The sequence below is a fragment of the Gadus chalcogrammus genome, chromosome 13 (genome assembly GCF_026213295.1).
Source record: "Gadus chalcogrammus isolate NIFS_2021 chromosome 13, NIFS_Gcha_1.0, whole genome shotgun sequence".
In the NCBI taxonomy this organism is placed as follows: Eukaryota; Metazoa; Chordata; class Actinopteri; order Gadiformes; family Gadidae; genus Gadus; species Gadus chalcogrammus.
This window is the reverse complement of record NC_079424.1, coordinates 25,728,542-25,794,262: the sequence shown is the minus strand read 5'-3', so window position 1 is coordinate 25,794,262 and position 65,721 is coordinate 25,728,542. Positions and strand designations below refer to the sequence as shown.

At 43.4% G+C, this 65,721-nt stretch overlaps 3 protein-coding genes and 1 long non-coding RNA gene across 11 annotated transcripts; 2 read left to right on the top strand and 2 right to left on the bottom strand.

Moving 5' to 3' along the window:
* Positions 1 to 16,688: 16,688 nt before the first annotated feature.
* Positions 16,689 to 26,378, top strand: LOC130401456 (uncharacterized). 8 transcript variants are annotated; one of them, XM_056605220.1, is made up of 8 exons: positions 16,689 to 22,435; positions 22,543 to 22,605; positions 22,861 to 23,085; positions 23,192 to 23,771; positions 23,882 to 24,177; positions 24,326 to 24,677; positions 24,763 to 25,408; positions 25,511 to 26,378. In XM_056605220.1, the coding sequence occupies exons 2-8, from the start codon at positions 22,595 to 22,597 to the stop codon at positions 26,011 to 26,013; spliced, it is 2,613 nt and encodes an 870-aa protein (XP_056461195.1). In that variant the 5' UTR covers positions 16,689 to 22,435; positions 22,543 to 22,594; the 3' UTR covers positions 26,014 to 26,378. The 8 variants fall into 8 exon arrangements, with proteins under 8 accessions (XP_056461195.1, XP_056461193.1, XP_056461192.1 ...); XM_056605218.1 differs by having other exon boundaries at positions 22,543 to 23,085; XM_056605217.1 differs by having other exon boundaries at positions 16,689 to 23,085.
* Positions 26,379 to 40,745: 14,367 nt separating this feature from the next.
* Positions 40,746 to 42,926, bottom strand: LOC130401465 (uncharacterized). The gene is made up of 4 exons (XR_008903849.1): positions 42,903 to 42,926; positions 42,519 to 42,772; positions 42,185 to 42,429; positions 40,746 to 42,095 (listed from the first exon to the last, which is right to left on the bottom strand). It is a non-coding gene; the product is annotated as an uncharacterized LOC130401465 (long non-coding RNA).
* On the bottom strand, positions 42,918 to 45,519 carry LOC130401460 (uncharacterized). Its single transcript, XM_056605229.1, has 4 exons — positions 43,922 to 45,519; positions 43,607 to 43,806; positions 43,124 to 43,524; positions 42,918 to 42,976 (listed from the first exon to the last, which is right to left on the bottom strand). The coding sequence occupies exon 1, from the start codon at positions 45,343 to 45,345 to the stop codon at positions 44,344 to 44,346; it is 1,002 nt and encodes a 333-aa protein (XP_056461204.1). The 5' UTR covers positions 45,346 to 45,519; the 3' UTR covers positions 42,918 to 42,976; positions 43,124 to 43,524; positions 43,607 to 43,806; positions 43,922 to 44,343.
* A 1,334-nt stretch (positions 45,520 to 46,853) lies between these two features.
* Positions 46,854 to 57,091, top strand: LOC130401521 (uncharacterized). The gene is made up of 2 exons (XM_056605327.1): positions 46,854 to 47,642; positions 56,883 to 57,091. The coding sequence occupies exons 1-2, from the start codon at positions 46,934 to 46,936 to the stop codon at positions 57,089 to 57,091; spliced, it is 918 nt and encodes a 305-aa protein (XP_056461302.1). The 5' UTR covers positions 46,854 to 46,933.
* The last annotated feature ends 8,630 nt before the right edge of the window (positions 57,092 to 65,721 follow it).

The following is a 65,721-nucleotide window of genomic DNA, read 5'->3' as shown; positions in this document are numbered from 1 at the left end:
TCTCTCTCTCTCTCTGTATCATATTCCTGCCTCTACTACAACCCATACTCAATTCCTTTATCTCTCCTTTCAAACTCTCCCACCACCTCCCAATGTCCTCCTCATACATTCTCTCATTCTTCCTCCTCAATATACATTCTCTCACTTTCCTTTTGTACTTTTCTTCTCCAGCAACTCACCATTCATACACCACACGCCTCCCCCTCTCCTCTCAAACCCCTGACCTAAATTAAACCCTAACACCATGTGATCACTGAGCGCAGTAGCCTTATAATCAATTCTCCCTATCCTACCTGCAATGCCGTTTGTACTCAAGACTAAATCGATCCTACTGTTTTAAAACTCCTCCCACCACTTGCCTCCTTGAAAAAACCCTCCCCTCTGGATTCCTTTCCCTCCACACATCTATTAAACCATTGTCTCTCATGACCTCCTCCAACACACCTTGACAAGTCATTCCTGAAACACATACTTGCAGACGCATCCAACCTCCCACACCACACGTTAAAGTCACCCACCACCAAACAGTTTTCCACACACGTACTTAAAGTACTAAAAAGTAATTCCTATCACCCTCCCATCACCATCATCCACACACTTCGTCACTTTCTCAACCACTCCCCTTTCACTAAAATTGTGTCCCCTTTTCAGCACGTTTGTCCTCTTGTAAACCATATTATGTCTGTGCCTCAACCACACCAATACAGTTTGGCTGCCTCCTGTTCCTATTCACCCTTAGCCCATCGCGTTAAAATAAGTTATCCCTGATCCAATGAGGGTAAGTATACATGAAAAGAGATTCCACCCTTTAGTTTACTTTGCATTAATTTTTCCTTCCGCCTTATCTTCTCTATCCTAATCCTCCCCGATGAGCTTTTCCTATTTCACTTCCACGCCACCACCCCATGGTTTTCCTCCCCGCGTGTCTGAAATAACCGAAGCCACCCAACTTCCTCCTACTTTCTGTATATCAAACCCTCCACCCCCACTAATAATCCCGCTTACCACCAGACCTTAGGTCCTCCTCCCAAAGTCCCCCACAGTCATTCCACTCTTTCCCCCGTTCTTCTCCCTCCTTTCGCTCCCTCACCCGCGCTGCTCCGCTCCTCTCGTTCGTCCGTCCCTCTCACCGCACTGTCCGCGCTGCAGCCGTTCTCCTCCCCTCCTTCTCTCCTCCCGTCTCCGTTGTCTCTTCTGCTGCCGTCTCGTCCTCTGCCATTCCTTCCTGCTCCTCGTCCATCTGCTTTCCTTCCCCGCCGACTCCCACGCCACTTCCTTCTGCTTCAGTCGCCTCAGCTCCGCTAACGCCTTCTCCTCTCGGTCGCTCCTCCTCCTCGCCGACGTCCGTCTCCCGGCTCCCGCCTTCTCCTCCTTGTTGCCTCTGTTCTCCGTCTGTGCCACACTCCCTTGCGTAGTGCCCCTGTCCATGGCACCTGTGGCATCTGAACTCCGGACAGTCCCTCAGGATATGCCCTGGTTGGATGCACATCCTACATACCTTCTCCTGCCTGTCGTGGATCACCCGGAAGTACTGGGGACCCGTAGCTAGTGCTGAACTGCGTTGAAATACGGCAACGAACCTGACCAAAGTCATTAAATTATCACCTTCAAAAACCTGGTCCCGGCTGCAACGTTAGTGCCAAGGACACACAAATCTCCTTTTGATAGGTAAGGTGGGCAGTAGAACCCCCCCACCCCTGTAGCTTCAGAATCACGTCATTGTCCGTGGTGTACGGGCCGGAAGCTCCAAGACACGAACCAGCCGTGTTCAGTCACGGTGAGCTCCTTTTCAATTATACTAACCCCCTCTTATTTTAAAACCGTCCATTACGTTTATTCTTCCCGCTGAGATGGTCCCGTTGTCAATTCATACTTTTTCAAACCGTTTATTACGGCACGCCATCAACTCCCCGCACACCTCTCCTCGTCGCTCATCATGAACTCCATCACCGTTATTGGATCTCCCCGATCAGTTCCACACTCACGGTCAGTTCTTTGTCGTATTTATCTCTTTATCACCAGCCTCTCCTCCTTCTGGTCTTTTTCCTTTCCGCAGGTCTACTTCATCCGAGCCTTTCCCGTTTCCATGATCTGTTTCCATTATGTCCGTACCGCATAATAGATCCTTCCCCAAAACATGGGAAGAACTATGTCCCCCCAAACAGTACCTCACTGTTTGGGGGAGATGTATCGAGGAAAATCAAACAAATAAAGTACTTAAACAAGTATAAAGGTTAGCAACAAACACTCGCCTGCTCTCTGCTCACTTCTGCGTCCTGCTTGCACACCTGAACGAGATCTGACGAGATCGGGCGTGCCCTAAGGTGGTATGGCCGTAATCATTATAGACTTGAACCATATTAGCTTTTATACAGGAGGAGGACGTAAGGAGTGAGAGCGCTGCCGTGGCCAGAGACGGGACTTGTACAGAAACAATGATTAGATCCATAATGAATGAATGAATACGTTATTCCAGACTCAGAGTTACATATTTGAACGCAATGCATTACACTGCTTGGGCGTCATCGTTTGCGTGATCGTTTGAAGAAACGAAGCGTTGCAAAACCTGGGATGGACTAAGGTGGACCGCCGTCATTGCAGCTCTCTGTTACGTCACTACACTGTCCACATGTTTCACAAATAGAGTTTGAGGAGACCGTCTCAGAGTCTGTATGTTGCTTAAATTCTCCAAAACAGTGGGTGCTAAAGATCAGCGCACGGTAGCCCATTGCATCCAATAGCTTGAGTTGAAAAAGTTTAATGCTCACAGCACCTTGTATTCCCATCGGGTCACCCATCCAAGAACTAACCAGTCCCGACCCTGCTTAGCTTCCGAGAACAGACGAGATGGGGCGTGCCTAATTTGTTATGGCCGTAAGCAATTATAGACTTAATAGACCATATTAGCTTTTATACAGGAGGAGGACGTAAGAAGTGAGAGCTGTGATGGAAAATCTACATGTTACGTTCAGGTTCTTCTAAAATTGTAAATCTTAGTGTTTCGTGTGATGTAATCTGGTTTCACATTCCGTTCTTGGAATCTTGCTATTCTGCAGGGTCTTCTAAAATGTAATTCTTAGTGTTTCATGTGATGTAATCTGGTTTCACATTCCGTTTCCAGTGTTGTATGTAGTTTGGTTTGGGGCCTGTTTTACTTGACCCCCTGGGAGAGTGTAGAGTAGCAAAGGGTGATAAGGAACAGCCTCAACCACCTTCTTAACCTCATGAAGAAACTTCAATCAATAGATTAACATCTGGTTAACAAAGTCTTTTGGTTTATTGGAGGCCACACTGCCCTCAAGGATCCGATCTAAGTGTTTAAAAAGCTCCTGACTTTAGCTTCTCAGCGGACTTCTCCCCAGCGTACCTTGAGTATGAAGTCACACGCAAAAGAGAAGCTCCCATCTGAGGCCTCAGATTATTGTAATGTATGCCTGTTTAATTGTTTGTTTAGGCATGTTGTGATGTAATCTTTGTTCGTACTTTTATTACAAATATATATGACCACTAATTGTCAACAGTATTGTGTGCTTTTTGCATCTAAATATCTCATCTGCTTAGACGCATTATCTGATCAGAAATTGCCACGACAATTTGGGGGCTCGTCCGGGATGGCTAACCTGAAGATCCCGTGAAAAATCCCTGGGTGTCTGCCAAGTCAGGTCTGAGGATTCGTTCTCAGTCCCAAGCTCTACCTCGCCTCCAGGTGACTGTAACCAGACTAATGGAGTCGAGGAAAGGGTGTCTGTGGGGGATCAAGTAGGGGTATTCAGTACAGTATCCAAAGGAAAAAGAATTCGAGCAGGTGAGATCACAATACGTTTAAAGCTTCCAAATAAAATCCGTTACAGGAACGGTATAAAAATGTTTCGGTAAACGTAAACTTATATCTGAATTTAGGCCTCGTTCAAAGAAACTCTGTTATAGAAACATACGGTAAAGCTCCGGTTCCGTCAATATATATGGTTATATAGGTAACAGAAAGGGCAGCTAGAGTCTGTCGGTAAGGGTAAAGGGAAACCCGTTGAAGCGCGGTTGGGGTTATATATAAATAATAATAATAGGTATTCATTAATAAATATATGTATATGTGTGTAGTAACAAGGAGGTTACGGGGATATTAGATAATTCGTTAAATAATAACTAGTGTAAAAGGATCTAAAATATTGGGAACAAATCTGGAAAAACTGAGATAACCGGGCCTGCGAAGGTGATGTGGAGAAGCATGGTGAAGCGGCTCTGGAGGGTTTAAAATATTGGTGCAAACTGGGCTTTCCTGAAATGGGGAGTTTTAGCTTAAAACGATTACAGGAGTTAGAGAGACGGTTGTTGGAGTCAGAAATGAAAAAGAAAAAGTTCCAAACTATGTTGGTGTGCATTTTATTTGTGGGAAAGAGAGGACCAGGATGGGGAAAAAAAATCAGCCAGGGACAGAGAGCGTAGAGAGTGTAGGGATTTTTAATCCCAATGTCACCCGAGATATAGACCCGGACCTGGACTGCACCGGCGGACCGTTTGCGAGTCCTCCTTCACCTCCCCCGTATGACAACGCCCAATGAAGCCGCCTCATCGGACAATCTCTACCCTGACCTCCAAGAAGAGGAGGAAGCACCCGCATGCAGCACGACAGGAGATAGGCCTGCAACTCGCAGCCAGGGGAAAGCTCCACAATCATTCCAGCAGGCGACGGCCACACCGACCAAGCGGGAACCCGTCCGCCCGCCGCTTGAGGAACCGGGGAATGGCGTTCTCCCCAACTCCTCAACATGGGGACGTGATGGATGGCCAATTCCCCATGATCGAAGTACTGAACCCCCAGGATGGCAGTCCAGCATACGTTTTCCGTGCATGGAGACCCAGTGACATTAAGGACATAGCGGAATGGCTGCCAGACCCATCTACAGTGGGAGGGGCTGCCTTCGCCACATCCCTTCAAGAATTGGTCCAACAACACAAGGCCTCCATCAGCGAAGTTCGCCAACTCTGTACGTACAGACTGTCCCTAAGGTGGGGTCGTATCCAAGGCGACATGCCCGGAAGGGACGAAGCTGATTTAATGTTAAATTGGGATCAAGGGTCCGTATACCGCCGGCTGGTAGAGGGACTGTGTGTACGGGCCAGGGGGGCGTTCCCCATGGTTAGAGATTGGACCGCTTTTCGAAAAATCAAACAAATAGAAGGCGAGACGGTGGCTGACTTGATGGACCGCGTTGAAAAGGTGTTCAAGATCCACGGGGGAGTGCCTGTACCAACCGACCGAGTGGTCCAGACTCCGTACGAAGAAAATCTCACCGCGGCCTTCCTGGATGCGTAGGCCGACAAAATATCGGAATTCATAGAGACACACTGCATTGGGTGGCGTACTGCCAGACCTGATTTGATTATAAGTCACGCGACCCACGCAGAAAACCTCTTCATGAAGAAAGAAAAGCTCAGGAACAATAGAGACAAAGAGATAACCAAGAAGCTTCACCTCGCCCAACTGGAGGCCCTGGAGGATCCTAAGCCCACCCGTCCTGACAAAGACCAAAGAACCGACCGGCCACTGTTTGTATTGTGGCTCCAAGGATCATTGGTTAAAAGATTGTCCCATTAGAAATTAGGAAAACGATGAAGCGGACGACTGGGAAAAATCATCCAAGAGGCAGAGGTGAAAGGGGGCATTCGCATTGACGGGACGCAGGAGCAGGCCAGGTCCAAGGAGGAGGTATGAGCACCATAACACAAACACAACGCACACAAGCGCCACATCCAAATGATTGTTGTATGGTTTTCACCAGCCTTACGCGACCTAATCAGCTACATTTAATATTATATACAATCTATCACAACCAGTTTAATGATCAACCATATCACACAGCCATGACATGACCCTGACCGACCCCGACTGACCCCCGACTGACAACGTGACGGGGACAACAGAAGTGTGTTGCCTAATATTGAAAATGCAGATTTTTATATTATGATATTTTGTTAATGTTTTATGGCCAAAATGGCAACAAGGTGAATTGACGAACGTATGAGAGAGATTGGAAGAAGTATGTGTTATGGAAGGAGAAGAGATAGATGAGAACGGAAGGCAAGACAAGATAAGGAAAGGGGTGGGGAAAAAGATAACCCATCTGCATCGAGTTTTGTTCAAATAGATCCGGACCTGGACAACGCTCCTCCTTCTCCTGCTTTCAGCCCGACCAGTGGCCCAATCCAGTGCTAATACCCCACGTCACGACTCCTCTACATCAGACTTCATGAAGTTACAGACCATGGGAGGCCCACCTGAAGATGTCATGGTTTTGAATAATGTTTTTTGCACTTTGGACTTTGGCGGCATCAAGTGGCCGTACATGTGTTATTTAAGTATTTTCTGTTCCCTTGCTTTACCAATTAGCCCTGTCACCTGTGTCTTGTTGCTCCGGTCACATGACCAATCAAGCCATGCATTTAAGCCCTGCTTGTGCCGATGTTCAGTGCTTAGTCTTTGATGTGCCACGTTCGTACTCTGACCGAAGCTACTCTTGTATTGGAAATTATTATTGATCCCCTGAGTTTTGACCGCTTGCCTACCCTCTGGATTACCCACTTGGATTTGCCCGTTTTGGTATGACGTTTTGGACTTTTGTCTTTTCTGTTGGTTTTTGCTCTTTTGGATTTTGGCCCTCGTTTTGGAATTTGATCTTCTGTGTTTTGCCCAAAGACTTTTTGTATTAAACAACCGTTCAGTTTTACCCTCTCGGCACTTGAGTCTATACCCTTCCCTTTTGTTAACTGGGTTCAGAGTAGAACTGTGGATTCGCAGATCCGGGCTCGATCCCCAATCCTGACAGAAGAGCTACGGAACGGTCTGCTGGACGACACAAGGAGACAGTCCAGCAGGACCAACAGCACCAGAGTGGTGGCCTTCATGGTGCCTGTGTAGCCACGAGGAAGTGGCCTGAACAAAGAGACAAAGGAGGGTCTCAGAGACGGGAGAGACGTGGGGACAGGCCCTTCAAAGGACAGCCCGTGATGCGGATGAGAGGCAGGAAGCAGAGAGAGAGGTGGAGGCGTGTCCAGGCGGATGGAGAGAAGAGCAGTGTACGGAAAGTATCGCACTAGACACAGCATTCACATATATTACAAGAGAAAGATCTAACTAGGTAACTAGGACTGTGTATAAATTGTGTGATAATTTCTAAAAAGATTACATCTGAAAGGTTTGAAAGTCATCAGGAAAAGTGGTTTGAAGAAACATAGACAAGTAGAAAAGTTGAAGGTTAAAGAAATGTGCTAGACAGAGTCCAAATGTACGACAGTGGTAGAATTCATTAAAGGCACAAAACGTTAAAATTTAACCCCAAAAAAGCATAACCATGATGTATGCTACAATGTTTTTAAGAGTTAAAGTAGAGGGTTTTTGGTGCGCTCGCAACAGCAAGCCATGCTTACAGGCCTGGGCTTTCCCTTATTATGGATAATTGACACATGGGAAAGTCCATGCGTCAAGAGGGGGGATGGGGAGCCCACAACACAACCTTGGGTATGCCAAAGCAAACCAAAGGAAATAATTACAAATAAATAAATAATGAAACAAACCCCATGTAGGTCCCTCAGAGACATCATGAAGGACAATGGGACAGAGAAGAAGAATACCGTTTAAATGTTGGGTTATACTGTGTGTTATTACTACTGACTGGATTGACAATTAATGTTTAGAGTAGTAAACATTAAGTGCTTGCCAACTACTCATGTGTTTGTATCATGGAAGCAGCATTAAGGACACATCAAATACGAAGAATATTTTTTTAGTTTTTATGTTTTTAAAAGGTAGCTTTGTTTCTTTGTTTTAGTTATTTTTATTTTCGTTTTTATGACTTTTTTTAATATATGTTTATGGGGATAATTATCAAAAGGGGGGATTCCCAAAGAAATTATCCAGTGACAATGGTTCACATTTGGTGAACCAAGTCATCCAACAGAATTGACCCACGCAACCATTGTGCGTACCACCCTCGGAGTGGTGGGACAGTAGAGAGGGAGAGTGGTCCCGTAGAGAACAACGTCTACGGGACAACAAGCCAAGGCAACTGCCGATACAGCCCAAGGAAGGGCAACTCCACGATACATGGATTACTATCGAAGACGTGCCTGGAATTCACCAAGGTGGTTGGAATCATTCCAAGTCCTGTGGATCACAGCAGGGTAGCTAAGAGTGCTACCCAGACCCACGCCAGCCACTGCAAGCGGGCACCAACACCAACAACAAAGGTCACTTCCGACCCAACCCCCCTGGACGTCACCCCACACTGAAACCAGGGTGAAGTGCAAGTAACTCACCTTTACCACCTGGCTAGAACCACCTGGCTGCCTTGTTCCATTCAACACCAACTCAGCGCGAGTTGGTGTTTCTTGGGCATTCATGCATTCGGTAGGCACACATGTAGAAGATACCTGAAAATAATCATAAAACACGATTAACATCACCAGTAATGACCAACACTGCCAACAAAGTTAACTTCAGACACAGACACTACCACCGTTTCCACGACAACAGCGAGGCGTCCCAGGAATAGAAACGCGAATCAGGTCGGTAACCGTAACTAACACTAACCACCACTAACCTTAACGGTGTACTTTTGCTTATGTCATGGCTTTGTATTAATTCCAGCAACAGGCTACGCACACCTACAATATCAGTAGCATTAGCTCATTGTTAGCATTACGAATTACGACTTACCTTTGATTTAACACCATGAAAGACGATGAAGACTCACGACTTACTATAGCAAAAAACGAGATTACTAACCTAAAGGCGGACATCAGAAGGCTCACCGCCGAGCTGATAAGCAAAGAGTCTCTGTTGGCCAGCTTTATCGACTTGGCTGCCGACCAGAACCAGAGGATCGCTTCCTTGAATGCAGCTAACCAGGACACTATTAGCTGGGACTCCTCTGCCCATCCTCGACCTTCCTCCTACTCCACTCCCGACCATCATCCCTCATGGACAGAAGTGGTCGTCCGAGGGCGAAAGAGATGCCCGGCCACGGCTTCACCTCCTCGCCTGAGCCTCTCCAACCACTACGCGGCCCTCCCAGGCGACACTCCTGCTCCACCAGTCGATGCCTCTACTCTACAGCCACAGGTGGCAAACAGTGCAGGGGAGACCTGTCACACAGATGTGGGTCCAACCCTACGCTCTGAACCGCGTACGGAGACCTCCGCCTCCCGCCGCAGGATCGTAAAGGAAGCCGTGCTGAGACGCTCCGGTAGACATCCCACTTCGGCCCTGACGGTGACCCATCCCCCTGGTCCCGACGCTGCTGGCTCTCCTCCCCACTCGTCCGCCCGGTCCCGCAGTGTGGATCCCACGCCCAGCCGGGTGGAGACCCGTGAGCCTTTACATTCACCACATCCTCTGGTTTCCCCCACCACCTTGATAGTGGGTGACAGCATCACCAGGAATATCCGTTTTTTCAATGCCACTACACGTTGCTTTCCTGGAGCCAAAGTCACATCCATCCTGGACAAACTTCCAGAGCTTTTTCATTCCCTTCCGTCCTCCATACATCGAGTGATAGTCCACACAGGCTACAATGATATGGCCCGTCGACAAACCGAGCTGACAAAGCGGGATTTTAACGACCTCTTCTCTTTCTTAAAACGCTGCGGAAAGTCCGTTTTTATCAGTGGTCCCCTGCCAATCATGTCCCAACGCCCAGAGCGGTTCAGCAGACTCCTAAATCTCAATACATGGCTCCAGTCCACTTGCAAAATTCATAACTTCGCTTTTATGGATAACTTCAATCTGTTCTGGAATCGCACTTCTCTCTATAGCACTGATGGAATCCACTTTGGGCAGCTCGGTGCTAGCTGCAAACATACAGCATGCCGTACAATCTGCCCCACACAATGGTACTCATAGTTGACTGTTTTCAAATGACACATTCCCTATACAGACCATTACTACCTACAGCGCCTGCAATCCACCTCGCACATCTAGCCTGCACACTAGGAGGGGAGGAAGATGCGGAGTGCATCCTAGTCTGCTGCGGCGCATCAAAATGACCCGCAAGCACACTACATCTTCCACCGCGGAGCCCACCCTGCGATTGGCACTTATCAATGCCAGATCAATTACCAATAAAACATTCACCTTAAATGATTTCTTCACGTCCAGGAACTTAGATTTTATGTTTTTAACAGAGACATGGCTTCGCGCTGGCGAGTTTACAGCATTTGCTGAACTTCTTCCGCCTGACTGTACCTTCATTAACACCCCCCGAATTACAGGGAAAGGTGGAGGGCTGGCGTCAGTTTTTAAATCCAGCTTCCGCTGCCGCCAAACTCCGTCAAACAGCTTCTCTAGCTTTGAACTGCAACTCTTCGAGATACATGTTCAAAATTACCGTTCTATGTGCTGTGATCTACCGTCCCCCGAAGTTTAATAAGGATTTTATCCAGGATTTCTATGACTTTGTGGCGGGAATTGTCTTGAACACAGATCGCTTATTAATCATAGGCGATTTTAATATCCATGTGTGTTGCGACTCCCGGCCCTTAGTTAAAGACTTCTTGAATCTCATAGACTCTTTTAACCTCAAACAGTCCGTTACTGCCCCAACGCATGAAAAGGGTCATACACTAGACCTTGTTCTGTCCCTTGGCTTAAATGTGTGTATTAGTGAAATTTGTGATGTGCCGATTTCAGACCATTTACCGGTGATGTTCACTCTGACTCAGGCTTCAACGCGCGCCCCGGCGCGCCGCCTCCGCGCGCTGAATCCGTTGACCGCGTCACAGTTTTCCGTCGCTTTTATTGACTCTATGCCTCCCACAAGTGACTTAGAAAATATATCTGCGGAGGAGATACTCAGTTCTTTTAATTCTACCTGCTCTAATATTCTGGACTTGATTGCACCTTTTAAAGATAGACGCCCCAAACCTGTCACTGAGCCGTGGCTCAATGACTACACTCGTACTCTCAGACGCACATGTAGGCGTGCCGAGAGAAAATGGAAGAGGGACAAACTCTATGTCTCCCTTGGAATTCTAAGAGAAAGTTTAGCAAATTACCAGAAAGCCGTTAAATCTGCGAAAACCCAATTCATATCCAACCTTGTGTCCATAAACAGCCATAGGCCCCAGGTTCTTTTTGCCACTCTAAAAAATCTCATTAATCCCTGCAACTCTCCTGCTGTTGTGCCATCACTCCCCTTATGTGAACAATTTCTTGCGTTCTTCATCGATAAAATCTCTGCAATCAAATCTTCACCTCCTCTGTCCACCGTAGATCCAGCGGCATCTCCTGTATGCCCTACTGTCTTCGAGCAGATCTACCCACTGTCGCTCTCTGAGCTATCGCAGGTTGTTACAAAATTGAGACCTTCACAATATCCGCTAGACAGTATTCCTGCCAGATTACTGAAAGACGTGTCTAACACTGTTGGCCCATACATTTTAACGTTAATAAACACCTGCCTTTCCTCAGGCTGTGTTCCATCTGTTTTTAAACATGCTATAGTCCAGCCAATTATAAAAAAACACAACCTCGACCCCTCTGTTCTCTCCAGCTTTAGGCCTATCTCTAAGCTTCCCTTCCTCTCTAAAGTGTTAGAAAAAGTAGTTTTAGAACAACTGCAGGTACACCTGGATTTTAATGACATAACAGAAAAGTTTCAGTCTGGTTTTAAATCACGCCACAGCACAGAAACGGCACTTTTAAAAATCTTTAATGATCTTCTTTTAACTGTCGACTCGGGGAGCTCTGCTGCGCTCGTGCTTTTAGACTTGACTGCTGCCTTTGACACAGTCGACCACCAGATTCTTTTATCCCGCCTGGAACTCTGTGTTGGTATTACTGGGAATGTCCTAAAATGGTTCAAGTCATATCTGTCCAAGAGAACCTTCTCTGTTCATCTAGGCCAGTACTCCTCAGCTGCAGCCCCACTAGTCTGTGGGGTCCCCCAAGGCTCTATTTTATCTCCAATTCTTTTTGCGTTATATCTGCTGCCCCTAGGTTCCATTTTTAAAAAACACAACATCTCGTTCCACTGCTTCGCAGATGATCTACAAATATACCTGCCATTAAAATCAAACAAAGAATCAACAAATGCATTGTCAAACTGTCTGAAAGATGTGAAAACCTGGTTGGAACTTAACTTCCTATCACTAAACAATGAAAAAACCGAAATAATTGTTTTTGGCAAATCCGAACTGCTGGATGGCATCGACAGTGTTCTTGGTCCCCTTGCCTCCTACAGCCGCCCTTCTGTCAGAAACCTCGGAGTTATTTTCGAGAATGGTTTTAAATTTAACAAGCAAATAAGCTCAGTCGTGAAGACAAGCTTCTTCCAGCTGCGACTCCTAGCGAAAGTAAAGCCGTATCTCCCACCAAAGGACTTTGAAAGAGTCATTCACCTGTTCGTAATGTCCCGTCTAGACTACTGTAATTCTCTATACTTTGGTGTGGACAAATGTCTGCTCCGTCGCCTGCAACTGGTCCAAAATGCTGCTGCACGTCTCCTCACTGGAAAAAGGCGATATGACCACATTACCCCTGTCCTGGCCTCTCTCCACTGGCTTCCTGTGGTTTTTAGAATTCAATTCAAAATTCTGTTGTTTACTTTTAAATCGCTACATGGGCTGGCACCTAAATATATGTCTGAGCTGGTCTGCATCCATCTAGAGAAATTCGGTCAGCTCAGCAGATGCTGCTGGATGTACCCAGGTGCAGACAAAAAACAAAAGGCGACAGAGCCTTCGCTGTGGCCGCTCCAAATCTTTGGAACAGTCTCCCCCTGAGTCTGAGATCTGCCCAGTCCATAGAACAGTTCAAAACACAACTAAAGACTCACTTTTTTACATTGGCTTTTAATACAGATTAAGATTTTATTTTATCTTATTCATTGTTGTTGCTAATATGCAATATTAAGCCTTCTTGTTCTTTGTTTTGTTTTTTATATTGTATTCGTGTACAGCACTTTGGTCAACTACTGTTGTTTTAAAATGTGCTATATAAATAAACTTGACTTGACTTGACTTGACATACACAATCACGTCAGAACCAGGCCCAAAAGACTGTCTCTGGCCTGGGGAGAGATGGGGCCAGAAACGACATCATTCAGAATGGATGCCAGCCCTGGACCACTATCTGATGGGATTGATAGTGTGATGTTAGGTGATTTTATGCTACCTTCTGTAAAAGCGAACGGTGGTATAAATATCTGTACTTGGAGGCCATGGTCGGACATAGTAGATTATGAACATATGCATGTTGTGATTAAGTGATCATTTTAATCCTAAAGGTTGCATCATTTTGTGATTATAAATAATCAAAGGGGGGATTGTGATGGAAAATCTACATGTTGTTACGTTTTTGGTCTATCTATGAACTTAAGTTTTGTTACTATTTTGTGTGATGCATACATTGCCTGCCGTCTACTCTCCTTGTGGGTCATCTAAAGTGTGAACGTTCGAGGGTCGTGTGATGCATTTTATTGCCTGCCTGTTCCTATGTTTTCGTGTGTTGTAAATCATCTTCCATGCAATCCTTTGATGTATGGGCCTGTTCCTCGACCCCCTGGCTAGCGTCAACGAAGCCAGAGGGTTACATGGCACGGCCGCTACCCCCTCCAATGGCATCCAGGGCCGCTTCAGTTGTAAAGATAACCATCTGGTAAACAAAGGCTTTTGGTTTATTGGGGGACACACCCCCTTCAGAACCCAACCGAAGTGAATAAGAACTCATTGATTCGAACACTCAGTGGACTTGTCTGAGCGTACCTTTAGAGTATGAAGTAAGACGCAACGAGAAGCTCCCATCTGAGGCCTCAGATTATTGTAATGTATGCCTGTTTAATTGTTTGTTGATGCATGTTGTGATGTATCTTTGTTCGTACTTTTATTACAAATATATATAACCACTTATTGTCAACAGTATTGTGTGCTTTTTGCATCTAAATATCTCATCTGTCTTAGACGCAAACTCTGATAGAGAAATTGCCATGACATGAATCAAAATGTGAAGTGCAAATGTTAATAAAATATCTTGAAAGTGTATCTCTGTCTTTGGAAAAAAAGGGAAAAAGTCTGTGTGATGACGCGGCTGTTGGCGCGTCCTCACGCGTCCGTGTTGAGGCCGCACCGGGCATTTATCTGACGTGCATTAACCCGTAATCAAGTATAATCAAGTATCTGCATAGTGTCTGCATATTGTGTGGGGTTTAGTGAATGATGCGATCGTGGGGCGGGTTTGTTTATGGAGTGTTAAAATGTAGAGCTACTCACCGCCGTGCTCAGCTGTGCGATCCCTGCGGCTTCTAGGAAGCGCGTGCCCGACGGGGGACAGCTATACGGTGCGGGGCGTGTGCGAGTGACGCCGTTGCGTCTCCGCCAAATCAATTATCTTTGTTGGAATATATAAATTGTAAGTAGTGGCGTATATAGACGCACGAATAGTAACTAAGGTGTTTAGTTTAATTCATTTAAGATACGTTTGTTTTGAACAGTTTTGAAGCATATTTTGTTGATTTGATATGTAAACACCCCCGCTGATATTTGGGAGATTGGTATGCACCAATCTCGGGTCGGCCCATATAACGGAGCCGTGTCAGTCCTGACAGGGGGGAGCTAGAAGGCAGAAGCTATGCCATGCGCTCTGTATATGCTGAAAATGTAAATAAAAGAAACTTTTGCTGCACTACTGCCTTTTGTGCTGATCCTAAGACCGCTCAACATTCTCTCCTTGACAGTCTGCAAGTGTGTTGAAGTTTACCAAAATGAGAGAAACCTCAGCAGTCCTCTAGAATGAATACGATTTCTAATTGATATCTCTAAAGATAAGAAACGGGATATCACCACAGAACCTCAATTTAAGTTACACAAGCTAGAACAAGTTGCAAAACAGCTACACAACAAAAACAAATCAGCACTAAAAAACACATATGAAACACTCTGGAGCCCTGGGAAGACTTCCAGACCGTTGGCGACCAACCGCACCACTCAGTCCGATTAGGGCACCCGTTTCGGCCTCAGACACGACGTTGTCCCGCTGCTCTGGAGCCCTGGGGAGACTTCCAGACCGTTGGCGACCAACCGCACCACTCAGTCCGATTAGGGCACCCGTTTCGGCCTCAGACGCGACGTTGTCCCGCTGCTCTGGAGCCCTGGGGACACTTCCAGACCGTTGGCGACCAACCGCACCACTCAGTCCGTTTAGGGCACCCGTTTCGGCCTCAGACGCGACGTTGTCCCGCTGCTCTGGAGCCCTTGGAAGACTTCCAGACCGTTGGCGACCAACCGCACCACTCAGTCCGATTAGGGGACCCGTTTCGGACTCAGACGCCACGTTGTCCCGCTGCTCTGGAGCTCCGGGAAGACTTCCAGACAGTTGGCGAAAAAAAGACTGAAAAAAACCGCTCTGTTTTTGATTCATCCAGGCGCACACCGACTCGCGGCAACACTCAGTCCGACATGGCACACCGTCTCGGACTCAAACTCACAAAGTTAGCCTCCTCTGGAAGAAGTCAATCCCTGGTAGTCTAAAAAGAAAATAGAATACCAGGGATTTCGCTTTTCGAGTTTTACAGTGAGCGGCCTGCTATTTTCCTTGTTTTCGGTTATTTTTCATTGTAGTTTTTAGCCTATTTTATCTAATTTCTTCCATTTAATTCATTTTCTGATGATTGTTTTAGAGCTTTCCTTCATTTATTTCGTTTTCTGGTGATTGTTTTAGGCCTTTCTTTCATTAATTTCGTTTTCTGGTGATTGTTTCAGCCTTTTCTCTTTCTTTCTGTCTGTTTTACAGTGACCCTTGTGGTCCAGGGCCCAGCTCCCCCGCACAATGCTTTGGGTGACGGGAGCCGAGCCACAACAGGTCCCATGCCACCCCTGACATCAACCGGAGCCCCCCTGACGAGGTCCTGGCCCTCCCGGACCGGGGCCAGACACACACACACACACACACACACACACACACACACACACACACACACACACACACACACACACACACTCTCAATATACATCTATTCGAGAATAGGACACTGTCGTGGAAATATCAATCATAACGATAAATATACAATCACATACAAATTATATTAACCTTGTTTAGATAATTATTACATTAGAAGGAACTGTATTCATTCTCCCTGTATCTTAAAAACAAATCCCTCCCCTCTTAACTGAGAGAGGTTAAGTTCATTCGTATTCAAGTTCCCACTGGAGCCAGTAAATCTGGTTTTGTGACCAGGCCAATCGACTGACTTCTTTGTTGTGTAAACTATTTAGAGCCATGTCTTACAAACCTGCAGACATGTCCAATATCCACCCATTATATTACAAATTGACTTGGCCTTAGGTCACTTACACTCCCTGTGCAGTGAAGCTCCCCTCTAGTGAAGTCAATGGGCCATTCAAATTGGTTTCTCATCTTTGGGGAAGGGCTAGGGCTGGTTTCACTCGAAGAAATTATGCAAAAATGCATTGCAGTTCGACAGTTGCTCTGTGTGTGAATCCACACACCATCCATTTATGTACAGACACAATTATTATCTTTTCCAGACCTTGGGGAATGTGTGATTGAAATGATTAATCAAGGCTTCCGGTTTGGCAAATGAGTGGATAGACGTAAAATCAGGAGCTCCCGGCAGATGAAGTCTTAAACATTGAAAAGCCAAAATTCATATGCGCAAACAGAGAGGGGATGACTACTAAAGGGGAATCCATCAAAAATAAAACGGAAAAGAAGCAAAAAGAGCGAGAGAAAATGGGAGATAGAAAGGGAGATGATAAGTCTGAAGCTGCTAACGAAGACATGCTGGCTAACATGAAGGCTGGCTTTGACAACGTGACTAGGCAGATTGGGTCCAATAGCGAGGAAAACAGCAAAGAAATGAAGGACATTCGAGAGAGTATCCAGAATTTGGGAAGTATGCTGAGTCTAGAACTAGCCACTTTTAAGGTGGAGATGAACAACAGATTCGAGGCCTTCGACAGGGGAAGTGAAGCGCAGGGCAGAGATATCATAGACATTCAAGAGCGCGTCGTGGAGAACGAGGAATGGAACGCAGAGCTGAAGGGGATTCTCGCCTCTTCGCTCAAGCAGCAAAGGAGACTACAGGAAAAAGTAACAGACTTAGAAGGGAGATCAAGAAGAAATAATATTCGAGTTCGGGGAGTACCAGAGGGCACAGAGAAGGATTCGGTACCCAAGTTTATAGAGAAGTTGATACGCGAGAAACGTAAGTTCGGGGAAGATCCCGACCTACAAATACAACGTGCTCACAGAGCGTTGGCACCGAAACCTGCCTCGAATAAGAATCCCAGAGCTATCATTGTCAACTTCCTGCAGTACCAAATGAAGGATGACATCCTCAGAAAGGCCTGGCAGACAAAAATTGCGATTGGAGAAAAGATGGTGACGTTCGACCACGATTACCCAGCGGAGGTGGCTGCAAAGCGCCGTGGCTATGCGGGTCTGAAGAGAGCTCTGAAGGGAAAAGGGATTAAGTTCCTGTCACCTCTAACATCATTGAGAGTCCACTGGCAAGGAGGCGTTCAGACCTACGGCAGTCCACAAGAAGCTGCACGGGCGATGGAGGAGAGGGGAATGAAGGTGGAAGGTCTGGTCGAGAAGGAACAACCGTCGCTGGAGCAGCAGCTTGAAGCCGCTTATAAATGGCGCAGAGTTGGGGACCAGGAGACCGAAGTCGCTGGGAGAGCAAGGAAGGAGCTGATGCGGTTTTCTCGGAAGGAGTAGACGAGAATAAATTATCCTTGTAGCCGTTAACATGGAACAGGCACGAACTTTCGCATTTCCTAATTTTTTTAATTTTTTTTTACTCGTTGGTTCTCAAAGTTACGTAAGTAGCCTGTAGGCATATACTTTCCTATATGCCTATGTGAAATGGGGAGAGATAATGAACCCCAGTCTACCATGGGAGATCACTTTTTTCTTTACTGTTTAGTTAGAATAGCTGTTGCTGAGGTTTTTTATGTGTCCATGTTTAGCTTATGGGTAATGAAAGTGCACTGGGGAACTGATGTATAATGCAGCATGAAGGTGTTAAAGTGGTATCAGTGAATGTGAATGGGCTGAGTAGTCCAATTAAAAGGGCAAAGTTTATGGCCAAATTCAAAAAAGAAAAATTACAAGTGGTGTTTCTACAAGAGACACATTTGTCTACAGAGGAACATGAGAAACTAAAGAGGTTTGGGTACAACAATACGTTTTATAGCACTTTCCACAAACAAAACAATAGGAGAGGGGTAGCCATATTAATAACAAATTGTACCAAATTTGAACTTGGAAAAGAAATATGTGACAAGGAGGGAAGATATATAATGATAAAGGGTAAATTAGAGGGACAAAGAGTGACATTGATCAATGTATATGCACCCCCAGATAGCAAGAAAACCTTCTTTAAATCATTATTTGACATCATTAATGAAGAACTAGAGGGGATCTTAATATGTGGAGGGGACTTCAATATGGTGATGAACTACCATCTAGATACAACTAGCACAAAGAAGAATAGGACATGGCTTAATAGATATATGAATATACAACTGGTTGACTTGGGAATGGCAGACGTTTGGAGAGAACTACATCCCTTGGAGAGAGACTACACACACCACTCCGTCCCACACCAAATGTATTCAAGGTTGGACTATTTCTTCATGACAAAAGGAGACATGCATAGGGTTGAGGAATGTAGGATTGGGGTAGCAGATTTATCAGACCATAACGCAGTCTACATGACAATACATTTAAACAAGAGAAGGAGAACTACAGTGTGGAGGATGAATGTGGGGATTCTGATTCTGATAAAGACCCGGTAGAAAGAATAAAAAAAAATATAAATAGGTATATAGAGGAAAATGATAATGGGGAGGTAGATCCAAACATTCTTTGGGATGCGCTTAAGGCCGTCATTAGGGGGAACTTGATAGCTCAGACAACTCTGCTGAAGAAATCCAGACTAGTAAATTACCAGACACTAATTGGACGTTTAAAGGACTTGGAGAGAAAACATAATGCCACAAGTGACCCAGAGATACTTAGACAAGTGAAAGAAACAAAGAATAAAATTGATAATATACTACTGACAGAAGTGGAAAAGAAAGCTAGATTTGTTAAACAAACCTATTATGAGGGAGGTTCCAAAGCAAGCAGATTATTGGCTAGACGCATAAGAAAACAACAAGCATTGAATACCATATACAAAATTAGAGATCCACAAACTAATGATTTGCTTACCGAACCGGACGAAATTGAGAGAGTATTCAGAGAATATTATCAAAACTTATACACACAACCAGAAGCGGCAGACGAACAAGATATGGAAAACTTCCTAGACAGGTTGGAACTACCGTCAATAGGGGAAGAGCAGAATACATTATTGACGGCAGACATCACAGAGGAGGAGATGGAAAGGGCCATCTCTAGATTGAAGAACAATACCAGTCCGGGAAGTGACGGGCTTCCTTCAGTGTTCTACCGTATATTTAGAAAAGAGTTGACCCCGGTGTTGTTGGCCTCATTTAGGTACACAATTAAGGAAGGGAAAATCCCTCCTTCATGGAAGGAGGCCATTATCACAACCATACCCAAAGAGGGCAAAGATAAAGAGCACTGTAGTAGTTATAGACCAATATCAGTACTGAACGTGGACTACAAGATGTTTACATCAATTATTTCCAAAAGATTTGAGACATTCATGACTGACATTATAGACGAAGACCAGTCCGGCTTTATTTCAGGAAGACAGACACAGGACAATATTAGGAGGATGATACACATTGTAGAAGAGACTCAACGAACAAAGAATAGTGCAATTTTAGTTAGTGTAGACGCGGAGAAAGCATTTGATAGTGTCAACTGGATTTACCTATATAAGGTGTTAGAAAGATTTGGTCTCAATAAGGAATCTGTCAAGTGTATTAAAACATTATATCAAGAGCCGACTGCTAGGATCAAGGTGAATGGTAGTCTCACAGACTCTTTTGGTCTGGGAAGATCTACTAGACATGGGTGTTGTCTCTCTCCAACTCTCTTAGCAATATTCATAGAGCCATTGGCACAGGCGATTAGGCAGAACCAGGATATCAGAGGGGTGAAGGTGAATGGTACTGAACATAAGATAGGGCTATTTGCGGATGATGTGGTAGCCTACTTGGAGCGACCAAGTGAATCCTTCCATGCATTGATGAACCTGTTGGAGGAGTATGGGTATTACTCAGGATATATACTTAATGTTACCAAAACACAGATCTTGGCCATAAACTATACCCCTACACCAGAGTTAAAAAAGAAATATAAAATTAAATGGAATTCAGAAACAATTAGATATCTGGGAGTGAACATCACGAAGGGAGTTTGATCTTAGTTCAAGGATAGAAATAATTAAGATTAATGTATTACCGAGGCTATTGTACCTCTTCCAAACTCTGCCAGTAATGATACCACCGAAACAGTTCATGGAGTGGGATAGATGGATATCCAGGTTCATATGGGGGGGTAGGAGGCCAAGAATTAGATTTAGCACCATGCAGCTCCACAAGGACAAAGGGGGCATGGCTGTACCGAAACTACAAGACTACTTCTATGCTGCACAACTCAGGGCTGTAACATGCTGGTGTAATAGAGAATATGTAGCTAGATGGAAGGATATAGAAATGAAGGTTGAGGCTAGCCCCATACAAATATTAATGACCGATAGGGAATTGTTTAAAAGGGAAGAGAGATTGTTAGACCCGATAACTAAATTCACATTGTGGACTTGGCACTTGGTAGTGAGAAAGTATGGAATAGAGAATGAAATAAGGCCTCTGAGGTGGATAACCCATGACAAAAGATTCAAACCAGGAATAAGTGATTTGGGCTTTGAGAGATGGGCAAATAGGGGTATTACAGCAATATGCACACTATTAGAGAAGGGTAAATTGCAGAGTTTTCAGGCTATAAGGGAGAAATTTGATTTGGAAGCAAATGACCTCTTTCGGTATTTTCAGGTGAGGGATTATTATTTAAAGGAAATAAAGTTAAAAGAACCCAAAGAACAGAACATGATTATTACAATAATGATAAATGCATATGAAGGGAGAAAATGTAGAGTGATCTCAGCCCTATACCAAGCTCTAGGGTCCAGTGGGGGAAATGCAACTGTTTATATTAAAGAAAAATGGGAAAAAGAAATTGGAATAGAAATAACAGAAGATGACTGGTATACTGTGTGCAAGGGCCAACACTCAGCCACCATCTCTAGGATATGGCGAGAATTTGGATGGAAAAACATTATGAGGTATTTCATTACACCAAAGATTAAGGGGAGATACGCACCAGACCAGAAACCATGTTGGAGGTTGTGTGGTCAAATGGAGGCAGACCATACACATGTGTTTTGGAAATGTCAAAAGATGAAAGGATACTGGGAGGGAGTGTGGAGTGTGCTGAGGGAAATATTGGGATATGAGATACCAAAAACTTGTCTTGTATTATACTTGGGGAACATTCCACAAGAGGAGGTACAAGGAGGGGATAAATACCTGGTGAAAGTATTATTATTGGCCAGCAGGAAGGCAATTACAAGGGCCTGGTATAAAGTAGACCCCCCTACTAAAGAACAGTGGCTGAGTATTGTGGAGGAGATCTATGACATGGAGAGATTTACACATACCCTTAGAATGCAGGTTGAACAGTTTGAAGGAAAATGGGAGAAATGGAATTATTACAGAAGGGGTGAGGGTGATACCACTACTATTCATAGTAGTGGTATTTCATGCAATCAGTAGTTCTCTAGGCAGAATGGTCAAATCAAATATAGCAAATTAAAAAGGCTTTTTGAAGAGAAAACCCTTCTTGATCAGAAATAGCAATTAAAATTGCTTTTAAAGGCTATTGCCAAGGAATAACAGCGCTTTAGAAGTAGAAGGTAGCAATTAGAATTGCTTTTGATTCAATGGATGGCCAAGGAATATGCTCTTCGGAAGTTCAGTAGATTTCAGCTGATAGATTTCTGTGGGAAGTAGCAGGAACCTTCTTGCTTCAGAAATTTCTGAGAGTGAATTCTTTCAAAATCAGTCCAGTATTTATGATGCAATGATGAGTCTTTGCTCATTGGTTAACAGAGCCCCAGTGCAGTGAAGCCCCACCTTTATTCATGTGCTGCTTTAGAAATTGTCAATGGGCCATTCAAATTGGTTTCACATCTTTCAGGGAAGGGCTAGGGCTGGTTTCACTCGAAGAAATTATGCAAAACTGCATTGCAGTGCCACAGTTGCTCTGTGTGTGAATGAAATGCATCAATTTATGTACAGACACAATTATTATCTTTTCCAGACCTTGGGGAATGTGTGATTGAAATGATGAATCAAATGTGGAGAAAAAGCCAATCTTGGAAAAAGTCTGCAAGTTTGCTGAAGTTTAACCAAAATGAGAGACACATCTTCAAAAACACAGGTAAGAACACGCCCCTTTCAGCTTGCAACAATAGCTTGTGGGGGGAGGAGCTCTATGCAACAGGCATTATAAATACTGGAATTTCATGGTGAAGAATTTACTTTCAGGATTTTCTGAAGCAAGAAGGCTGTTGCCATTTCCACTGGTCTCATCTTGAAAATGCATCAAAGGTAAGCCTTTCTTTTATTTTTCATGAAAATATGTTGATATGATCTGTAGATATAGAATACACTCAGCTCTTCATGATCTACAAAAAAGTAATATCTGAATTATTTTCTCTCTTCACATACTGAAAATTGTATAGGGGTATTACTTTATTATTTTGTAATATTTGATATAGTACCATTCTCCTTTTTACATTCCATGCTTTGTAATGCCTTGTATGTAATGCCCTGCTAAGTAATGCCTTTTTTTTCTAATTCAAGTAAAACAGCAAACAGGCACTACTTGCTCTGTCCACGCTGTCTCAAAACACAAGCAAGCCTGTCTGTCCATTTGCGGAGGGTATGCTTGAAGGATGGCTCTGATGCAGCTGTTAATGCCATTGTTGACAAAGCAAAGCACGATGCAGCTGAGCTCCTACAGAAAGGCAGAATTTTCAAATATTCAGATCTCACTGCAATTACGTCAGATGAAAATACACTCAAAAGGTTGGTGGTTTCGACATTACGTGCTGTGTAATCAGAGTTCTTTTTCAGATAACATTTTTTAGATACAGATAGTCTCTTATTGATTTCTTGCTTTCTTTATTGACAGACTGGTTGAGGAGCTGAAACGTCACCATTTGGTTGTGACTGGAGAACCCTGCCCCCCGGCAGAAGCCAACACCGAGCCGTTAGCTGCTCAGACACTGCCCAATGATGATGATGCTGAAGTAGGACCATCAGCTGCTGAAACATCTTCTTCAGAGGAAAGCAGCTCTGCTGCCTTAGGCGAGGGAAACAACTGTGACTTTTCCAGGGAGAGTGCAAGTAGCAGTAGTCCCAACAGAAAGACCCGTTCTGGTACTGCTGCAAAGTCAAAGTCAGAATCAACATTTGACATCCTACAAATAAAGTTTCCGGTAACAATTGCTGGGCCTAAACCACACAGGTCCACATCCACTAGGCCAACCACGAGCCTTCTTGAATGTCATCAGGAGGCTCCTGATGACATGGCTGATGAGGCTCCTGATGAAACTCAAGAAAACATTAAAGGAGCAAAGTATTCTGCAGCTGTGAAGCAATCCATGTATGAAAAAGGCCTTTACAATCGACATTCTCTGGATCACCCACTCCTTCAAGCCTTCGCAATGCACCTGAACAAAGAAAAAAACATTCAAAACTACAAACAGGAGGTAAGGACCATTAAATATTTCACACTTTTTACGAAAACAGCTATATGCACGTTAACAAAAGATGAAGCTACACATTCATGAGTAATTGAACATGATGTCTTTATTTCCAGGTTGAAAATGTTTCCCGGTTTCTATATTTTGTTAACAACGAGGAAGCATCCCTTCAGTTTGTCTATCAGAGACAGAAACTGGATGTTTTCCTCAAGGAAATCACTGGCCTGACTAAGAGAACACAGTCAAATTACCTCAAGTCCTTGAAAAGATTCCTGAATTTTCACACGGACAGAACCAACCTTCATAGTATGGATGCAGACCTCCATGAAGAGTGCACAGAATATAGTCGTGTCCTCACATCTACGCTGAGACTCCTGAGCAAGCAGGCAAAGAAGGAGATCTTCCAGAAAAGGTTTGATTATTGTAGCTGTATAAATGGTCATCTTTTGCCTGGTCCTCTTATCTCATCTTGTTGTAATTTGAGCACATTTAATACCGGTGCATTTACTAAGATACTGGTGTCTCACATCACATTCTTCACTCTTCTTTTTTTCTCACAGGCACGCCTTTCTGATGGACGAAAATGCGTTGACAACTGAAGACTGTCAGGTTGTATTGGTCCAGGCCAAGGACCCATTCTTGGCATGTATGGATAAACTGTCTAAAGATGATGCTGTCGTATTGGATTCTGCAGATGAAACGCTTGTGTTGTACTACCTTGAAGCTGTTGTGATTCTAGGACACGTTCAAAGGCCGAGTGTCGTGCAGAACATGACTGTGAGTGAGTGGTTATCCAGGGACAAAGCCATCTCAAAAGAGACAGGTGAGCCACTTTGGGTAGTCGGAGTAAAGGAACACAAGACATCAACGCAACAGGTGGCGACATTTGCGCTGTCAAAGGAGGAGGAGCACGTAAGTTCAGATATTTTCTGTTACAGCTGAGCATAATCTCATAATGTCTTTTTCTCCCCTCTATATCATTTATTTTCTCCTACAGTGGTTTGATTTGTACTACAAACGGTTGCGGCCAGGCTTCCAGAGGGCCGCCAGGAAACGAAAGAGGGATGAGGATGAGACTGATCCAAAAGATTTCTTCTTCCTCTCCAGCGTAGGGAGGCAGATTCACCGCCCCTCAACTGACCTGAGCCGGCTGGAAAAAAAGTTCGCTGTCCCAGCGGTGACCAGCCAGATGGCCCGCAGAATCCATGAGACTGCAACAAAGGACATGCCCAGTTCATCAAAAACATTGGTGGCCAGTTACCTTACTCATACCAATGCAACAGCAGAGCAGCATTACCGCTACAAGACAACTGAGAATATTTTAGAGGGCAACAAAACTTTGATTGCTTTAGCTGCTGCAACGTCTTCTTCAGAGGAAAGCAGCTCTGCTGCCGAGGGAAACAACTGTGACTTTTCCAGGGAGAGTGCAAGTAGCAGTAGTCCCAACAGAAAGACCCGTTCTGGTACTGCTGCAAAGTCAAAGTCAGAATCAACATTTGACATCCTACAAATAAAGTTTCCGGTAACAATTGCTGGGTCTAAACCACACCGGTCCCTTTTGGAGGTGGATGACGTTAGCTGGCGAAAAGCATATGACTGTTGGCTGCATGGGCAGCAGAAACTACGACAAGAATACGTTCGCTGTGAGTATATCCTTTCTATATTGCTCCATATTAAAAAACAGATACAAATTCAAAGTTGTCAATTATTGTATTCATGACTAACAAAACTTGTTTTTTTCACAGCAAAATTCCCTTGGCGTCAACCATCAACAAAGTCTCTCCAAAAGTTGATTAAAAATCAGGGATGGGATGGCACAACAGACACCATGCAACTTCTCCGCAGTTGGATACCCTCTGGATCTGGTGAAAATATCATGGACTGCACAGCAATTCAGAAACTTGAAAAGAATCAGAGATGGAAAGGACTTCGTACCCAACAATCTGAAGGGCAGGGCACAAGCGTCATGGCAAAACGCAAGTTTCGTGTTGGTGAAGTGGTGTGTGACTACCATGCGGCTGTTGTCACAGTAAGTGATGGCAAGGAGGACAGCAGATGTGATTGCCACACCAAGCAGCCGCCAGGCAAATTAATCAAGTACTCCGAAAATAACTCAAACGTAACGCCCAAACATTGCCCTTTGGTATTGAATGGAGAGAGAATGCATGTGACTCTTTTTCTTGCAACCAAGATTATTTCTCCAGATGAAGAGGTGTTGCTCCCTCTTAGTTTCAAAGGAACTCTTTGATATACTCTTAAAGCTTACAGGGCATCTGCCTTCAGAGACACATATGACATGTCCCTGGTTGGTGAAATGTTTCATATGTGTTTTTGTTGGTGCTGATGGCTTGTTCAGGGAAAGCTTGTGTAGCTTAAAATTGAGGATTTGTTCTAATTAACTTGGTTTTGTATTGTACATGTGATAAATGTTTTTTCTTCAAATAAAGGCTTGCGTAATTTCACCTCAAGTGTCTCTCTCTATGTTGACACCTCACACCTCACCTGACACTTGGCATCTTAAGTGTCTCTCACACACAGCTCACTCTACCTGCAGCAGCCCCTCCCCCTCCCCCTTCCCCTTCTCATGACAGGCAGCTGAGGAACAGCTTGGCACCGCTGGAGCTGGACTTCACTGAGTTCAGGGACTAAAAGCTAAAAGCTGACATCAACTAAAAGCTGACATCAGTACAATCACCACCACTTTCAGAAGTAAAAAACATTGTAACAGTTTTTTGAGTATATCCTTGTGGACTTAGACTCAGAATGGGAATAAAAACGTTTTTGCCAAACGTTTTTTTAGTGTCCAGCTCCAGTTAAAGTATCACAGAGAGTAGCCTTGTAGTGCTGTGTAAGTGAGAGATCTTTTTGTTAGTCTTAACGATCATTCACAAAAAACACTTATTTCGGAAGAGGTAAGCTCATGTGTTGGAGCTTCTCCAAATAAGAGAAAATGCGAGAGAGAGATTTGATTTGATTTGATTTGATTGAAATTTATTTCGAACATGTAAAAGAAAACAAAAAATATATATCATACACAAATTATTGATGTTAAACAAAATAGAAAGCATAATTCGATACATAAATGATAAATACTTGATAATTGTAACATGTTCGAAAAGGGGTGGGAAGAAGTTTACACTTATTTAATCCCATCCCTTCTCCGTCATTCATTCATTGAAATTAACATTCCTTAGTCATAATAACTATTAACATTTTCATTTATTAATAAATATATATGTATATATATATATATTAGATATATATATATATATATTATTCCGTAACGTATCCAAACATATATTATTATTATTATTTATTTATTTATTTTCCTCTTTATCTTTCTTCTTCTTTTTTTTTTTTTTAAATAAAATGTGTAACTTATATGTTCATATCAGATATATACTATAATTTCTTACACATTTGTCAAAAAAATAAATAATAATAATAAATAAATTAACAAAATAAACAAAAAAAAAAAAACATTGATGGAAAAAAAAAAACATTCATGAAAATATATAGATATTATCTCACTATTGATAAGTTTTTGTATCCAAACAATATTTTTCATTCAGAGAGAAAATAAATACAAAAAAATAAAGAATAAATAACAAACTAAATAAATAACTAAACAATTAACACCCAATGAAAATCAAACACCTTCATCCTTGTACCCTGTGAGAATCACTTCCTTTAACCTTGTTTTGAATAGTTTTAAGTTAGGACATTGTTTGAGCTCTTCTTTTAACCCATTCCACAATTGTACTCCACAGACAGAAATACAAAAACTTTTTCTGGTTGTACGCACCTTTTTCATTTTAAAATTAAACAATCCCCGTAAAAAATAACTCCCTTCTCTTTGTGTGAACATTTTTTGAATATTTGCCGGTAGTTTGTTATTTTTTGCTTTAAACATTAACTGTGCTGTTTGAAATTCAACCAGATCTGGTAATTTGAGTATTCTTGACTGCATGAATAATGAGTTTGAATGATCCCTATACCCAACATTGAAAATGGTCCGTATTGCTCTTTTCTGCAGAATGAAAAGTGAATGTAATGTACTTTTGTAATTATTGCCCCAAACCTCTACACAGTAACTTAAATAAGGTGAAACCAGTGAACAATAGAGGATTTGTAACGACTTATGATCCAGAACCTGTTTAGCTTTATATAATACTGCAATACTTCTTGACAACTTAGAGTGTATATGTTTTACGTGAGATTTCCAGTTTAATTTCTCATCAATTGTTACCCCAAGGAATTTTATTTGACTAACTTGTTCAATGTCTACGCCATTAATCTGTATCTTTATGTGTTCATTTGTTCTGCAGTTTCCAAATAACATAAATTTTGTTTTACTCAAGTTTAACGATAATTTATTATTATCTAACCATAATTTTAATTTACTAATTTCAAAATTAATCGCCTCTACTAATTGATAGAAATCATCACCTGAAAAAAAAATATTTGTATGGTCAGCAAACAGAACAAGCTTCAACACATTCGATACATTACATCAGTGGAGGCTTCTCCATTGAGGAGAGGGAGGAAGATCCTCCCTAACATTGTTGAGAATAAAAAATGTAGATGCCCAGATTATTGTAATGAATTAATGCCCTTAAATATGACTACTTTATTGCCTTTGAATATATAATGTTCGTTTCCCTGGGTAAAGGGACATTAGCACCCCCTATCGCCTATTGACAATTACTTCAGGGAGGAAGGTCCTCCGTTATCCTCCGTTGACTCCCATTCATTTCCCCGAAAGTACTGGCGGCCGGTGGATAACATGGGTTTCAATGGGAGAGAGGAGGAAAGTCCTCCTCTGAGTGGGTGGGACCTTAAGGGGTCTGATTCGCGCAAAAATCTATCCGTCTGCGCTACGAACCAATAAGCAGGATCCCTGGATGTTGAGCAGTGTTGCCAGATTGGTCAGATTTCCCACCCAATTGGGCTACTTTTAACCATTTTAGGCTGGAAGAATTATCATTCGGCGGGAAATCTGCCCAATCTGGCAACGCTGTCGATAACAAACCCGGTCTGCATTGCCGCGGTGCTCAGTCAGAGACGCAGAGCAAGTGAAATCTGCGATAGCGAGATCCTAAATGCACAATGGAAACATTGCAAACGGAGGACATTGTTAACGTCTTATTAAAAAAAGCATTCCATTCATTGAGTTACAGTGCTAAGTTAGCGACCAAAGAAAGAGGTAGACCACTTCCCAAAATCAAGGTGACCAGAAGTAATGGCAACGTCAGTGTTGTGAGTGCTACATGGTTTGCTAGGTACGCATGGCTTACTGGTAGCATTACAAGCAATCGACTTTATTGCTGGCCCTGTTTGCTTATGAATAATAGCAAATCTCCAACGTGGGCTGTTCATGGTTTCACTGATGTGGAAAATCTTGATAGGGCAACCAAACGCCACGACAAGTGTCAAGATCACGTTGGTGAGCACCAACGTGATCTTGACACCCGTCGAGATCTAGGCCCAATGATAGGCCCAGATTTTTTTATTTTACAAATCAATAGCAGGCCTGATTTGACTAATATGCTTTGCATCCTTTCCTTCTCAAATTACAGTGATGCCACTGGTGGCTTTGTATAAATTGTATTCACATAACTCCCTCCCTGCTATTTTGTAGTTCACCAAAACACCTTGAAACAACTTGAGTCTCACATTCTTATGCCACCATACACCAACAGTGCAAGCAGGCCAATGGCAACCAAGCGCGCAGTCCTTCCTCCCTCACTTTAAAAACCACCAGCCGCCACTGCATTACATATATCATTTATGTAAAGAATAAACAATTTAGGGCCCAACACTGACCCCTGTGGGACACCGCAAGCAATGTCCAAACACACAGAGGAACAATCACCAAGTGTCACAAATTGATATCTGTGACTCAAATAACTCCTCACCCAGTTGCCCACTATACCCCTGATGCCGTAACGTTCCAGTTTTTTTATTAATATGTCATGATTTATTGTGTCAAATGCTTTTTTTAGATCTAGGAATATCCCTATTGATTGTTGTTTTTTGTCCATAGAATTTGTGATTTCTTCAAGTGATTCTAATAAGGCCATTGATGTAGATCTATTTGCTCTGAATCCGTATTGATTATCATTGAGCAGTTTGTGTTTATCTATGAAATTGTCCAGTCGATTATTGAATAGTTTTTCAAGAATTTTGGAGAATTGTGGCAGTAACGAGACCGGTCTGTAATTTGTGAAGTGGTGTTTGTTTCCAGATTTGTACAAAGGTATGACTTTAGCTATTTTCATTTTGTTTGGAAATGTACCCGTTTGGAATGAAAGGTTACAGATGTATGTGAATGGTTTTGTTATTCCTTCAATCACTTTTTTTACCACAGTCATATCTATCTCATCACAATCATTTGATTTTTTACCCATAAAATTCAAAACAATATCAACAATTTCCCTTTCGTCCACTGCTGTGAGAAACATAGAGAACTCATTTCTACTAATTAATTTTTCCATATTTTGCTCAGATGATCCTTGATCTGGAATTTTTTCCGCTAGGTCCGAACCAATATTCACAAAATAATTATTAAAGCAGTTGGCCACAACATCCATATTGTACTCCTCCTTATCATCAACCAAAAAATACTTAGGATAATTTCTGAGTCCAGAACCATTTTTTATAACACTGTTCAGTATGTTCCATATTCCTCTCATATAGTTTTTGTTTTTTTCCAATAAATTCCTATAGTAATCTTTTTTATTAGTTCTTATGATTTTAGTTAACTTATTTTTATATGTTTTATATCTGTTCTCAGCATCTTCAGTTTTCAGCCTTATAAAATTCAGGTACAGTGTATTTTTCTTTTTACAGGCATTTTGTAGGCCCTTCGTGATCCATGGACATTCAGAGTATTTCATTTTTCTTGTATATTTCCTTATTGGACAGTTTTTATTGTATAATGTTTTAAATATCCTGAGAAATTCTTCATATGCACTGTTAATGTCTATTTTCTCATATATTTCATTCCAATTCTGTGCCTGCAGTTCATTTTTAAAAGCTATCATCGATTCTTCAGTTCTAACTCGTCTGTAATCATTATTATTGACTGGCTTATTGATCTTATAGTTCCTGTCATAAACTGTAAAAACTGGTAGATGGTCGCTTATATCATTTATCAATAGTCCGCTTAGTGTATTGTTTTCAATGTCATTGGTGAATATATTGTCTATGAGAGTGGCACAATGTGATGTGATTCTGCTAGGTCTGTTAATGATGGGATAGTAGCTCATGCTGTACATTGTGTTTATAAATTCCTCTGTCATTTTATGTTTATTTGGATTAAGAAGGTCAATATTGAAGTCTCCACAGATGAAAATGGTTTTGTTACCCTTGTTGGAGAAAATGTCTTCCATCCAATCTTTGAACACCTCAATATTAGAGCCAGGTGCCCTATATAAACAGCTAATGATCAAATTCTTTCTCTTTTCTTTGCAGATTTCTATTGATATACATTCCAAAACATTGTCCACCACTGTTGTCATTCTGTCCAGCACCTTGAAATGTAATGTCTTGTCCACATATATGGCTACACCTCCTCCTCCATTATTTTGTCTATTTATATAACTAAGTTCATAACCATCCATGTCAAAGTCCAGTTCTCTATCCTTATTGAGCCAGGTTTCAGATATTGCGATGATATTGAATGGTTGTGAAAATGTATCCAAGTAATCCCTGATAGAAGTGAAATTTGCATACAGGCTTCTGCTGTTGAAGTGAATAATTGATAATTTGCCAACGGTCTTAATGCTCCGGTTGAACTGCTCCCCAGTGTAATAGTGACAGTTGTTATTGATGGTTGAAAAAAAATTGTTGTCCGGGTCTATTTCGTGCTCCAAATCCAGTGCACTATGATCAGTATATTCAAATGTGTTTAGTTCCAAAGTGTCATTATTCATAATCCCCTGAGTTATGTGGCCACTGTCTACGGATGCATTAGAGCGAACACTTTGAGTTTGTGTCATTGTTGAGCGGTGTTTTTTATTCACTGGTATTTATCCAATTCCACAATGTGCTTGACGACCAAGACTTTAGCCTCCTCGGGAGAACCATTTGATTTAATGAATATTTTACAGTTTGCAGTCCAAGTGTTCTGAATTTTCCCCTGCTTTTTCAAATTGCGAGCCATTCTGGCTATGTCGGCGTTGTTTTTAGTGAGATGGTCGTTCAGGAATACGTTACTTCCCTTCAGCTTCCTCCCCTGTCTCAGCAGCGCGATCTTGTGTTTGCGGTTAACAAACCTGATGATGACCACCGGATTGTCGCTGGTTTTCCTCCTGGGCAGCGGGTGGCATGCCTCGATAGCATTGCAGTCCAGGTCAATCCCCTTCGATTGCAGGAATGCAGCCACCTGTTGCTCCGTGGAGCTGACATCCATTTCACCGGGCTCCCCCCCGTTGTCATCGTTCACCGCCCGAGCGTATGACGGGGGTTTAACGTGGAGCCCGGTAACGATGAGGTTGTTAATCCTAGTGTACTGCTCCAGGTCAGACACTCTGCTTTCCAGATGGATAATTCGTTTATCCTTTTCCTCGCTCTGCATCCGCAACACTTTTATCTCCCCGGCCAGGTTTTAGGATGTCTCTCTGCTGTTTCCTCATCGCGGCTATTTCGCCGGATAGGAAATCGAGAGACCTTTTTATTTCCTCGGCTTCTTCGGCCGTGAAAGCCTTTTTCGGACCCATTTCTTGGCAGTGTTGTTTCTGTATGGTCTACTTCGACGTCGTCTTTGATGGTTCTCAAAAAGAAAAAAAGAGAGAGTCTTAACGATCATCGTGTGTGTGTGTGTGTGTGTGTGTGTGTGTGTGTGTGTGTGTGTGTGTGTGTGTGTGTGTGTGTGTGTGTGTGTGTGTGTGTGTGTGTGTGTGTGTGTGTGTGTGTGTGTGTGCGCAACCCGGTATCACGCAATTGCGTGCCCCTGCGCACGAACGTTAATCTATTGAAGCGTGTTCCCGAGCACGATAGTCCGACTTTTTGCGTGTTACACAAAACGAAATGTAAACCAATGCATTCTGAATGGGAGTGTTCTAAGACAATTAACGTGCTCCACAAAACGGTACGAGAGAGAGAGAAAGAGAGAGCGGGAGGGACAGAGAGAGAGAGAGAGAGAGAGCGAGAGAGAGGCTTCAGAAAGGGTGTGCGCAGATAGTACAGTGCACCCTAGTTATGTTTATGCCAAAACCTATACATATAATTAGGCTGTGGAAATTGCAATAAGTTAAGAACACAACTTCGCACGTTGAGCACACAGCCGTGTGACTCGTTTATTTTGTAAAAAAGAAAACCGGAAAACAAAGCGTGCTGAAGGTAAACAAATCCAGCATGGTCTGTGACGTCATGAGACGCACGTAATCCTTAGGGACCGCGATCCCTGAACCACCAAGAACGTAAATGACATGCAGTAAACAACAACACAATTGAAAGAACAACACATAACGAAATACTGTAGTTGAATTATGTTACGGTCACTACAAGGCTATAATTATATAATTTAGCGTGTAATGAGACAATCTATAGCCAAATTGTCGAAGATGCCCGAGAATCTTCGGGGATATCAGCATGGGAAATCGGCGAATCAGACCCATGAAGGGGGGGGGGGGGGGGGACACGTTAGTTGAAGGAGGGGGGGGGGGGGGGGGACACGTTTGTTGAGGGGGGGGGAGACACGTTTGTAGGGGGGGGGCACGCTCGACAACGAGAGTTGGTTTTTATTGAACGCTCGACAACGAGAGTTGGTTTTTATTGAACGAGACTTCAACACGGAACAGCTGCACGAAACGATGGTCACGTCACTCTCGGTGACGGTGTCGACAATAATGAACACACGAACAATGTTAATAGAACAACACACAACCACATAACATCCCGAACCCATTAACCCCACTTAATCCTAACAACAAAACAAGTTAACAAAAGCCCCATTTGTCAACTGAGAACCCCAATTCCCAGAATCCCCCGCGGCTCCGGAACACGGCGTAGCTTATATCAATCTTTATTATCTGAATGGGAAATGCAATATTTTAGGACCGATTCACCGTTAAACGTGTTTCTAATAACATTTCTAGCGAGCAATATACTTTTTACTTGCATAATCTTCAGTAAGTGATTGTGTCTGATCTTTAGTTTTATAGTTTTTTAGTTATAGGATTTGATCTGCTCACTCGCATGTTTCAACGACGTCAGGTTGCCCTCGCTAAACTAGCAGCTCACGTGCTTCCTGCGTTTGTGTTATTAAACTGTTACTTTATGTAACTTTTAATGATATCATCTTGTTAGAAACACGTATATCTGAGAGCCAACCCAGTCGCCAAAAGCATACGTTGACAGTGTACTTTTCGTGAACACTGGATTACGTCGCATTTCAACATAAAATAGCGTGTTATACACACACACGCACGCACACGCATAGACACACACACACAAGCACACACACGCACGCACAGACACACAGACACAGACACACACACACACACACACGCACACGGTGCATTTCGCTGCTAAAACAACAACAAAAAAATATTCCCTCAAATATTATTACTTTCAAAACGTTGGCCAAAATGGCCCGTAATATCATTTTTTATTTGGGATGCTTCTAGGACATTTTGGGTGGATTTTGAACGGTATGTGGGGGGCACGTTTTTTGCAGGACCTGGCAACCCTGCGCTGTTGCCCGAGATCTGGATCCACCCCGGCGTGGTGCCGTCTCCTTTTGACCTTTTGACCCCAGACTTCTGGGGGAATAGCTGAACCAATTCATTAGTCAATCAGAAGCATGTAAATATCGTCCCGGTGGCGTAAGATGACGAACAAGGTGTCCTTCAACATCTACGCTTCCAGGAGATTGCAACGGTGCCACACATGAGCATATTCGAACATGTTTAATGGTAGTAATTAGCTGTCGAAATTGAAGGCCTTAATCAATACTGATCAGCTATTGATTTGCTTCCCGATAAAGATTTGTCACAAATGACATGTTATTTAGCATCTACACGTTGAGCTGAGTCCAATGACACCAAGAACGACACTCTAGCTAATGGTAACATGTATTTTACATGGTACACCTAGGTCTAGGACATGATCTCGGTGTAGCAAGAGGCCGAGCTTGATCTCATTGGACTCAGCTTAACGTGTAGATGCTAATTAACATGTAATTTGTCAAAAATCTCCATCGGGAAGCAAATCTATAGCTGGTCATTATTGATAAAGGCCTCCAAAATCGACAGCTAATTACTACCCCGAAACATATTCAAATATGATCATGTGTGGCACTGTTGCAATCGTCTCGAAATGTAGATGTCAAAGGACACCTTGTTTGCTCTGTTGCACTACCGGGAAGATATTTTCATACTTCTAATGGATTGATTCATATTTTAAGGTTCTCGGAGACTTTAAGTGGCTGCAGCAGAAGTGTTGAGACGAAAGATGATATCAAGAGATTTATAGAATATTCCCATTCACATTATGATTCTTCGTCGTAACATCCGACCAAACATCCTTTACATTCACAGAGCGAAGATTATGAAAGTCCAGGCTCAGCAAGTGCTCCATCTCGTTGCACCTGCACCCAGCGGCTCGCTTGCAAGATTTTGGCCTGAAGTTCTTCCCAGACCTACACCCTAGCCATCCAACATGCATATCTGAGAATCAGGCCTCTCTTTAATAATGACAAAAAGTTATGAGAGAAACACACATTAACTTTTTGTTATCTCATAAGCGGCGTGGTGCCGGCTCCTTTTGACCTTTTGACCCCCGACTTCAAAAACGTGGCAACAGGCCAGCTGTGTCTACACACCTTTAGCCACAAATGTACACCTCCATCCCACAAAAAATGGGGACTAGAAACTAACCTCTGTCTTAGGTACATTTACTGTACTGTTGGAGGTCACGCCCTTTTGCCGACCTTTTCGAGATAGCTAGGGATGCTAAAATGTTTACACACATTTCCCGGGGCCCCGTGTACGACATATCCGAGATTTGGAGTTCTAGCCCTTAGAGAAAAAAAGTTTTCCCAAATGGAGTGTCATTTGGAGAAAGGCCCTCAGAAGTGTAGCCTGCAAGACCTAATGGTTCAGAATGTGGTGGAAAAACAGTTTTTGAGATAGGAAGGTCCTACCTCCCTGAAATTTTAATACCTTATTCTAGGGCCTAACTGGGACCTCCGCACCGAAACTTGGCCCGGTCGGACCCCGAGGTCAGGAAGGGGGGGCCTGCCCTCGGGGTCTGACCGGGCCAAGTCTCGGGCAGGAAGGGCCCCCCCTTCCTGCCCTCGGGGTCCGACCGGGCCAAGTTTCGGTGCGGAGGTCCCAGTTAGGCCCTAGAATAAGGTATTAAAATTTCAGGGCGGTAGGACCATCCTATCTCAAATTCCACCACATTCTGAACCATTAGGCCTTGCAGGCTACACTTCTGAGGGGCTTTGTCCAAATTACACTCCATTTGGGAAAACTATTTTTCTCTAAGGGCTAGAACTCCAAATCTCGGATATGTCGTACACGGGGCCCCGGGAAATGTGTGTAACATTTTAGCATCCCTAGCTATCTCGAAAAGGTCGGCAAAGGGGCGTGACCTCCAACAGTACAGTAAATGTACATAAGACAGAGGTTAGTTTCTAGTCCCCATTTTTTGTGGGATGGAGGTGTACATTTGTGGCTAAAGGTGTGTAGACACAGCTGGCCTGTGGCCACGTTTTTGAAGTCGGGGGTCAAAAGGTCAAAAGGAGCCGGCACCACGCCGCTTATGAGATAACAAAAAGTTAATGTGTGTTTCTCTCATAACTTTTTGTCATTATTAAAGAGAGGCCTGATTCTCAGATATGCATGTTGGATGGCTAGGGTGTAAGTCTGGGAAGAACTTCAGGCCAAAATCTTGCAAGCGAGCCGCTGGGTGCAGGTGCAACGAGATGGAGGACTTGCTGAGCCTGGACTTTCATAATCTTCGCTCTGTGAATGTAAAGGATGTTTGGTCGGATGTTACGACGAAGAATCATAATGTGAATGGGAATATTCTATAAATCTCTTGATATCATCTTTCGTCTCAACACTTCTGCTGCAGCCACTTAAAGTCTCACTCCGAGAACCTTAAAATATGAATCAATCCATTAGAAGTATGAAAATATCTTCCCGGTAGTGCAACAGAGCAAACAAGGTGTCCTTTGACATCTACGTTTCGAGACGATTGCAACAGTGCCACACATGATCATATTTGAATATGTTTCGGGGTAGTAATTAGCTGTCGATTTTGGAGGCCTTTATCAATAATGACCAGCTATAGATTTGCTTCCCGATGGAGATTTTTGACAAATTACATGTTAATTAGCATCTACACGTTAAGCTGAGTCCAATGAGATCAAGCTCGGCCTCTTGCTACACCGAGATCATGTCCTAGACCTAGGTGTACCATGTAAAATACATGTTACCATTAGCTAGAGTGTCGTTCTTGGTGTCATTGGACTCAGCTCAACGTGTAGATGCTAAATAACATGTCATTTGTGACAAATCTTTATCGGGAAGCAAATCAATAGCTGCTCAGTATTGATTAAGGCCTCCAATTTCGACAGCTAATTACTACCATTAAACATGTTCGAATATGCTCATGTGTGGCACCGTTGCAATCTCCTGGAAGCGTAGATGTTGAAGGACACCTTGTTTGTCCTCTTACGCCACCGGGACGATATTTACATGCTTCTGATTGACTAATGAATTGATTCAGCTATTCCCCCAGAAGTCTGGGGTCAAAAGGTCAAAAGGAGACGGCACCACGCCGGGGTGGATCCAGATCTCGGGCAACAGCGCAGGGTTGCCAGGTCCTGCAAAAAAACGTGCCCCCCACATACCGTTCAAAATCCACCCAAAATGTCCTAGAAGCATCCCAAATAAAAAATGATATTATTGGCCATTTTGGCCAACGTTTTGAAAGTAATAATATTTGAGGGAATATTTTTTTGTTGTTGTTTTAGCAGCGAAATGCACCGTGTGCGTGTGTGTGTGTGTGTGTGTGTGTGTGTGTGTGTGTGTGTGTGTCTGTGTCTGTGTGTCTGTGCGTGCGTGTGTGTGCTTGTGTGAGCTTGTGTGTGTGTGTCTGTGCGTGTGCGTGTGTGTGTGTGTATAACACGCTATTTTATGTTGAAATGCCACGTAATCCAGTGTTCACGAAAAGTACACTGTCAACGTATGCTTTTGGCGACTGGGTTGGCTCTCAGATATACGTGTTTCTAACAAGATGATATCATTAAAAGTTACATAAAGTAACAGTTTAATAACACAAACGCAGGAAGCACGTGAGCTGCTAGTTTAGCGAAAGCAACCTGACGTCGTTGAAACATGCGAGCGAGCCGATCAAATCTTAATAACTATAAAACTAAAGATCAGACACAATCACTGACTGAAGATTATGCAAGTAAAAAGTATATTTCTCGCTAGAAATGTTATTAGAAACACGTTTAACGGTGAATCGGTCCTAAAATATTGCATTTCCCATTCAGATAATAAAGATTAATAAAGATCATACACATTCACTGACTGAAGATTATGTAAGGAAAATGTACATTTCTCGCTAGAAAAGTCATTAGAAACGCGTTTAATGGTGTATCTGTCCTAAAATATTACATTTCCCATTCAGATAATAAAGATTAATATAAGCTACGCCGTGTTCCGGAGCCGCGGGGGATTCTGGGAATTGGGGTTCTCAGTTGACAAATGGGGCTTTTGTTAACTTGTTTTGTTGTTAGGATTAAGTGGGGTTAATGGGTTCGGGATGTTATGTGGTTGTGTGTTGTTCTATTAACATTGTTTGTGTGTTCATTATTGTCGACACCGTCACCAGCTGTTCCGTGTTGAAGTCTCGTTCAATAAAAACCAACTCTCGTTGTCGAGCGTTCAATAAAAACCAACTCTCGTTGTCGAGCGTGCCCCCCCCCTACAAACGTGTCTCCCCCCCCCTCAACAAACGTGTGCCCCCCCCCCCCCCCCCCCCCCCCTTCAACTAACGTGTCCCCCCCCCCCCCTTCATGGGTCTGATTCGCCGATTTCCCATGCTGATATCCCCGAAGATTCTCGGGCATCTTCGACAATTTGGCTATAGATTGTCTCATTACACGCTAAATTATATAATTATAGCCTTGTAGTGACCGTAACATAATTCACCTACAGTATTTCGTTATGTGTTGTTCTTTCAATTGTGTTGTTGTTTACTGCATGTCATTTACGTTCTTGGTGGTTCAGGGATCGCGGTCCCTAAGGATTACGTGCGTCTCATGACGTCACAGACCATGCTGGATTTGTTTACCTTCAGCACGCTTTGTTTTCCGGTTTTCTTTTTTACAAAATAAACGAGTCACAGGGCTGTGTGCTCAACGTGCGAAGTTGTGTTCTTAACTTATTGCAATTTCCACAGCCTAATTATATATATAGGTTTTGGCATAAACATAACTAGGGTGCACTGTACTATCTGCGCACACCCTTTCTGAAGCCTCTCTCTCGCTCTCTCTCTCTCTCTCTGTCCCTCCCGCTCTCTCTCTCTCTCTCTCTCTCTGTCCCTCCCGCTCTCTCTTTCTCTCTCTCTCGTACCGTTTTGTGGAGCACGTTAATTGTCTTAGAACACCCCCATTCAGAATGCATTGGTTTACATTTCGTTTTGTGTAACACGCAAAAAGTCGGACTATCGTGCTCGGGAACACGCTTCAATAGATTAACGTTCGTGCGCAGGAGCACGCAATTGCGTGATACCGGGTTGCGTCAATAGCACCGACCACACCGGGCATACCTGCAATTGCCATGAAGTTTGCTTTGATCCTGTGTAATTGTTGAATGTCCAAAGGAAAGTTTATGGCACTGCTGACTGATGGTTGCGATAATTTTAAATCGTCGGCATTGCAAAGTTGCATTTCCCCTGTTGCTAAATAACGTAGTGTGGCCAAACATTTTATTTCGGGACTAATCTGATTATTCCTGTTAGTCGGGGATGTTATTGCATCGCGCATTAACTCCACAACAAGTTGAATACCCTAACATTTCGTCTCGCATGCATTTTACGATTCTTTGTGAATAGGTCTTACTGAGTTAGGAGTCCTCTTGAGGACTTTTAAGCTCTCCTAGACTTAGGTGCTACTTTTAGGCCTAAAATACTTTGTGAATTGCTCTTAGTGAAAAAAGTTAGGAGTCCTAAATTTAAGAGTGACACGCCCATTATTTTTAGGAGTTACTCGTAAATTCCCGGGTAACTCCTACCCGGTCAGGGAACTCAACTCTATGTCTGAAATTAATTTAAAGGAACTTAATACCTGACTCATTGCAGCACTTCCTCTAAGCATGTACTGGTCTGGCACTTTATGTAAACGTATTGTATGTTGTATTTCCAGGCCCATCTAAATCTAAATGAAATGACTCTTAACAATGTCATCTGCCCAGTCTACTCTATATCAGCCAGGATGAACCCAACATAACTCATTGATGTTCTAGTGGTTAGGATTTGGGGCCCACACCGCCGGGGCATGTGTTTCATTCCCAGTCAGGGAAGGGGGCGTGAGACCCACCTGGGTGGTGCGACGCATGACTTAAGGAACGCACCTCTGGCTGTGCGTGGTTCTGTGTTTGGGGAAATAAATCCTTCTCGTGGTATTTTCACCGGCAATCAAGTCTCCGTCTTAATTTCATTACGATCTCCTACACCGGTGTGTTTAGTGCCCGTTTTATTAAAGCATTAAGAGGCCATGTTAACAGTGATTATAGAGATGTTAATATCACGGTAAAACATAGTTTCTAAGTGATCAGGTTCCTTATAAATGCTGTCCAAGCAAAATAATTAATACTGTCTATTGTGGTTTGTTTGTTATGCATGGTAATATGAACAAATTTTGCGCTCTGCATTTAAATTAAATTAAATCAAAAGCATTGACAATTAATAGGAAGTTATGTAAAATGTATAAGCTAACCATTCTGATTAAGTAGGCTGGCATTATGATAAAGGGTATATAACTTGATTTGATTTTTTATAACTTCAAGCTCCCCAGTGGTATATTGTATTTGAATAAACAACATTTGTATTTTGTCATATTGTGTTTTATTAAAGCATTAAGAGGGAAATTAAATTAAATTAAGATTGTGTCACACTCACAGTAAAACGTTATAGCACAAAAAGTTACAACTAAAAACTTAAATTAAAACTTAAAAACAACATTAAAAAAAGGTGGAGCTCCCTTTTTCCTCCCATAACCCTGGGCTTCAAGTGCAGCCCTCCACTCAGCCAGGGTCACGGTGGCTATGGCGTGGCAGTACCAGTTCCCAAAGTACTCATTGTGAGTGGCAGGGTCCCGCTCCCTCTGACACTGACGGCAGAGAATGGTGGCACTACTCCTTGTATATTTCCTCTTCTTAAACCAGTCTTCTCCTCCTCTCTTTTTTTCTTTCGATAGTGGGTGGTGGTATATGGTAGGTATGGCATGTTACGTATTTTAAGAATCTAAGCTACCCACACATAGACCCAATGAAGCAGAACCAAACATATAAGCCGTAAATACTATACATAGCCACAAGGGGAGCAAGACCATATTGGAGGCTGCTCCAGCCACAGATAGCAGCACCTTTTGATATATGAAGAAGCCGAAGCCATTACGGCACCCCGGCCACGCCCACTAGGCCACGCCCACTTGACGGTCTCTACCTGTGCAGGCGAGGTGGAGAGCGTCAGAGATTTTCAGCGACACCCGCGAAGGGTCACGGGCCTCTGCCCGTGGCCCGTAGTAGCTAGAGTTATTATCTCACACGTGTTCAACACGACTCCTAGACTTTCGTTCCATAGTCAGTTACCATGCCGAAACATGCAGACTTTAACAATAAACTGAGTTAAAAGCAATCCCGGATTTGAATCCTTTCCTTGAAGAACTACGTAATAGGCACATGTACCACAGATGCTCCTGCAGGCTGTAAGGCAGGCAGGTGAGGTTGAGGCACAGACCAGAGGGGTTGAGGCAGGAGAGGTGGGATGAATGGAGGTGTGGGAAACACAGGTGTGGGGGGCTGGATTTGAGGCTCGAGGGCTGCGAGGAATGGTGGCCTCAGAAGATCAGAAGGAGGGTTCACTCTTCTGATCTTCCGTCCCTGCAGTGTTGCCGTCCCTGCAGTGTTAGGTGGCAGAACAAACACGTGGGAATATGCCACGATGCTTTGAGGCATACACGGTTTGCATTTCCTCTGAACTGCAGGAGGCAGGCTCTCAGGGCTCACAGTTGTTGTCTGAGGCGGACAGATCCCTTGCTCGAGAATCCTCTTCTCCTGTCCTCTTTCCCGTTTGCAGTACCTACAAATATAAAAGTGTTTTTTGTATACCAAAGCAAGATATACCTACACAGAAAACACAGCTACTATGTTAATACTTTGTTAACTCACCAACTCGAGAGTATTGCCGTGTTCACGACCGGGAGCTGAAGTGAGGTCTTCTCCATCACCGTGGCGTTGTTTAAAACAACCTGACGGATGTGGAGGTACGCTTTCATGACCAGACTCCAGCGCTCGTGGCGGACCCATCAATCCGCCTCGATCCACGGTACTCCTCGCAAAGTTGGACGAAGAGTGCCTCACAAACCTGATTGCAGTCTGGCCACTGTGCTGGGCTTCTCCTTCCTGCAAAGCATCTGCAAAGGTATTGGTTGCATAAGTGTAGTACAAGACATGATGTTATAGCATGCAGCATGGTCAAGCTGGCTCAGAAAAACATACGTACCGCTTTGTACTCTCCACACCAGGCGCAACAGCCTTTTTTGACGTCCTGAATCTGCCATGTGCGAGTGTATCCTGGTGACGTTGGGGGTACACTGTGCGACACTTGTCAAAGTCTGACAAATAATTCCACAGGGAAATTATTTCATCAGCCTCCTCCCTTGACAGGGCAAGACTGTATTCTTTTAATTTAAATAAAAAAACAGTCAAGTCCTGGACTGCTTGAAAGCCCTCAACATTGTCAGGTCCAACCGAGTCCTAGAATTAACAGAGCGATTAAAATCAGATGTGCATTTTAAATTGTAAAATATTATATCCAGATTTAAGTAAGTAAACATAGAACTTTAAGTTTATGAGGTTTACAATGTTGTCAAAAACATAAACCTACATCATGACTGGTGGAGCCCAGAGCTGATGTTGAAGGCTGTTCGTCTACCAAGCCCTGTGTGTCTTGCTGGGGAGCTAAATTAGAACAAAATAAAATTGAGAGAGAGAAAGAGAACATGTGTGAAGATGAAGTCAGATGAAATGAACATCATAAGCATCTTATTGTAATGTTTCATATTAATGACAATAATTGTAACTTTTGACATTTCATTAAAAACTTACCACTATGCATAGGGGCAACCGTAAAAGCTGCAGAGAGTGCAGCTGGCGAGCAGTGGCTGGAGGGGCAGCTGGCAGAGCAGTGGCTGGAGGGGCAGCTGGCAGAGCAGTGGCTGGACGGGCAGCTGGCAGAGCAGTGGCTGGACGGGCAGCTGGCAGAGCAGTGGCTGGACGGGCAGCTGGCAGAGCAGTGGCTGGACGGGCAGCTGGACGGGTGAGCTGTTGTGGAGGCCATATTGTCTCCAGGGTTGGGACAGTTGGATCCTCGATGTCACATGGCTCCAAAGAAGACTCCCCCTCTGCAACAGTGATGTCTTCTGTCTCCAGTGTCACCAAGGCCAACTTGTAGTCCTCCATCACTGCATTATTTTGGTTGCATAGGTATTCTATACCTATAAGCTCTCCTGCAACAATCCAAAAAAACTGTCATAAGTGATTGAGCTGCCAAATATTTATTTTTTTAATAACAATTTACTACATACACACCAGTGTATTTCCGTGGGGCCGTGTACTCCACCAGTTTTCTCCCAAGCACCTCCTCTGACAACTGGTTGGCAGCATGCTTTAGGAGGCCACTGTATGAACAAGGCCCCTCGGTCCCCTCTGCTGTTATGGTCCTGTCCTCATTCCACCTGAATAGACCATCAACCAGATATGCCTGGAAAAGGTGTCACTTGCCAGGGTTCCTGAAAAATATTGAATATTTGCATTGTGATATTTGCATTGTGAGTCCTTGCATGCAGTACTTATTATTACATTTCAATTAAAATGGAAAGTAACCTAACAGAGTAAACTATTCACCTAGGATGAAGATATTCATGTGCAAGTGGAAACTTTCCAACGAGGTGGACCCTCTGGCACATCGGTATGTAGGAAGCACATGACCAGCCTTCTTCAGTGTCCCAGTCTGGGTGTATAACTGGAAACCTGGAGGGTCCTGGAGGCAGGGAAGGTGTTTTAGCTGGGCCTTCAAGATTTCCGCCATCCTTGCTCTGTTGATCAGAGGCACACCAAGGGTATTGCAACCCTTCTCTCCAGAGTATGCCTCTATCAAGTCCTTCAGCAGGTCAGACATCTCCCCACTTTCCCGGACAGCTCTCCTGCAGTGAAGCATAGTCTCAGCCTTGGAGATATGGCGTGCGACATCTTCTACTGTGGGACGCAGGTGGCTTGCTTCCAGCTCTGCCCGCTTGGCAGCTTTGAGTCGCTGCAGGTCGCTCTGATCACACGCAAAGATGCAGCGGGAGAGTTGGGCCATGAAGCTGGTGTAGAGGGCATGGGAATCTGTGGTGCAACCGGTGGCAAATCTCTGGCCATGCACCAAAGATTTTTAAAAGGTGAGAGTTCCCACAGCAGTCCCGGTCCGCATAAAGGATCTCTGGAGGTGGCACACCAGCATCCTTGTAACGCCTAACAAGACCCTCTGCCATCTTCATCAGGCCCCAGCCCTCACTTGCTGTGAGAACAGACATGATGACATGTCCATGCTCATTTCCAACGTTGGTGGCCCAAGAAGCTGTAGACCGTGCCTGACCAGCTAGCTTCCTTACAATTTTCTTTGCAGAGTCCATCTTCAGGACCTGGCCAAAGAGTGAGGTGATGGAAGCCTTAACTTCGTCCAGTCTGCCAACGACATCTTGGGCGTACACCTGCATCAACCAGCGATGTTTTGGCACTGCAGGCATAACTGGCAAGTCCCCTAGCGGCACTGGCAAAATCAGCCCAGAGGATATTGCACGTGCAACTCCTCTGTAAGCAGTGAGGAACTGAATTGTTTTCCCCAGCCAGCTCTCTGCATGCTGCTCCTCCAGCTGTTTTTGGAGCTGGCTGCTGCTGTTCCCCAGTCCCCGCTGACGCATCATGCGCACAACCTGCATGTCGCACCCCAGCTTGTATGTCAGCAGACATGGGAAATGCAGGCGGTGACCAATGTCTAGCTGAGAGACGATGTTGTGGCTCCAGCTGATGACCTTCCTTTTGCAACTCTTACATGCAAGGTATTCGGCTACCAGGTAGTAAGAGCCGCTGACACCAACCAACAGCCTGACCCTCTGATGGAGTCCCGCAGAGGTGAGCTCTGCCTTCCCACAGTCTTGATGTGGACAGAGCAGTCGCACACGCCACAGCTTCCTGGGCATCCACAGGAACAGAGGGTGCCCAAAGAACTGCTCCATTGCTGGGATGGCACTGGATGTCAGCGACTGCTGAGGTGGATACCACCACATTCTGTCCACCTTGTCAATTTCAAACTCTGGTTGACCAGAGGGTGACCACCGGAACAGAGCCTTCGAGATCCAGTGCTGATCAACCTCTGGCAGGGCGGGGATCCAACCAGCGGGGAGGCAAATTCTGCTCTCTGTTAAGCAGAAATTGTTAGGGTTAGCGGGTGGCAGGCAGGCAGGTAGGACCCAATTGCAGACGGTTCAGGTAAAGGATCATTTATTAGCTCAAAAATGACAAAAAGGCAAAATGTTATGAATACAGAGAACACAGGGATCACAGAGGACCAGACTCACCACAAACCACAATGATACGCCAAGGCACAAAGGAAAGACTAGGACAGAGGAGAGAGAGAGAGAGAGAGAGAGAGAGAGAGAGAGAGAGAGAGAGAGAGAGAGAGGGAGAGAGAGAGGGGGGCTGTGTGCATAAAATAAAAACATTTACGCGATGTGTCGGGGTCAACTTCTGCGGCAGCCTGCATGAGCTCGCTGTCAGTTGGTTCACTGCAGATGATGCCTTATTGGATCTATACCTATAAGCTCTCCTGCAACAATCCAAAAAAACTGTCATAAGTGATTGAGCTGCCAAATATTTATTTTTTTAATAACAATTTACTACATACACAACTTCTATATACCTATATACCTCAGAGCAGGGCTTTGGTTTCATAGATAACTGGCCCTCCCTGTGGGGTCGCCCTGGTGTGCTCATGAGAGACGGCCTACACCCTACTGGGTTAGGTGCCTCAATTATGTCAAAAAACATGGATAGATGTCTTAGTCAGGCGTGACTCATCCACTCACAGCACGCTGGGCTGCAGGAGTTTAGTAAACCTGCTAGCAACATGATAGTCTACGTTGCAGAGTCTAGAACAGAGTCTAGAACAGCAGATGGGTTAGCTGAACCAGGATCTATTGCACCAATTGTTTCAGAGCTGAGTGTTAACCGGACTCCCTCTGTAACTAACGCTGTATCTATTTGTACGGTGGTGCAAAACTCAAACGGCATGTCAAACGGCATGTCAAATCGCATGTCAAATCGCATGGTAAATCGCATGACGCATGACTCATCGCATGAAATTAACGCTGTACCTATATGTACAGTCGTGCAAAATCGCATGTTAACTCGCATGACAGAGCTGAGTGTTAACCACACTCCCTCTGAAATTAACGCTGTACCTAGTACAGGCGTGCAAAATCGCATGGCAAATCGCATGATAAACCGCATGTCAAATCAAATACTAACAACTAACCGGACTCCCCCTGAAATTAACACCGTACCTATATGTACGGTGGTGCGGCCCCGCTCTGTCTCGAGGTGTAAAACCCGCAGGCAAGCGCCGCGACCAGTATGTCCAACTCTGTATGGACATTGATCGCCTCAGAGCTGAGTGTTAACCAGACTCCCTCTGAAAATAACGCTGTACCTATATGTACGGTGGTGCGGCCTCGCGCTGTCTCGAGGTGTAAAACCCGCAGACGAGGGCCGCAACCAGTATGTCGAAACCGGGGTATCCCCTTGACCGCTTCAGAGCTGAGTGTTAACCGGACTCCCTCTGAAAATAATAAAAAGGAAGCACTCAGAATAGGGTTCATGAACATAAGGTCGCTTTCATCGAAGGCGCTCTTGGTCCATGATCTAATCATTGATAAAAAGATCGACATACTGGGGCTTTGTGAAACCTGGTTAAAACCAGATGAGTTTCTAGCCCTAAACGAAGCTACTCCACCCCACTACGTTAGCACCCAAGTATCTAGAGAAGTTAAGAAAGGTGGTGGAGTAGCCCTGATATCTAATTCTAAGCTTAATTTAAAGCCAAAGAATAGATATATTTTCAGATCCTTCGAGGTGCTAGCGCTTTGCACCTCAGCTCCCAGAGAAGCAAAACGAGTTCCAGACTCTTTTGTTTTAGCTGTAGTATACCGTCCCCCAGGACCGTATTCAGTTTTTCTCGATGAGTTTTCTGACTTTGCAGCTGATCTGGCTACATACTCAGACAATGTTTTGCTTATTGGGGATTTCAACATTCACGTGAATAACCCGTCTGATGCCCTCACAAGGGCGTTTCTGTCCATTACGGATACGCTTGGTTTCAAACAGCTCGTCCAGCACCCAACCCATATCGGTGGAAACACGCTGGATCTCGTTCTGACCCGCGGTGTAGACATTTCACAGCTAGTGGTCTCTTCCTATACCTCAGCTTTAGCAGACCATTTTTTGCTCACTTTCCAGGTGGTGGTATCCTGCCCCTGCGACGATCAACAAGCTACTTTCAGCTGTCGCCGCATCACACATGCAACCATTACAGCTATGGCAGATAAGTTAACTAGTTCACTTGCACCTCTCTGTAACTATAGTGGTTCTGTGGAGTGTCTTACTGATGACCTCAACATTGCCTTGTCTGTTGCCATTGATTCAGTTGCTCCGAACGTAACTAAAAAACGAACATTGAAAAAACCAGCTCCTTGGTTTAATGCAGAAACGCGCATTTTGAAGCGAAACTGCAGGATCCTTGAACGTAAATGGCGCTTGGCTAAACTTGAGGTCTTTCATCTTGCTTGGCATAATAGTCTGATCACCTATAAGGGTGCGCTGACTATTGCCAGGAACGCCTACTATTCTAGTAACATTAATTTGAATAGAAATAATCCTAAATTTATTTTTGACACGGTGAGGAGTCTCACTCAGAAACAGAATCAGACCGTAGGCTCCTCGATCGTGGCAGGTGAATTCATGGATTTCTTTGAGAATAAGATTCAATCAATTAGAGAGGAAATTTATGCTTGCCGTGCGGCTAATCCTACACATCCAGTGGGGCAGGATGGGGTTCTCCCAAGTAGGATGGTGAACTCTGACGCAACTCTTTTGGAGTTTAAGGCAATTTCTTTGGTGGAACTTGAAAGGGTGATAAAGGCCTCAAAGCCAACAACTTGTATGTTGGATCCTCTCCCTTCCAGGGTTCTTAAGGAACTTCTTCCAACGGTGGGGCCTGTTATCCTCTCGCTTATGAATCTTTCGTTTTCAACGGGAATTGTTCCCTCCAATTTCAAGGCTGCGGTGTTAAAACCGCTACTCAAAAAGCCTGGCCTAGATCCTGAATTAATCAGGAACTATCGGCCTATATGGAATCTGCCCTTCCTGTCCAAGGTACAGGAAAGGATTGTAGCGAAGCAAATTGTTGATTATCTGACCAGGAATAATCTCTTCGAACCTTTCCAGTCGGGGTTCAGGAATTTCCACTCAACTGAAACTGCTATTACAAGAGTTGTAAATGACATCCTTTTAGCTTTGGATAAAAACACAAGCACAATGCTTGTGCTACTGGACCTCAGCGCAGCGTTTGATACGATCGACCACAGCACTCTTCTTCACCGTCTTGAACACTATGTTGGTTTTAGGGGTACGGCTCTTGGTTGGCTTGAATCGTACCTCACCGATAGAACCCAATTTGTGCTTCATGAGGGTGCAGAATCAAAGCGCGGTAAATTGCGCTTTGGCGTACCACAAGGGTCGGTTCTTGGTCCATTACTTTTTGCAATTTACATGCTTCCCCTGGGTGACGTTATCCGCAGCTTCGGAATTAGTTTTCATTGCTATGCGGATGACACCCAGCTCTACATTCCTGTAGATTCCGGGGACTCGGGCCAGATTCAAAGGGTTGAGTCCTGTCTAGCTGCTGTGAAGGGCTGGATGTCACAAAACTTCCTACAGCTTAATACTGGGAAGACAGAGCTGATGATTATCGGCTCGAAGCGGGACCGGGAAAAGTTTGAGGATGTCTCTCTGTGGTTGGATGGCTTCGCCATCCCACAGAGTGCATCCGTCAAAAATCTTGGTGTCCTGTTTGACCCTCACCTATGCTTTGACCAACATATAAGAAGTATAACTAGAATTGCCTTTTTCCATCTGAGAAACATTGCAAGAATCAGACCAATGTTATCCGCAGTGGATGCGGACACTGATTCATGCATTTGTTTCGTCAAGACTGGACTATTGCAATGCATTGTTCTCGGGATTACCGAACTCTACCACAAAAAGTCTACAGCTGGTACACAATGCGGCAGCTAGGCTGCTGACCAGAACGAGAAAGTTTGATCATATTACACCTATTCTCGCCTCTCTACACTGGCTACCAATAACTTTCAGATCAGACTTTAAGGTGCTATTGTTAACCTATAAAGCCTTGCATGGATTATCTCCATCGTACTTGAAGGACCTGATCATTCCTTATAGTCCTTCTCGGTCTCTCCGGTCTTCGGGAGCTGGCCTTCTTTCACTGCCGAAGGTTAAAAAGAAATCGGCTGGACAGAGAGCGTTTGCCTATCGAGCCCCTTTTTTATGGAATAGGCTGCCATCAGCGATCAGGGAAGCTGACTCTGTGGAGCTATTCAAAGGGAAGCTCAAAACGCACCACTACAATCTTGCATTTGGAGTGTGAAAACAACTGATGCGAGAGTGAAGACTACTCTGTTTGCTTGTGCTTTTATTATTACATTATACATTCCCACTATGTACTTTTCCGTTCTAATTCAATATTCTGTCTGTTCTAGCGTGTTGCGGGTACTGGACTGGATGCCTGGACTCTCCTCATGGATAACCGGCCAGAACCCCATCACCATTTTAATATGATGTGCATGTATTTACCTGTATGTCAATTGTGGCACCCATTGCACTCCTGACCATCCCTGGAAGAAGGGATCCCCTACACTGCGTTTCTTCTCAAGATTTCTTCCTTGCTGATTCAAGGGAGTTTTTTCTTGCCCGTGTGGGGGCATGGGTAAAGGGGGGTGTCACAAATATTTGGCCTGTTAAGCCCTTTGAGAATGTAATGGTGATTAAGGGCTATACAAATAAAATTGAATTGAATTGAATTGAATTGAATCCAGCGCGTGGCAGGGCAGGAATAGCTAAAAAATAATGAGATCAATATGGTGTACATTAAAAATATGAAAACATGTAAAACTCAGTATAACACAAAAAATTAATTGTATTGTTGCATACTTACATGGCTGAAACCTTGGGTAACCCTTCCTTTTACAGTCCCCTAATTACTAGGTATTTACCCGGTACATACATGGTAAATCATAGTGTATTACTGGGTAATTGCCACTGGTAATAAGAAGGTAAATACAGAGGTAGTTACCCGGTAAATACATGGTAAATCATAGTGTATTACTGGGTAATTACCACTGGTAATAAGAAAGTAAATACAGAGGAATTATCCGGTAAATTATAGTGTATTACTGTGTAATTACCACTGGTAATAAGAAGGTAAATACAGAGGAATTAATGCTGAAGTACCAAGTAAAACCTCCACTATTACCCATCAACTCAACTAAGTAGCGTGTAGTTGTAACTGTTTTAGGTTGGTAATAACTCCGATATTGTGTACTTCCTAGGAAATTAGGCAACCAATTCTTATAAACACCTATCATCCAAGGTTTATGTTGGTAACAGCCCAAATTTAATGATGTACTATCTAGAAATGAGCATAGTGCTTTCCAATAAAATACTTTTTCTTAGTTATTATTCATAGCTACACCCATTTAGAAAGGGTTTATTCGATTTACCACTATGGAATTACTTACCTGGTAACAACCTCTGCAGGAACAGTTTTCCTCTGGTGTTATGGTACATCTTCTTAAATACTGGGTACGAAGCCGTTTGTTTCCATGGTATTACCAGGTTCTTACCATATAATTTATAATAGATTCCATTATCCATGCAGTCAACACAAACATGTACCATGTACGTTCTGCGACGTTACCAAGTAAAACACGACAATTTACCCAGTAATTAAGCTGAAACTGTACTGTAAAAGGAAGCCTCGTTTGTTTCCATGGTATTACCAGGTTCTTACCATATAATTTATAATACATTTCATTGTCCATGCAGTCAACACAAACTTGTACCAAGTACGTTCTGCGACGTTACCAAGTAAAACACGACAATTTACCCAGTAAGTAAGCTGAAACTGTACTGTAAAAGGAAGCCTCGTTTGTTTCCATGGTATTACCAGGTTCTTACCATATAATTTGTAATACATTATTCCCTTTTCCATGCAGTCAACACAAACTTGTACCATGCACTTTCTGCAACGTTACCAAGTAAAAGACGACAATTTACCCAGTAAGTAAGCTGAAACTGTACTGTAAAAGGAAGCCTAGTTTGTTTCCATGGTATTACCAGGCTCTTACCATAAGTTGTAACTGGTTATTCCCTTTTCCATGCAATCAACACAAACCATATATGTTCTGCAACATTGTTCACCAGTAGTTAAGCACTTTAATTGTTGTTATAAAACCCCAAACCACTGTTATTAAAATATTAAAAGGCATATTAAAATTAAACAAAATCAAAGGCTTATCTTTCAAACAATGCATATCTCACAAACGGGCACTGAACACTGAAGAAATCGGACAAAAAAAAGAGCCGTCCACATCAACTCAATTTAAATGTTACTGATGGTATTTTCATAAAACACATGACATTGTTATGGCAAGTGACCACAAGACTGCTTCAACCTCTTCCAATTTTAATAAGCGGTGAATGCCATGCAGCAATCTGCCTATGGGAGCATCTTTGTGGTCATTCGCAAACCAATGAGTCCACTCGATGAATGAGAGATGACTCTTTAGTGTCTTCTCTGTGAGGTATCCCTGCAGTCTCCACATCTGGGATTTGAAGGCTGACCAAGACCTGACCAGGTACCTCCAAATCACCCCTTCCATACTGTAATAAAGAATCAGAAGACAAGAAAATAAACATTAGGACTGTCAATTAATTAACATTTCTAGAACATGTAGAACTCAAAGATTATTTTGTTTATTAGTTAAAAAAGGATGCTGATCCTCTGGCCAGTGTTTGGTCATATTGAAAAGAGAAAAAGGCATAGCCATAAATACAGTTAATAGGACGGGAGGGGACAGGCTGTTAGCTCCGGTTAGCACTTTAGCATCGAGCTAGCGGAGCTTCTGTCATTCAAATAACTCGGACATGTTGTTTAAAACCTATAACACCCAATTTATTAAAATATCCAGATTTAATCGGGCTCTCTCCCATAAGTACAGTTAATAGGACGGGAAGAGACAGGCTCTGTTAGCCCCAGTTAGCGCGATGCTAAAGAGCAGCTCTACCGGAGCATGCCACCTCAACGGGTGCAAGTTAGCCTCCGGTTTGATATACGCCGGATATTCGGTTTACCACCCAATCGGATTCATCAACATAAGTGCAATACATTACGGGCTTAGTATATTGAGGACGGTTTAGGACAGTATCGCGAAAAATCACAAACACATGTTGGCGCCATCGATGTCTGTGCAACAACGTCATTTACGTTCTGGCTGCTACCTGTTTTAGGGACCGTCAGCAAGTTACACTCACCGACTGGTGGCAGAGACGTTACCATGGAATTGTTTGAGGAAATTAATCACACAAATATATTCTAATATAGTTAATCATAATGCAGTTAATAGTTTAATATTCAACAAAAATCGACTAAACTATATTTGAAATTATTAATTGCATCCCGTTTAACAATAATGCAATATATTAGCAAAGTTACTTGCAGTAAGTAGCAGCCCACCATTGGCAACTACTACTACAATCAGGTGACAAAATGTATTTTTTTGTGATTTTTATGTTATTTTATATGATTTATTTCCAGAAACAATTCCATGGTAACGTCTCTGCCACCAGTCGGTGAGTGTAACTTAAAGTGCTAACCGGAGCTAACAGCCTGTCCCCTCCCGTCCTATTAACTGTATTTATGGCTATGCCTTTTTCTCTTTTCAATATGACCATACACAATGGCCAGAGGACCAGCATCCTTTTTTAAACGAATAAACAAAATAATCTTTGAGTTCTACATGTTCTAGAAATGTTAATTAATTGACAGTCCTAATGTTTATTTTCTTGTCCTCTGATTCTTTATTACAGTATGGAAGGGGAGATTTGGAGGTACCTGGTCAGGTCTTGGTCAGCCTTCAAATCCCAGATGTGGAGACTGCAGGGATACCTCACAGAGAAGACACTAAAGAGTCATCTCTCATTCATCGAGTGGACTCATTGGTTTGTGAATGACCACAAAGATGCTCCCATAGGCAGATTTCTGCATGGCATTCACCGCTTATTCAAATGGAAGAGGTTGAAGCAGTCTTCCTTGTGGTCACTTGCCATAACAATGTCATGTGTTTTATGAAAACACCATCAGTAACATTTAAATTGAGTTGATGTGGACGGCTCTTTTTTTTGTCCGATTTCTTCAGTGTTCAGTGCCTGTTTGTGAGATATGCATTGTTTGAAAGATAAGCCTTTGATTTTGTTTAATTTTAATATGCCTTTCATCAACAGTGGTTTGGGGTTTTATAACAACAATTAAAGTGCTTAACTACTGGTGAACGATGTTGCAGAACATATATGGTTTGTGTTGATTGCATGGAAAAGGGAATAATGTATTACAAATTATATGGTAAGAACCTGGTAATACCATGGAAACAAACGAGGCTTCCTTTTACAGCACAGTTTCAGCTTAATTACTGGGTAAATTGTCGTGTTTTACTTGGTAACGTCGCAGAACGTACATGGTACAAGTTTGTGTTGACTGCATGGAAAAGGGAATAATGTATTACAAATTATATGGTAAGAACCTGGTAATACCATGGAAACAAACGAGGCTTCCTTTTACAGTACAGTTTCAGCTTAATTACTGGGTAAATTGTCGTGTTTTACTTGGTAACGTCGCAGAACGTACATGGTACAAGTTTGTGTTGACTGCATGGAAAAGGGAATAATGTATTACAAATTATATGGTTAGAACCTGTGGGGTGTTCCACAAAGCGGGTTTTATCACATAACCGGGTAAGTTAACCCAGGGTTTTCGGTAACCCTAGGTTTTCCGTTCCAAAAGGATCACGGTATGTTAGTTGCTATAGCAACATATGCTCTGAATCAAACCTGGTCGGACCAGGTTCTGCGCAGGTTAAGTTTGAAACATAACCCGGTTTTGGGTATTTCAACCGGCGTTCACCGCAGATTTCATGTGTTCACAATGGCATGCCCTTTTGATGAGAGAACTGCTGATATCAGAGCGCAAATTATACGTGCAATCCACCGGGAGCGATTGATAAGACCACGGCTCGACATCTTGGCATAGGCTATTGGATTACTTTTTGCTGGAGTGGAGAGATATAGATTCTCGCGCAAATCTTTAATATATTTAAATAGCCTTAGATAGCCAACACTACCAATCGAGGACCTGGCCTCAGTTCACTCCAGACTATTTGCGTAGCCCTCCGTTTTTTTCAAATGGTAGTTTTATCTAGGCTATAATGCTGGAGATGCTGAGCACATCAGAGTCGTTTCAGATGACCCATCCAAGATTTGTATCGGCCTCCTATCATACAAAGAGCAATAGGCTATTGTCTGGGTAGCCTACTATGCCGAGAGGCATTTACAACATAAAGTATAAAATAGTCCTAACGGACTTGCATCCACTGGAGAATGTTCGATCGTATCCGGCGGCTTCATTACAAGCACTGATCCATCTTGATCTGTGAAGTTGATGAATTGTCACTTTTAGGTTGTCTACCCAGTTACCAAAAAAAGAAACATTTGGAATAGTATGCGCTGTGGCAAGCACACGGTTTGCATGTGTTACTTCGAAGGCAAAAAAAATCGAAAATACAAGAAAACACAAAAACCTACATTCAACCAGTGTGGGGTATGGCCCATGACTCTCTGAGGTGGTAGGTACCTCCAGGTACCCCCTCCATGCCAGGGCGCCCTGAATTTATGTTTATTAACAGCTCCTCCACCGGGGTCAAGACAATTTGAGGGCCAGATCCAGTCTGCCGACTGTCGGCCTTTTCACGATTGGCTTAAAAAGTGGCTTATTTAAATGTATACCAATACGATGGTGGGAAAAGCTTACCAGTTTGTATGTTTTTTATACTTAATTTTTATACTTAATCCTCTGACCGCTTGGAAGCAATCGGAGTACATATTGTTTTAGAAGAAAGGGGTTGTGTGGTAGGATCTTTAAGAATGCTTAACTGGGATATTTATATATTCATGATGGCTCAAATATTAAGGATCATGCTTTTGACGTGTAACTAACGCATTTACGCGGTCAGCGATCCGCTGCCAGGCTTTGGTTCTCCGGGTTCCAGAGGTTTTAGCGTTCCCTTTTCTTGTGATAATGTCCTTCTCCTCGTCATAGCTCTCCAGGAGAACCTGGAGTTCCATTTCATTGAAATAAGCGGCCCGTTTCGCCATATCGATCAGGGTTTCCATGATCCATACATCACGTCTTTTTAAGTTTGGCGTGGACGCGCACAACCCTGTGTTAACCAACCCCGAGTTGATTGAACTAATGCATAACCGCTGCTGTGGAACCGAAAACTCTGGGTTGGTCGGCACAGGGTCAATCAACCTAGAGTTCAGCGTTAACTCAGTGTTTGTTAAACCTCCGTTCGTGGAACACCCCTCTGGTAATACCATGGAAACAAACGAGGCTTCTTTTTACAGTACAGTTTCAGCTTAATTACTGGGTAAATTGTCGTGTTTTACTTGGTAACGTCGCAGAACGTACATGGTACAAGTTTAGTTTGTGTTGACTGCATGGAAAAGGGAATAATGTATTACAAATTATATGGTAAGAACCTGGTAATACCATGGAAATAAACGAGGCTTCCTTTTACAGTACAGTTTCAGCTTAATGACTGGGTAAATTGGTGTGTTTTACTTGGTAATGTCGCAGAACGTACATGGTACAAGTTTGTCTTGACTGCATGGATAATGGAATGTATCTATTATAAATTATATGGTAAGAACCTGGTAATACCATGGAAACAAACGGCTTCGTACCCAGTATTTAAGAAGATGTACCATGACACTAGAGGAAAACTGTTCCTGCAGAGGTTGTTACCAGGTAAGTAATTCCATAGTGGTAAATCGAATAAACCCTTTCTAAATGGGTGCAGCTACGAATAATAACTAAGAAAAAGTATTTTATTGGAAAGCACTATGCTAATTTCTAGATAGTACATCATTAAACTTGGGCTGTTAACAACATAAACCTTGGATAATAGGTGTTTATAAGAATTGGTTGCCTAATTTCCTAGGAAGTACACAATATCGGAGTTATTACCAACCTAAAACAGTTACAACTACACGCTACTTAGTTGAGTTGATGGGTAATAGTGGAGGTTTTACTTAGTACTTCAGCTGTAATTCCTCTGTATTTACCTTCTTATTACCAGTGGTAATTACACAGTAATACACTATAATTTACCGGATAATTCCTCTGTATTTACCTTCTTATTACCAGTGGTAATTACCCAGTAATACACTATGATTTATCATGTATTTGCTGGGTAACTACCTCTGTATTTACCTTCTTATTACCAGTGGTAATTACCCAGTAATACACTATGATTTACCATGCATGTACCGGCTAAATACCTAGTAATTAGGGGACTGTAAAAGGAAGGGTTACCAAACCTTGGTTTTGTGAAGAGGCTCTTTACATTTTTGGCGATAGCCTGGGGAGACTGGTCTCTCCTTGACAAGAGGCCGCGTAGGGAGGATACAGGCACTACGGATGATGGTGGAGAGAAGGCGGGTGCTACATTGACAGCAGCCTGCAAGGAGGCTGAAGGCTGTTGGGATGTGGAGGCAGCCTGTGTAGAGGCAGAAGCTGTAGTGGCAGGTTGGGAGCTCAGTGCGTCCTTCTTCACCCTAATGGCATAGCGGCCAGCAGGAAACTGAGATACGTAGTTCTCCAAAAGTCTCTTATTTATCATATTGTTGTTTGAATCAGAGCGACCTGACTCCACCGACATGGATGCCACCACATAGCCAGCATACCCCAGAGCGTTCTCAGCCAGCCATTTAAATGTTTGATCCCTGAAGGCCCCAAACTGCAATTTATGCTGGCCAAGAACATGCTCCTCGTTGTTTGGGTCCCCACCTTTATGCTCAACAGCTTCCCTTGCAGACTTTTTCACCTCATCTGGTGAAAGAGCTCTGGTCCATGGCCGTTTCTCCGCCTTGACCTTCTTGGCATCCTCAGAGTCCAAAAGGCAGATACAGCCATCCTTCTTCCCAAATTTAGGATCCATTTTGTATTCTGAAAGTGGAGGAAATATCAATAATAAAGTAAGAAATCTCCCATTACAGAGAAACAGTCAACAATCAACATCAATCTTCTCAGTTCATAAAAGTGTTATACTTATGACATAATCCAGTAATACTGTGTAAAGTTATATAGCCTACCACTTAATATCTTAAGAACAAAGAAAGAAAATACAACAAATACTTGAACACATTACTAAAGGCAGCTGTGAATATTATATTAATAACGGTTATATTCAGTCATGATCACCTCGTAATGTTGCTTTAATATTCTGCTCTCTGTATATTTGTCACTATGGGTTAGTTAGGGTGAGCCCTGTTGCAGGACAGCAGACTATTATTAGGCTCTGTGAATAGTGATTTTATATTACATGCCTATTTTGCAGTAGAGTGGATGTTAACCTGCTTGAAATCGCGGTGGGCTTTATGAAATGATCATTTTAACGCCACTGGACCTATTCCATCTAATACATATAATGAATGAATTGTATATAATAGGCTAATGTGTTTTAAACGAGAGAAACATTTATATTACGAATAAAGACTAGGCAGCTCTCCATAGGCCGTGTAACATATATAAGCTGTGTACCATATATAAGCTATGTAACATATATAAGCTGTAACATATATAGGCCAAATATAAACTGCGTTATTACTGACGGAAGAGGCAGTGAATGAAGTATTGATTACACAGCGATTTTTTTGATAGAATTAGATACTTAACAAACCGTATTGTAATTACCACGGAAGAGGCATTGAATGAAGTACTGATTACACAGCGATTTATTAGATACCTAACAAGTTACTGCTTATTCACTGTACTAGTTGTTGCTTGGTAGTAACGGGCCTTCTGACTTGTGTTTACTGCGCAGCTATGTTTACTGGTCTTGCGTGTTCCAACGGTAACAGATTTTTTTGAAATTTTAAAACTAATACAACTAACGTTACCTATTCAATAAAATGCATTACTGAACATACACATTACCTTATACGTATAATTCATACACGTTACAATGATGAACGACGACCTATCGTCGAAGCAGACTTTTGGCATTTGTCGGATATGTTAACGTGATATTTGCCAATTTATTTGTATTGAAAATAGCTAGAAAGGACTGACTTACCTCGGAAATGTTCATAAGAAGTGAAGTGAAGTGAAGTAATCAAACGAAAGGTGTGAAGATTTTCGTAAATTTCTAATGTCACTCGCAAATCAATATACTGAAGTGAAGTAATTTTTGGTAGCAATACGGGCGCTGATTGGCGCTCGAAAGGCCACGATGTCATTCTTCGTAGTAACAGCGATATACGATCGCTGATTGGCCAATTTTTGGTAGATGATACGAGCGCTGATTGGCCAATTCTTGGTAGATTATACAAGCGCTGATTGGCCAATTCTTGGTAGATGATACGAGCGCTGATTGGCCAATTCTTGGTAGATGATACGCAGTGTTGGGAATAGCGCCGTTTAAAAGAACGGCGTTATGTAACGCCGTTATTATTTCAGTAACGGGGTATTCTAACTAATTACTATTTCCGTCGTTACAACGCCGTTACCGTTACTGTACGAAAAATGCAGTGCGTTACTATGAATTGATTGAATAAACTGCGTAATCCGAACGCATCCCTGGCTCCAAACACAAACTGCTAGTGAGGAGACCGGGTGGTTTAACAACGAGATAAGCGATTATGATTGGCTAAGGCAGAGTCATGTTTCATGGTGGCCAATCGGAGCCAGTGTTTTTACACACAAGCCAGGACACGCGCGCCACACACACGCAAACGCACACACCAAACCGAATCGATGAAGCAGCAGAAATGGCGAGTACGGAGCAATCAGATGAAAAGTTGGATTTTTCTGTAGTATCTGGCAGATGTTCCACAGCCTTTGCAACCAAGCAAATTGAAATCCAGGCCCCATCCACACTAACCCGGGTAAATGTAAAAACGCCCATCCACAATGAAAAAGATCACCGTCCACACTATCGTTTTCATATCGTTTTCACAATGTTTTGCATCCACGTTCCACACAGAAATCATTTTGATAAACAGTTGTTGTCATGGTTACGTTACTCCGCCACCCCTCTCTGTTAAGATTACAGGCGCACGATCAGATGATATTCACAGTTGATCAGCTGGTTAATAATTTTCGACCCGGTCTTGTCCAGAAACGCCGCTCCAAGTAGGCGACGGTTTGAACTGTCTTTCGTTTTTTTTATACCATCACTTAAGAACATTAAGTAGCCTACAGCGCTCGCCTCCGGCGTTGGAGCAACGATTATGTTTGACTCAATATGTCGAGTTGTTTCTGGAGTTAAATTAGTACAATGTACAGAGAGATCCTCATTTGCATTTCACCTGCCATTCTTTTGATGAGCTTCTCGGTCTATAGCGCAAGCTTGTGGCAGTGTCATGGCAGTGTCATGGCAATCGAACGTCATCGTTTCTGAAAGCCATCGGTTTCACATTTATCCACCTCAGCGATCGTTTTCGAAAAGCATCGTTTTCAGCGTTGGAATTCTCTGTTTTAGTTTGGACGGAAGGACTAAACGGATTAATATTGATGCATTTGTAGATTTACCCGGGTTAGTGTGGACGGGGCCTCAGTTGGAAGCAGGGTCGGACTGGGAACGATTTTCGGCCCTGGCATTTTTCCATCTACACCGGCCCCTTATGGACCGACCGACCGACCCCCCCCCCCTGTAGCGCAAATGAGCCGAACCAACTTCAGCGAACCTACAAAAACCAAACGGCCTACCTTGACGCTGTCTTGATCGCGGGGCTTCTTGCAAATTGCAATTATTCCACATTATAATCCACACGGTTTAACATACCCGGAGAGTCCTGCTAGCAAGCAATGGATTATGTTTGCGTTAAGGAAGTAAATCGGAAACGGGTCAAAAACTTGTCTATAGGAAGTCGAGACCATTCACGCACTTCATTACCACTAGTGGTCAGTAGATGGCGACTGTGCACTGCAAATAACAGCGTTAGCCACTTACTTACTTATGAATAGACTTGGAGGGGCGAGCCCTCCCGGAAGCCATAGAGAATGCATTGAGAGCTCTGTTTTGTGAAGTACACGCATTTAACATGGGAGTCAATGGGAGAGGTCTGGGGCGATTTTCATTTCGCCCCTGGAGCCCAATGACCAAAATACTATGACTAGGCTATACATGTTAAAATATTCAGAGACTATTCACATAGTTCAAAGAAATAAGAAAGCTTTGGGCCTAAACCAACTACTGCCATAGTTATTTATTTGAGGGGCATATCCTGAAGGAGAAGCAAAGACAGAAATGTACATTTTTCAAAACTATTTATTAAAATGCAAGACTCAAGAGGGTATGTTGTATGTTGTCTTCTTATCTTAACCTGCAGTAAATAAGAAAAAATGGAATTTAGCTTGACAAATACTGACACCCCATGTTAAAGTGGATGTGTGTGGGTTGCATGAATAAGATTCTTCATGAACAGGTCAAACTACATGTATTTACAGAACTTCTCATTTTCTTCTCTAAGAAATAAGGCGATCAAAAAATGGTATTGAACTTAAGATATACTGTGTGTGTGTGTGTGTGTGTGTGTGTGTGTGTGTGTGTGTGTGTGTGTGTGTGTGTGTGTGTGTGTGTGTGTGTGTGTAACATGTATATGTTAGGCGATGAGTAGACGTCTCATTAGGCTGCTCTTTTCGGCCACCATGTCAACAACTTCGTCAGTATCCAAGGACATCAAAATGTCTTTTTCACATGACATTAGCATGAATGCCTCCAGGTGGTCCTGGGCTGTAGTGCTCCGTAATCGGTTTTTGATGAACTTCAGTGTAGAGAAGCTGCGTTCACATGCCACTTGGGTGACAGACAAGGTGAGAAGGAATTTGTATCCCAGTCCAATAAGGTGGTAAGCATCCGTTAACAATTTGTAGCGAGAAAGGATGTGATAACAGCACACTGGACAGTTTTTGCATGATGTGCAGGCCTTGGTCAACACTTGGAATTCCCCTTTACATTGGTCCTCCTGTCCAGAGTCATCATCGTCATTCTCAGTGCTGGTTCTCACCGTATATTCCTCAGAAACGGACAACTTCAGTCTGTCCCAATGACAAGCCAGACTTTCCAGCTCTACCTTAAGGGCATCTGCAGTAGCACAGCTGTCATATCTGAGAAGCTGTTTACTCAGCTCCTGGAGCTGAGCTGCCTGCACACCTTTAGACTGTATTTCCACAAAGGAGCGTGGGTCAAGAAGGCACAATTCAGCATACAGTTTACCATTTTTTTCAAACCGCCGGCTTATGCTCTCTGTTACTGTGTCCAGGATGACATTATGGACTTTGTTTTGGTAGGTGGTGTTGCTGTCAGATGTGGTCTCATCCTCAACCATCTCATCAAACATTCTCTTTTTCTTTCTAGGTCTTTTCCATGGCAGTGCATCTTCAACTTCTTCTTCACAGTCCTTCTCTTTTTGAAGCTTGTCATTTGCCCACGCGACGAAGACATCTGCTGACCTCTTAACAGATTCAAAATCCCTTGCATACTTTCTGAGGCTCTCCTGAGTGCCGGTGACGAGGCGATGAGCTGTGACAAGATTCATTCCCGATGTCTGCAGGTATTTGGACAGAGCAGATGTCTGTCCAAAGATGCGCAGGAAGATGTGTGCTGTCAATATTGTTTCATATTTCAGCAAATTCTCCACATAGCCTTTTGCTTTTGTGCGAACAGTGGTTGCCATGTGGGTGTTGTCTCTGATGGCAGTGAGAGTTAAGACAACACTGACATATGCACAATTCTCAGGGACACCATACGCTCCAAATATTTTGGTAAGGGCGACGTCCTTGGCCCACCACCTTGTCTGCCCGATGAGTGTGAGGCGCTTCACGTGAGTACCAGCTACCTCTTCCCAAACACCCATTCTTTGGTGGGATTCTCTGAGGAACACGGCAATGTCGTTTAATAGAGAGAACAGGGAAGCACTCTCTATGACCACACCTGTTGTGTCTGCAAGCACCAGGTTCAGGATATGGGCGTAGCACCAGACGTGCACTTGCCCTGGGGCATGAGATGAAAGCAGAGTTGAAAATCCTCTATACTCCCCTTGCATGTTTGCTGCCCCATCTGTCGCGTTACCCGCACACAGCTTCAGGTCGATGCCCATTTTTCTGAGGAGATTTTGGATTAAATCAACGAAGTACTGACCAGTGGAAGCCTTGCAATTGATCACACCGATCAGTCTCTCATGAATAGAATCAGTTACATACCGAATGACGACGGAGCACTGGTCATGTGAAGATATGTCCTGTGTTGTGTCAATTTGAATGGAGAACATCTCTGCTTGTCTCACCTCAGCAGCAACCTTATCTTGAATGAGGCGACCAATAACCCCTATCATTGAGTTGACAGTTGTCTTGGACAGGAAAGTGACCAGTGACCCTCTACCCCTCACAGTACTACCTGAGCCATGTAGCTTTTTGCTGGATTCAATGCATTCATGCACATGTTTTTGCAAGCAGGGGTCAAACTTACTCAGCAACATCACAAGCTCCAGAAAGGTTCCGTGGTCCATTGTGGCATCGTCAAGGCTGTATGCTGCCTCGGATATCCCTCCTCCTCGAAAGCTGAGCCCACGCTTCCCAATGACTTTCACAATCTCCACGAGTCGTTCCATCACTTGTCGGCGCTGTTTCACTTGTTCGCGTCTTGCGGACACCTGCTGCTGACACAACAAGGATGCGATGTCCCTCCTACTGGTCCATAGCAGATACGCGTCAGCGCATTCTCGGTGCTGCACACTTCGCTCATGTTCCTCGATGCGCTGTTTGATATGACGCCAGTCCCCCATACCTTTTGTGAACGGATTGCCTTCAGAGGAAAAGGCTAAGCAGAGTGAACAAAATGCTGTGCGTGTGATGTCGTTGTAAGTTAGCCAGGAACGTTCAGTACCATTCCTGCAACACAGCCACTTATTCAGGATTTTTTTTGTGTTCGGTGTTGGGTGCTTTTCAAAAAACAAAGGCAGCTCATTTCGGGTAGGGCGGGTGAAATAATGCATTGCTGGCTCGGCCTCAGACGTAGCTGGAGGGATGTTGACAGTAGAAGCACTAGAACGATGTAATTCAGGTTCTTCTGACATCTCATGCGCATCATTTCCCACGCCCTGCTCACTGGACAGGGAATCCTCCAATTCCGACCCAACATCGACATCATCATCATCAATTGGCTTGGAGCCTGTACTAACCTCTCCACTGAAGTCCTCAGTTTCGTCGGTTGCATTTGCGCCGGTTGTAGTAGCAGCAGGGACGTCGGGCCCGGGGGCACTAGCAGCAACGGTTGAAGCACCGGCCACAGCAAACAAGCGATCTATTTTTAAACATCCAGACGCCTCAGCTTGAAGAGATTTCTGCCTTTTGTCCCGAATCTTCTCCGCTCCCCCTTTCTTCTTTTTGCCCACTCTTTCCATGATTTTTAGCCCATCCACTGAATTTAAAATATAAACGAAGCAACATCCGATGCATCCTCCATGGACCGTTAACGTTCGCTGTTAGATGTATAATCCCATCGTGCACCGCAACATATTTTTGCATATATTCGAATATAAATTCGCCAAATATAAGAAGAAAATCGTAGTTTAGTTTAAAGAAAGCATTTTAGTTTTATTTTAATTTAGTTTGTTGCAATGATTGTACGGTTTGGAGAAACAGGATTTTACAGTTTGAAGAAATAGAAAATTATAACCGTCACATAGATGTGCATGACAAGGAAGCGCTATATATACTGGATGCACCATTGCAACAACTTGACGTTAGGTTCTTTATTGGGCTCTTTGCGTTATCCGTATTGTCAGGTAAGTAAGGCGGTCGTATAATCAGTAGGGGCCGGTATGATTGAAGGAGGGCCGGCCCTCGCACGCCGAAATGTGGGCCGGCCCTTCTGGCAAATGCCCGGTATCACAGATTACCAGTCCGAGCCTGGTTGGAAGCATATCAGGGCCTTGAATGGGCAGTTCAACCATTTAACACATTCAGGCCAAGTGAAAACTGCTCAGAAAAATCCAAATCTTTCACATATAGGAACTTTCTTTTTTTTTAAAGTAACGCAAATAGTTACTTTCCCTGGTAACTAGTTGCTTTTATTATAGAGTAATTCTGTTACTAACTCAGTTACTTTTTGGAACAAGTAGTGAGTAACTATAACTAATTACTTTTTTAAAGTAACGTTCCCAACACTGATGATACGAGCGCTGATTGGCCAATTCTTGGTAGATGATACGAGCGCTGATTGGCCAATTCTTGGTAGATTCGACCTCGAACAACAGGCGACGGGGAGCGCCACTGGCCCTCTGTGAAGAACTGCAGGAGATGAACATTTAAAAATCCCCTCGTGTCCTACCCCCAATGGATTTAAAAATCAATAAAGCAAGAACATCGAGTGTAGTAGTTATCTACCCCACACGTATTGCCCACATCAGAAGCTGTGATGGCAATTTAAAGATATTTACCACAAAAGATAACAATGCGCAAAGAGCCAGGGTTTAGATGTTGACTCTATATTTTGTGGTTGTTAAGCAGATTGGCGCAGTGGAAGCGTGCTGGGCCCATAACCCAGAGGTCGATGGATCGAAACCTTCCTCTGCTATGATCCGATCATTTCAATGGTTCAGTCTTTAAATGATTAGCATTTAAAATCAGTATCAAGAATCCTGTGCTGCAGTACGTGTGGACTACCCCACAAGTATTGCCCACATCAGAAGCCGTGATGGCAATTTAAAGATGTTTACCACTAAAGATAACAATGCGCATAACAATGCGCAAAGAGCCAGGGGTCGATGGATCAAAACCATCCTCTCCTCGCAGGAATACCTAAAATTGCATCAATCAATCAATGAAATGAATTGCAATTACATTTTTTGTCTAGCCTCAATAGATAGCATGAAGTGTTCTACTCACAATATTAGAGATACATAGCGATCATTTAAAACAATTATCCGTTACGAAGATGATTGAGCGTGGGATTGGTAGCGAGACTGGGGTGGATTGAAAAATTAAGAACGAGTATACCGACCTTATTCTTTTGTATTTCAGTCCTTGCTAGTGCTTGGTTGGTCGTTAATTTCTTTGGTCTAATCTCATGTTGTAAATACACGTGTGCCCAGTGGCCTAATGGATAAAGCACCTACCTCCTAAGCCTGGATTTGTGGGTTCTTGTCCCGTCTGGGGTGATTTGAAGCAGAGTGGCGCAGGGGAAGCGTGCTGG

What these genes read in the sequence shown, in the direction of transcription:
- LOC130401456 (XM_056605218.1), top strand. Translation starts at nt 22,838, where the DNA reads ATGCCTTTTTTTTCTAATTCAAGTAAAACAGCAAACAGGCACTACTTG. An exon ending in AAGGAGATCTTCCAGAAAAG is followed by an intron (nt 24,178 to 24,325) that starts GTTTGATTATTG and finishes TTTTTCTCACAG; the next exon opens with GCACGCCTTTCTGATGGACG. An exon ending in ACGACAAGAATACGTTCGCT is followed by an intron (nt 25,409 to 25,510) that starts GTGAGTATATCC and finishes TTTTTTTCACAG; the next exon opens with CAAAATTCCCTTGGCGTCAA.
- LOC130401460 (XM_056605229.1), bottom strand. Translation starts at nt 45,345, where the DNA reads ATGTGGTGGTATCCACCTCAGCAGTCGCTGACATCCAGTGCCATCCCA.
- LOC130401521 (XM_056605327.1), top strand. Translation starts at nt 46,934, where the DNA reads ATGAACATAAGGTCGCTTTCATCGAAGGCGCTCTTGGTCCATGATCTA. An exon ending in CCGCATCACACATGCAACCA is followed by an intron (nt 47,643 to 56,882) that starts TTACAGCTATGG and finishes TTTTGGCGATAG; the next exon opens with CCTGGGGAGACTGGTCTCTC.